The sequence below is a fragment of the Accipiter gentilis genome, chromosome 19 (genome assembly GCF_929443795.1).
Source record: "Accipiter gentilis chromosome 19, bAccGen1.1, whole genome shotgun sequence".
Taxonomy (NCBI): Eukaryota; Metazoa; Chordata; class Aves; order Accipitriformes; family Accipitridae; genus Astur; species Astur gentilis.
The window spans coordinates 25874400-25935347 of NC_064898.1; the positions used below are offsets into that span (position 1 = coordinate 25874400).

General features: G+C 48.3%; 1 protein-coding gene across 1 annotated transcript; it reads left to right on the top strand.

The window, feature by feature from the left end:
• Positions 1 to 4585: 4585 nt before the first annotated feature.
• MAP6 (microtubule associated protein 6) lies at positions 4586 to 47890 on the top strand. The gene is made up of 4 exons (XM_049822733.1): positions 4586 to 5296; positions 32292 to 32505; positions 34406 to 34602; positions 47611 to 47890. Exons 1-4 carry the CDS (start codon positions 4608 to 4610, stop codon positions 47678 to 47680), a joined length of 1170 nt encoding a protein of 389 aa, XP_049678690.1. The 5' UTR covers positions 4586 to 4607; the 3' UTR covers positions 47681 to 47890.
• The last annotated feature ends 13058 nt before the right edge of the window (positions 47891 to 60948 follow it).

Below are 60948 nucleotides of genomic sequence, written 5' to 3' on the forward strand. Positions count from 1 at the left end.
CTCTTACGGTGGCAGCATCCACTCACATCTTCTGGGCAGTAAGCGTGCTCTTCACGCCATCACAAAACGCAGGAGAGACTATCAAACCTGCCCCAGGATGGTCTCCAGTATCTCAAGTTTGACTGAAAGGCGTCCTGGCTTCATCTGAGGATGCCAGGAGAAGAAGATTCCCCAGGTCCCCTATTAATCAGCTCCCAAAACATCCCGGTTATCATTGCACAGGGGGTGCTTGGAGCTATTCCCTGCCTCCACGCCAGCAGATCCCAGCATGGATGGGACAGGGAACCACTGCCTGGGGCATCTACCCAAAGTCCATGCTGATTTTGGGTGCCGCAAAATGTCGGGCTCGCTCTGGTTCACACCCCACCATGGTGCCCTCGGCATCACGCCAGCTTTGGGGCAGGATTGTGCCCCAGACCGGTACACTGCGATGCTGAGTGACGCTCGTGTGCTTGGCCATCCCCAAAACCAACGTCCCACCGTGCGGCATCACGCTCGACCGTGGCCTTTTCCCAGAAGAGGCTGGAGAAGGAGAAAGCTATTCCTGCTTTCTGCCGTGGTGGCTGTAATTTAAACACAGAGACATTTTTATTTATTTAACTCCCTTCCTCTCTGAGAGAGGTTTGCAGCCAGCAAATCAATTTGCTGATTAGAGCTAATGGATTTTACTTGACGTAAGCTATTAAATTATTTCCATAGCTGATTCCTGAAAGTGAATGAGCGGCCATGCTTCAGGATTTAGATATAACTATATGTTTCACTGCAGGAGGCGCCAAGCAATTTTTTCCATTCTTTTTTTTCCATTCTGCAGCTTCTAACTCCATCCAGGTCTGCCCGATATCTGCAGAGCGGCGAAGAGTCTCCTGACGCTGCAAAACCTTACAGAGCGGTTTTGCCCATGTCTTTTCTTACCAAAAAAAAAAAAAAAAGAAAAAAAAAAAGATGGGTAGTGCATGACCGAGCGTTTTTGTATGAGATGAGCCCAGGCTCTTTGCAGATGAGGAAAGCTGAGAGAAAGGTTCAAACCCAGTTTGTGCACGTGGAAATCCCCAGTCCCCAAATGGGTGTGAGGTGCTGTGCAAACCCCAGCACTGCTGGGTGCAGAGCCGGGACACCCCTTGGCTCCCAAACGGGAGCTGATGGGTTCGTATGGGCTTGCACCCACCACAAACACACTAATATATTACCTCCCCCTTATATTAAAAACAATTAATTACACTAACAGGTCTTAACGCAGCAAACCCCCAAACAGCGACGCGGATGCAATTCCAAATGTTTTCTGCAGGAAACACCCAAGCGTGTGCGGGGCCTCTGTGGGCATCAGATCTCAGACCAAGACGGGTTTTACACCTTCAAAAATCACCGTGGCAGCTTTGAGATAAATGCAATTACAGAGAGTATTTAAAAATAAGCACATCCTTGAGGTCCACCCGCCGAAAAGCTTGATCCCGCTGCAACGTTTCGATCGCACGTCTGCCTTGCAGACCTTGGGTCACCATCGTAGGGTGACGCTTTTCCAGTTTTCCTTGTTGCCGTTCCCATATATTTCTTTTTTTTTTTTTTTAATACCACAGTCCATGGGATGTAAAAAGGTGTTTACCGTCATCCTCTGCAGAAAGCAGCGTGCGTGGAAATGCAGGGCTGGGGTCTGACACCAGCGGTTTTGGGACGACTCTCTCACCTTTGCTGCACGACCGGGATGAGCCGATGGTTTTAACTTCTGCGCACGGAATGTGCAGTTGCAGCAAGAGCCACGTGCCCTTATAATATTGGTTCTAAAGGAAAAAATCGGCCTAAAAAGTGATTAGTGCGTCTATCGTGAGTGCTAAGGAGCACCCACCACGCTCACAAAAGCAATACGCCATGCACTGATGCCCCAGAAAATCGTGGCTCTGTCCCAACCTAGGAGATGCTCCGGAGCTTCCTAAATCTTTAATTATATTCACCCCTTTTAATTGCACTGGCTGTAACAGCAGGGACAATATAATCCTTGAGGACAAAGCAATGCCTGTGTGTAGGCACCTCTAGGTGTCTTTTTTTTTTTTTTATTCCCTCCAAGGCTGCTTTTTCATTCAGCCATCCCTATCAGCGAGGGCTCCAATCCCATCCGTAAAATGGGTTTCCACAATTTACCTACAGGTAAGAATGAAATTAAGCAAATTGAGGCAAAGACAAGCAAAAAAAAAAAACCCCAAACCCCAAGCCCTTAGGGTCCAAGACTCAATAAAGGGGATGCAAAACATTAGATTAAGGAAACAATCCCGGCAGGAGTAATCCTGCTTTTCACTGCGCTCCCAGCAGCTGCAGCCGCTGCCCGGTGGGAATTGGGTTTTTCTCGTTGTAATTCAGTATTGGAGTGCGCGGATTTCGGAGGCAGCGGGATCACGGATTTTATTCTTTATTTTATTATTTATTTTTATTCATTTACGTTCCCCGGTGGAAATGGTGGCAGCGCAGCCACGCCGATAAAGACCCGTGACCTTCGAATCTGGGGTCTTCTTCATGGAGTTGGGCCAGAAGGTGGATGGAGTTGGGCTGAAAATGGACTTTATTGGGTTCGGAGGATAAAGATGCAGGTGGAGAGGGAGGGGTGGAGGATGGAGAAGGGAGGAGGGAGGAGGGAGGGTGGAGGGTAGAGGAGGGAGGAGGGAGGGAGGGAGGGATGGAAGATGGAGGATGGAGGAGGGAGGATGGAGGATGGTGGATGGTGGATGGAGGATGGAGGGATGGAGGAGGGAGGAGGGAGGAGGGAGGAGGGAGGATGGAGGATGGAGGGATGGAGGATGGAGGATGGAGGATGGAGGAGGGAGGGATGGGGGAGGGAGGATGGAGGGTGGAGGGATGGAGGGTGGAGGGATGGAGGATGGAGGATGGAGGAGGGAGGGATGGAGGATGGAGGGATGGAGGATGGAGGATGGAGGATGGAGGGATGGAGGAGGGAGAGATGGAGGGATGGAGGATGGAGGATGGAGGGATGGAGGATGGAGGATGGAGGAGGGAGGGATGGAGGATGGAGGGATGGAGGATGGAGGATGGAGGATGGAGGGATGGAGGAGGGAGAGATGGAGGGATGGAGGATGGAGGATGGAGGGATGGAGGAGGGAGGATGGAGGAGGGAGGGGTGGAGGGTGGAGGAGGGAGGATGGAGGAGGGAGGGAGGGAGGATGGAGGAGGGAGGATGGAGGATGGAGGGATGGAGGATGGAGGATGGAGGATGGAGGGATGGAGGGTGGTGGGATGGAGGATGGAGGAGGGATGGAGGATGGAGGATGGAGGGATGGAGGGTGGTGGGATGGAGGATGGAGGATGGAGGGATGGAGGATGGAGGATGGAGGGATGGAGGATGGAGGAGGGAGGGAAGAAAGTTGGAGGGGAGAGGGCGGAGGTGAGGGCGGGGAGTGGGGTACGGGCTGGGATTTGGGGTTGCGAATCCACCCTGGGAGTGAGAACGAAGAGGCGGCCATGGGCCGGCCTTGGGCAGGGGGGCTGGGGGGGGGGGCTTGGGTTGGTTTTGGGGCTGGAAGCCTGCAATGGAACATGGAAAAACCAGCTAAAAGAAACGAATGAAGCGTGTGCGTGCATGTGCACGGCTGCGCACGCGCGTGTGGGTCTGGCTTTAGCCACCAAAAAACCCACGGGGAGGGGAAATGGGCTCAGCCGGCCGGCGATGCAACAGCTCGGTGAAGATCTGCGCGTGTCTGCGCACACGTGTGTGCGCACACGTGCGTATGGGGGGGGTCTGGGTCTGCGTGCACGGATGCGCTTGCACATCTGTATGTCTGTGTGTATATGCGTATTGGCCCACAAGTGCGTCCGTGCGCGTAAACGAGTGTGCAAATCTCTGCACGCGTGTCCGTAGGTAGGCCCGTAAGCAGGTGTCCGTGCACGTGTGCGTGCATGCGTGTCCACCTATGTGCGTGCACGTGTCCGTGTGCGTACGTGTACCCGAGGGCACACCCGTATGCAGGTACGCGCGTGCGCGCGCACCAGTGTCTCCGCCCGTGTCTCCCGTGCGCGTGCCGGGGTACGCGTGCGCACGCGTCCACGCGCCTGCTTGCGTTCCTGTTCGCACGCGCGAGCGCCCGGTGGGTGCAGGCGCGTCTGCGAGCGCGCGCGCGTGGGCGCGAATCCGCGTGGGCGGGCGATCGCGCGTGCGGGCGTGTGACGGCGCGCGTGTGCGCGCGCGCGCGCACGTCTCGTGCGGGGGGGGGGGGTGTGGGGGGGTGGGGGGGGTGGGGGTGCGCACACGCGTGCGTATGTAGGCGCGCATTGGTGCGCGCGCGCGATTGCACCCGCGTTCCTTCCCCCTCCCCCCGCCCCCTCCCCCGCGCGTCCCTCCACGCGCGCTTCCACGGGCACGCGCTCGCCACGCCCACCCACCACCACCACCACCACTCGACCCCGCCCACTCCCCGCCCCCTCCCCTCCAGGCTCCGCCCCCTCCGGCGCCGCAGGGGCGCGCTGCGCTGCGCGCTGCTCCCTGCGTGGGTCCGGGGGAGCGGGTGGGGAAACGGGCGCTGCTTTTGCGCCGGAGGTCTCGGGGTTTGTTGGTTTTTGGGGGGTTTGTTTTTTTTTTTGGGGGGGGTGGGGGGGGGGTGGGGGCCGCCATGGCGTGGCCCTGCATCACCCGCGCCTGCTGCATCGCTCGTTTCTGGAACCAGCTGGATAAAGCGGACATCGCCGTCCCGCTGGTTTTCACCAAATACTCGGAGGCCACCGAGCATCCCACCGCCCCCGCGCCCCTCCCGCGTCCCGCCGCCCCCATCGACACCCAGCCCGCTGGGGAGGCGGTGGGGGAAGCGGTTCCCGGTCCTCCCCGGCCCGGCCCGGCCCCGCACGTCTCTCCGCCGGCCGATTCCGTGATGCGCCACGATTACAAACCCTGGAAGGTCCAGCGGCCGGAGCCCAGTTGCAAACCCAAGAGCGAGTACCAGCCCTCGGATACGCCGTTCGAGAAGGAGACCCAGTACCAGAAGGATTTCCGAGCTTGGCCCATCCCCAAGCGGGGCGACCATCCCTGGATCCCCAAACCGGGACCTTCTCCCGTCCTCGCCTTGGAGCGCGCTTCCCCGGAGAAACCGGCTCAAGAGAAGCGTCGGAAGGTTCTGCTCGGCTCCGAGAAGAAAGAAGAAGACCCCGATGGGGAGGATGAACAACCCAAAGCGCTGCGGGCCGGGGAAGGGAGAGAGAAGGGCCGCAAGAAGGTGGAGGAGCCCGGGGGAGGCAGGGCGGCCGCCGATGCTCTCAACAGGCAGATCAAGGAGGAGGTGGCGGCGGGGGTCAGCTCGTCCTACAGGTGAGAGACCACCCCCCCAAAATCCGGAACCCCCCCAGCAACCCAGAGACACCCCCCGCACCCCAAAAAAAAATCCCAAACCCTCCCAGCAACCTGCCGGCTCCTCACCAGCCCTTCTCCGGTCCCCTTTTGCCCATCCCCGGGAGGGACATCCCGCCCTGGGAATTGGGGGAATGAGGCTTTGGGATAGTTTGGGGGGGTCCTTGAAATCCCCCACCTCGCTGGGTGGTGTTGGTGGGGCGTGGGGAGGTGCTGTGCGGGTAATGAGGATGGGGGTCCTTTCTATCGGGGGGGGGGGGGGGGGGTTTGCAGGAGGTTCGAGTGTGTTGCCCACCCCTGCCCCGCTTCCCAAAATTCCGAGGCGCCCACCCACCACCTTGGTTTTCGGCAGGGAGCGAGGTTTGGGTCCCTTCCCCGGGACGTGCAAGTCAACCCTGGTCCTTTCCCAGCGCATCCCTGGTTGCCGTGACGCGGCCAACCCAAAGGACCGGCATCCCGACCGCATCGCTGCATCCCCAGCATCCCAGGCGCCGGTGGGGGCCCCCACCCGCGAGCGGGGTGCCCCACGCGTGACAGAGTCCCACGCAGCACCCCAGGCCGGTAGCATCCCCCAGACAAAGCATCCCGGGGAGGTGGCGGGATGCGGGTGACACACGTCCTAGGCCGCTTGGGTGGGGCAGCCTTCGGATGCTGCCATGTTTAACGCAGCGTGGGTGGGGGTGGCACATCCCTCTGTCCCCCCCCTCCCCCAGCATCCCCCCCAGCCCGGGCTAGAAAGGGGTGCCCTTATTTCACCCCAAGAAGAGACCCCCCTTGGGGATTCGGAGCGCGAAAACTCCTTGCCGCGAGCTGCTGTTGTTATTTCTCTCCGGGTGAAGGGGTTGGATGCGTCGGGAATGCAAAAACAAAAGTGATGGGGTGGCTGCCCTGCACGTACGTTTGCAAGGAGGATTTGCTGCGATTGTGTTTTCCAGAGCTTTCTTTGGCAGAGCCCACCGCTGCCGAGGCCGGGGTGGAGGTGACGGAGAGAAAAGCTGGGGTTTGTTGTGGCAAAAGTGTAACCGCAGCCTTTTTGCTTCTCCCCGTACCCATGTGAATGCCGAGGTGTTTATGCCTTTGAATGATTGATTTTCTCCCCCAGGGAGATTTAGAGGTGACACCCTGCCGTCAAACAGGTAGTAAATTCATGCAGATTTAAAATGAAGCTGGGATTTGACTCCTCTGTCCCACCGGTGATGGTGTGACACAGCAGAGCTGGAGGTCATCCCCTTTCCCGTGTCCCCGGGTGGGAAACGGTTCAAGCAGTGAAATTGTGATTTTTGCTGTCGTTTGGCAGCAGCTTTGGCTCTTGCTGGGGATGCGAGTGATGCTGTGGGCTCAGGTGCATCCAGGTGTGACGGCGGTGGTCGGCTGAGACGTGAGAAAATGGCCAGGGATTTTCAGGGTCTCTGTTTTGTGAGGATGGAGGGTGTGGGGAAAGGGTTTTCCAGAAGTGACACGGTCCTTTAATCTGTTTTGGCCAGCCGTGATTTTTGACTCATCTTTTTGTCTGGTCATCTTCCAAGGTCTGGGCTTATCTCAGTGAGCGCAGGACTAAAGCAGAAAGCTGTCCTAGAGATGAAGAGCTGGTGTGTTGCTCTCTTCTGCTGGCGCAAAAGATAATTAGACTTATTTACTTGCATATTTAAATGCAGATTGCTCACCCTACCGTCCCTCCACGTACCATCCCTCCTGTCTGCTCCAGCAAATTCATACGGCCGCTGTTGCAGCAGGATGGGCTGGGCTGGCTTTCCTCCCCGAGCAAAGGGCTTGGGTCAGCTCAGATCTTGAACCCAAGAGGAATTGGAAGGCTCCAGCCCTCCTTGTGTTGCTCCTCAACTTTCAGGACAGCCTTAGGGCCTCTCTTTGCCCTTGGGTCCTTATCTGCTCTTCCACTTCCATGTTTTTCTTCCTTGCAGCGTATTGCAAGAGAAGCGTTTGCTCTGACGCTCAGCCCTGGAACATAAGCGCCTCTTCATTAATGCATAAGTGATGTTGTGGCTAATTGTTCTCATTTTCCGTTCAAATTAGGCATCTTGTAAGTGTTGTTTATTGTTTGGGTTCTCTTTAAAAGCCAAATTCTCCAAATCCCTATTACTATCAAGAACCTTGCTGCTCACAGGAGTCCCTACTGAGTGGGTTTCGAACAAGGATGGAGACTCCGCAGCCTATTTGGGCAACCTTTTGGGCCACCCGGCAGCCAAAATTATCTCCTAGTGACCTTTTGCTACAGAGGAGCGAGGATGGCTCGCGTGGGGCTTGTCCTCCGTGGCCTCTGCTGGGCTTGTGCATGGATGAAGGCTCCCCAGCAGCAGGGAGCAGGGGGAGATTTCCTTACAGTCCTCTGCCACCGCTGCAAATCAGCGTAATGTGATGCTCCAAGGCTGGGAAACAATTCCTTGATGAAACCAAAGAGCACACTGGTAATGGTTTTTAAACTCGCTCTGTCCCCCTGAGTATTATTTCCAGGTGAGGCAGCAGATGGGATAGAGTAAGCAACTAGCCCAAGGTCATTGGGAAGTCCACGCTAAAGGGGGGAATTCCCTCTTCTAACCTCTTTATACCAAGACAAATTAATATTGCAGAGACCATGTGCCTGTGACCTCCTCCCAGGTCTGCCCGGACCTACAGAGCAGAGATGATGCCTGGCGGTGATGGCCTCGGAGGATGGAGGCTACTCCCAGCCCGAGGGATGGATGATTTGTTTGCATTAGCATTTGAGCCCAGAAGCCTTCAGTGAGGCCAGAGCAGCAATGGCAGGGCTGTGCATGTCTGAAGAGACTGCCTGTGCCCAGAGATCCTACAGAATAACTAGGATTTATTTATATTATTTATATTATTCGCCCTTATATTATTAATCTTTATTTATATCCATTTATTAAATACCTGTTTATATATAGGATTTATTGATGTACTTATCCCCAAATAAATCCCCTTGGCAAACCAAGGGGAACAATGGGGGGACATGCTCATTCCTAATGGTCTCCAAAAGTTGAGGGACTCCCAGGGCAACGTCTGGTTTGAAGCCATCGGTGGCAAGTAGGTTTGAAGGTGATCAAGCCGTGCACGATGGCATCCGCTTGCCAGTTAGCGCCCTGTGACTATCCCTCTTTGGCGCTGAGGAAACTGAGGCAGGGGTGCTGAGTGACCTACCTGAGCCCCTACACAGCGCATCAGGGCTGGGGCTGGCCTCAGGGTGCAGCTCCCAGGCATCGTTCTCCTGATTGCTATTGTTCTTCTGGGGTCCAAGTGCTGGCAGCCACTGCTGTGACACAGGTTCCAGCACCGAGGTGCTTCGTGCCTCAGTTTCCCTCCACAAAGCTGCCCAAGCAGCGCTACAGGGACTTCACCCCCCTCATCCCTGCAGCCCTTCTTCTCGTGGTGGCCTCTGGACCCTGAGGGACCAAGTAAGGACCAGGGCATCCTTCAATGAGTAGGAATACTCGGTTTATGGGGCTGACGTGACTTCTGGATAGGAGTCAGAACCCAGCCTGGGGGCTTCTCGGCTCCATGGAAAGCTGTTGCTGCTGGATGGAGCCTTTTCTTGCTCAATGATCTGCTGTCCCATAGGAGCATCTGGTGGCATCATTGAGGGTTTTATCTGTCTTGGACCCAGAGGTGACCCCAGTACTCGAGTGCTTGGGAGGGGATTTTGCCCCCTGAACTCCTGGAAGGGATGGGCAGAGCTCTTCTCCCTGCTGTACCGAAGGATGGAGGGGACAGGGGTTGACCCTGGGGGTGTGGGAACAGAGAGAGTAAGTGATAAAACGTGCGGACAGTGCTGTTTGCTGGTGGAAGTGGAACAACTGGAAGCACGTTTGGCAAAAACACAAGAAGGAATGAATGTTTTCCATTTTTTGTTTGAAAATGATGGGAAAATGTTAGAATTGGGTGTTTCCAGGTTGTTTGTTTGCCGCCTTCTTTGTCTTGCATTCTTCTCCTTTTGTTACCTTTATTTCCTGAAGAAAAAAGATATAAAGGGGAAAGGGGAAATTTCACCCCCTTTGCAGAGTGTCAAAATGAGCAGTAGGGTGATGAATTTTCTCCAGGGAAGTAATATTGCGAAACCTAGGTTTCAAGTTCTTCACCAAAGAGCGATCTCTTTTTTTTACCAAAGCGATTATTTTTTTCCCCCCACCAATTTCCTTTCCTATCAGAGGAAACAAACAAAGAAAGGCTTCAATGGAAAATTTTGGACTGCCTCTAGTATTAATGAATTGCCTGTTGCTAATGTTCTGTCATTCATCTCAAGCCCTGGAGGTGCTAAAGATGTGGAGCAAATGAAAATCTGTAGTAGCTATAGAGATGAATGAGTCAGTGCTGGAGACTTGCTGTGTATTTTTCTGAGATACAGAGGAGATAATTTAGGGAGGGGTGTCCACACAGGAGGGCTGGAGCAAGCTACATGAGGGCAGGGAATTCATATTCCATCATTATAGTTGTGGAAATGTGGGGCTGGAAGGACTTCCCAAGATCGTCCGGTCCACGTCCCATTTCTGGGGAAGGGGAGGGATATATCTAGACCTCAGCAGGTTGATTTTAACTAACCTGTCCTTGAAAATCTCCAGGGGAGGACACGTCCCACCTCGGTGAGACACTCTCTAACACCGCTCGTGCTGTCAGGTGTGCCAAACTTGGTGGGAAATTTTCCATTGCCTTCAGAAATTTCTCATCAGATCCATAGGCTGGGTCTCTATTAGTAAATTAAACAGTTCCAGGACACGTTCCGGGGCATGGGGACATGATCATCTACACTCTTCAGTTGTTGAAAGAGTCCCCAGCCCATTTCCCAGGCTGGGTTCGGCCATGGGTATGAGCCAAGAATGGATCCCAACAAGCAGTTTGGGTGTAAACACCTTGTTTTGGGGGTTAAAAGGGTTTCAGAGAGTGAGCGTGGGCTGTCCCAGGCTCCAGTGCCAGAGAACAATCCTGGGCAGATTTCATCTCCCACTGTCGTTTCAGCGACAAACTCCCACTTTGGATGAGTGTGTTATTAGAATTAACCCATGTAGGCAAGTGGGTCCAATTTTGCCCTCGGCTGGAAGGGAAGGAGCGGGATGTTTTCTTCCATCCAGAAAAGGCTGTTCAAAGAGATGTTTGGTAGCTTTAGCTAAGGCTGAGCTCTGGCTCACCAGTTGCTTGATACGTGCCTTTAGCAGCGGGAGGAGACACGATGTCTGCTGATACCACAAGGACCGGTCGTATGAGTACGTAGTAACCACGCGTGGAGGAAGCCCTCATATTTACTAAGACACGAAGAGGATGGAGGTGGGTGATGCAGGCAGGCAGCTATCCTGCCGCACTCTGCGTCTTGATCGCCTCTGGATATAGTCCACCAGCTGAGAAAGGCTGGTAGTATCTTCAACTTGGAGATACTTGGTAGTATCTCCAAGTTGGAGTATTTGCCAACGTATTCCCTTCAATCACGTTAAGGCGAACCATATCCAGCCTCAAAAGCCAACTGGGAGCCGCTCAGCAGTGTAGGCAATATTGAATTTTGCTGCTTTGACTTGCGTGCAAGGTGGAGTTGGGCTGTGCGTGCCGTAGCACGGGGTTGAGCAGGAGGAGGAGATGGAGGTGGCATTCAGGTGGTGGAGTCAATGTACTTGAGCAATTTTTCCTCTGCTCCTGCTCAGCTGTGTCACCTCAGCAGGGAGCTTTAGGCACACGAGACTGGATGGGACCATCTGAACCAGTAAGTCCAATTACTTAGTTTGTTATTTATTCTTTACAAGTAAGACCCAAGGTTCTGTCTCAGAAATAGGGAATTTTTAGTTGCACGATGCCAGCTGGAAGGGTATGCCAAGAATTCAGTCTCTGATGGTTTGCAGCCATCATCTCATTTCCAGTCTGAGACAAGATACAGGTTATAATTTGCTGTTTTGTTGGCACTGGGTTACTTAGTGCTTGTCTCCTATCTGGAGGTTGCTGCTCAGTGTCTCCAAGCACAGTATCCGTATTGTTTGGGTCTGTAGCTAGCAGTCAAAGATTTTTGGTATCCTTTTCACTCCCTGTATCAACCATTTCTCCAGCTCTTCCTAGATGAAATCACTGTTTAAGAAACATAGATACAGACTGTTGCCCTTTGGAGATGAGGTCCCCATTTCTACCGAGACTCACATGTCATGTTTGTGGGCATCACGGATGCGTTATGAATCCCTCACTTACCCTTTGGTGACCAGGACCTCCGTGTCATTCTCCTTCTTAGGCAGTTAGAGCCTTGGAACTCCCACCCCATACTAAAAAATCCTGGTGATTAGTACCGAGCCTAGAATTTAGTACTCATCATTTTCATCCCATTTTGAACAGGGCAGTCAAGGTCAATCCCTTTCTTCCTCTCTGATACCCTGATCCTCCTCTGTATTGGTGCTGCCTATGACGTTGTGTCATTAGGAGGTCTCATCAGCGTTGCCCTACTTTTTTGTGCCAAAGTCAACCTTAAAAATGTTAAACACTGCTAACCTCCTTCCAGGCTGCAGCTCAGCCTTCCAACGCTCATCATCGTCATTTCCCTTACCCAGTTGCCCGTTCTGCTGGTGTTCGCGTTCACTGGCTTAATCATTTCCCACATGGCCCCGTATCAAATGCTTTACTGAAACCAGCTAGATTTTCACATTTCTTTTCTTTGCTAAGTCAGTTATCTTATCAAAGGACATGTCAAACATCTCTCCTTCTCCCTTTCCGGTCACTGCCGTGTCTGATTAGGCCACCGGCTTCTCCTGGATGCTGGAGCAGATGCTGTAGAGCAGACCCCACTTCCACTTGGCAGCTTCAAGCTACCACTGTAGCTGTAACACAAACAATAAATAAAGAGAAGAGGAGAAGGATCAGCTAATTTAGACAGCAGGACTTTTCCCTGTCCGTCCTTTGCCAAATAAATCACAAACAGCCATTGTAAATTTGTCTTCTCTCCCATTTAGAGCATGACCTTTGCTTTTCCTGTCTCCTACCGGCTGAACAAGCCTTCACTTTCTAAGTACTTCTGCACTCTATCCTACATCAATCTTGCTTTTCTTTGCTCTTAGCTGAATGTATTCATAGCACTAATGCTGATACCTTCAAATAAACCTTGCTGCACCGAGGCAAGAGCATGGATGCTCTCCTGCTAGCATGACCATCAGCACCAGCCAGGAGGGGAAAGCCAGTTTTAGGAAAGTTTTATAGGATGGAAATTTTATTTCTCTTGATTTATAACTCAAGATTCTGGATATCCTTCCAACGTCCTTTATTTTTATATATATATATGTTTATATATATATATACACACACATACGCACACACACAAACCAAGCTGTTCATCAAGTTACTGCTTTAACCTCCAACTCATCTTTCCTCTTCAAGTCCAACATTGCGGGTGTTATATAGCGAACACATTTTGCTTTCTATTAATAACTCCTTTTGCTCAAACGGTGCCTTCACCTGAAGGGACCCCGCAGCACTTCACAAACACGGTGTGCATACGGAGAGGCTCCTGCTGCTTTGGGGACCCGGCTGCAAGCCGTGCTGTTGAGACTACAACCCGGGGTGTTTTGGTGCTGGGAAGGTGGGGAGGCTGCTTTTTTTCCCCTGTTTTAAAGTTTTTTTAAAAAATTTAATTTTTTTAATGTTTTTTTAATTTTGTTTTGTTTTGTTTTGGTGGAGCTGTAATTCGGTTTTGCAAAGGAGGACGCATTTGAGGCATGTTTTCAGGTTGATGCGTAGAGTGGGTGATCTGAAATAACGGACTGGTCATTCCCGGAAAGAAGGGGACTGGCTCCAGCGGTAAAAATCACAGCAGCCCCTGTGACACAAGCAGAATTACTTGTAGGTGAGGATACGACCCTTGGGCAGCCGCCCCTGTCTGTGAGGATGCTGGCTGCACAAAAAGACACCTGGAAAAGGGGAACGTAACCCGGGGTCCTAGGGGAGCAGCCCGTTTCAGAAAGCACTTTGCACCGCTCTGCAGTGGAGCAGGGAAGCAAATATTCCTGCTTCACAGCCCGCCTGGGATGCGCGGCTGGGGATGGCGCTGCGTGGTGCAAAACAAGGAGGGGATGAGCAGCGTGGGCCGTGCGGGGACGGGCTGGCATTGGGGTACAGCCCGGGGACCCCAGCGTCCCCCTCCGTCTCCGTCTGCAGGGACTCACCAGGGTCTCTCTTCCAGGCTGCAAATTCAGGAGCACAAAATAATATCCCCGGCGGGAGGGTTTATTTATCATTTTATAATCGTGAAAGCATCTCCCGGCTTGTCCTTGCTGCCAGCAGATTTGTAAAACCTTGCTGTTTGGCTGGTGCGTGGTTGCTTAACACCAGGCTTTACATTCACCTGGTTTTAACTCTAAAAATACCAGCACAGAGCTGTAAACGAACCATTTCGGCATCAGTTACTCCATCTCCGCTGGACGGGCAAGGAAATCCAGGCTGTTGTGAGCTGCGGGCTGGCTCCTGGCAGCCCCGCATCCATCCATCCGTCGGACTCCCACTGACTGCAGTCGGTTTTCTCCTGCATGGCAACATCGTCCCCATGTCAATTAGCTCTTGCACGGTGTTTATGCGCCCAACCTTGCAGGTGCTCTCTTGGAAAGCGGCCAGAGATTTCTCGCTGAAATACTTCGCAAGGTCGCTGGTTCCCTGCTCGTGTTGTTTGGCTGTTGTTTTGCTTTTCTTGGTCTTTAAAAGGGTTGAAGGTGTGTGGGGTTGTGCAGGTGCTTTGCTGCTTATCTAGCTCAGAAAGGGTAAAAAAAATGAAGGTGGTGTTTAAAGAAAACAGTGGCCTTCTGGAGCGGAGCTTTATGTTAATTGCAAATGGCAGGGTTATTCTGCTGTAGGAATTAACAGGGCTGTTCCCAAGAGTCTCTCCCCAAAGCCCTGCAGGACCAGCATGTCCTCTTGCAGGATCCCAGCTTTTCTGTAGGGTTAAAAGCTCGTGCCGTGGTGTTGATACCTCAGCTTTCCTTCTCCACGCTCATCCCCTTGCACAAGGTACGAACACTATGCTTCTTGTGGGAACCCTGTGTGTAAGGGCTAGCTGTCAATTAAATGATGATTATGTGAAATTAATTATTAGGTGAATTAGCGTTTTCCCCACTCTGTCCTTTTCCTCCTGATTCCTTCCCATTAAATCAGCTACAGAAGGTATCGTGGCCACACAGGCGGAGGGGAAAATGGGCAGAGAGCTCATCTCCCAAAGAAGGGGACCCAATCTGTTTCTTCCAGAGCAAAGATGAGCAGACATCTTAGAAAGCACACATTTAGGGGGAGCTGGGCAGTTTGTGTTTTCCAGAAATCCAGTTAGACCAGCTGAAAACTCAGCTTTGGGAAGGTCAGAGCTGGCCAAGCCGGTGGGTTGCAATAAAGAAACCTCAGGTTTGTGTCTTGGTGCTGGGTGAATGGCAAGAGGAGAGGTTCTCCAGACGTAGGAGGAGGAAATTCTTCAGGATCAGCCCTGATTGCTGAGCTTCAGGCTTCCTCCCACATTTCACTTTGCCTTTCACCTTGAAGGAGGCCGCGCATCTGCTCTCGGGCAGGCAGCTTCGCCTAAAAGAAATCAGTGCATCATGCTCTGGTGGGCTGGAAACACAGGCAGGGATGTGAACATGACCGGTCCCATTCCCAGATTTGGGCAGCAGTGGGGCTGATGGTTGGTTTATTGGCCGAGACCTTCAAGGAGAAGCTGCAGGTGCCCTCAGGGTGCCGTTTCACTGGGAAGGGGGATCCCTTTCCCTTCTCACATCCACTTTGACTGTGGAGCTCCATCAACCTGAGTCCCAGCAGGAGGTTGAAAGGATGCTCGGCATCTTGCAGACTCTTTTGCAGCCCGAGCCACGCTTTACTACCAGTGCAGCAGAGCAAACTCTCTTATCGGTGAAGTTCCTAAAAAAACCAAGGGAGGAATTAGCTGCAAAGGTCTGATTTTTCCGCTTTGGTGGATTTGTGGAGGCCAGCATGATCAGGACTTCGACCACGCTTTGTGCTCTCCTTATTTGGATATAAAATAGATGTGCAGAAGGTCTGAGATGGGGGAGGAAGGGGAAGATCAGAGGTTGCAAGTGCGAGATTCTACGAAGGTATGGCAGGCCCTGGGTTGGGTTTGCATGGGGCTGACGTGCCACGGCTGGGTGACAGCCTCCCACCGGGTACCCTGAGCATCAAGGGGACGAACGCGCCGGCCTCGGCCGAGCGGCAGAGCTTGTCACCGTGTCGGCCAGTAGCTATGGCAACTTGCACAGAGGATTCCCGGAGAGGGATGTGTTGGCAAGAAGCCTGATGGAGGGAGGACGCAAGGAAAACCACGTGTTCCCTCCGGGGAGCTGGGACGGGTTTCGGCAGCATCATCGTGCATAGAGCCGGGGAGATGCTGTCGTTGAAAGTTGCGGTGCTTTTTCTTCCATCAGTGGGGTAAAAAACCTCTGGCAGCGCTGCGGCGTTGGAGCAAATCTCAGCTACGGATCCGTTTCTGCATGAACATCCCAGTTTCAGCTAGCAATACTACTCACTTAGCTCCTGCATCACATGGACCCGGCGTTGCAGGGTCGGAGAAGGGCTGAGGGCTGCTCAAGCTCACGGCACAGTGGAGAGAAGGAGCTCTTTCATCCCTTCTGTATAGAACGTAACCTGCCTTAAATATCCCACAGGCAATTTAAATTTACAGCGCTGCTTTCCTCCTGTAGTTGTAACTGATACCTTAATTGCAGGTCAGGGATTTTTGAAGTCAGAAAGGGGCGTTAGGACTATCCTGTCTGCGAGCCTGTACAGCGCTGTATTTCATCCAGGTTACCTTGTGCTGAGTCCTTCACCTGTGTTTGGCTAAATCATTTTTTCATGCCGGAATTGGAATTTAAAGAGATCTTGACATATTGGAGAAACAGCCTGAAATAAATAAGCAGCGGTTCAGGAGAGGTGAGGGCAGAGCATGACGTAGAGGTAGGAATCATCAGCGGTACCGGTGCAGACAGAACAGCTGGTGCAGGAGCAGTGCTGCAGTGAATCACAAATCACATCAGTAATGGTATTTCATTAAAAAATAAAATAAAATAAAATACTTTGGGGCAAGTAATGTACTAAGATGTATATAGAGGAATTTGACAAGTAGGATGTGACATCCTTCCACAGTAGTAAAGCCTCAGGTAGACTCTTTTATTCAGATTTTGGCTTTGTACTTCAGCGTAGCTGTGGACCAGAGGAAGTCCTGAGGACACCCGTTAGAGGGCTCAGGTGTGCAGAAGACATGGTCGTTGCAGAAAGCTGGAAAGTATTGAATGGGTTTGGATAGAGAACAGAGTGCCACAGAGAAATAGATAATTGTCTTTTTGCACATATAGAATCACAGAATGGTTTGGGTTGGAAGGGACCTTAAAGATCACCTAGTTCCAACCCCTCTGCCATGGGCAGGGACACCTTCCACTAGACCAGATATGAAAAAACACAGCGGTCCATTGGGATGCTCGAACCTGCTATAGTCACAGTCAGGAGGAGCAAGACTTGGATGCTGAAAGTTAAAAATGTACTAAGTGCTTTGCTGGAGCAAGTCCGAGGGATATTGTGCATCGCTGGAGATGCCAGCAGGATATCTCCACAGTCCCTCTCTTTGAAACTAGGAAAAAAATAAGTCATTACCATTCATTCCCTGCATTGATTTTCTGTCTGCAGTGACCTTGGTGCTGCTTGCTATTCTTTATGCTCCCCAGGGCACAGGTTGGATCAAGCTATTACAGTTTTAATAAAAGATGCCTGGGTGTATGCGTGATGACATTTGATTCATATTACCTTGATGGCTTCTGCTGATCCTCAATCACTACCCCACTACCCTCTCTCCTCCCTGCCAAGCTCCTGCTCCTTTATCCTATGTTGGGATCCCACTGTTCGAGTCTTATCCCGAATCGGGCCTTATGTGTCTTTGTGACCAGGACCAAATCACCCATTAGTGGGCTCGAAGCCTGCTAACATGCGTGCATTGCTGGTGATTTGAAGTCAGAAGCATCATCGCTCGACGGCAGAGGTTAATACGGGACCGCTGACCCTGCCCTGCCTGGCTGAAAACCACCGCGTGGGGAGAGCTTGCACGGACACGAGAGCAGGCTCCGTGTGAATATCACAGACATTGACGGAAAAAGCCCTGTCGTTTCGGGCAGGGTCAGCATTTGATCCATCAGAGCAGAGGGAGCATCGAGTGCAGCCAAAAATCGCCCCTCTTAACTGCTTTAGCTATGCTCTCAGCAGAGAAAACCCAACGTGACAGCTTCAAGGCAATCGTTTTCCCTGCCCTCCTTTGCGTTGATTTTTCTCGTGGCTGGAATGTTAGTTATTTTTTGTAATGCAATATTTAATTATTACTTAATATAAACATTTCATGAACTGTTACAAGGGGTGAATTATTTATCGGAGGGGAAGGAGTGCTTTTTCTGAGCCTTTCTGCTCTGCCGGTTGCAATAAATATCAATCTAGGAGCGTGTTTAAAACATGCATGCTCTGCCTGGGAGACAAGAACAGTGCCGCCTTCTCTTGTCTCGTCTCTCAATTAAGTACCTGCTTAATACATTTGTCCGTAGCATGTTTTATTTCTCTATTAAGCTTGGAGCAGCTCCAAAAGAAAAAGTATTTGCAGGTCATCTCATTTCCAAATGCATATTATTTACCCAGTGGATACAAATGGCTCAGAGAGGCTGTAAACATTTGCTGCGCACACAGAAGTGCTTGGTAATAACAAATCCTCCTTCCAGTTCTTTGCAGAAAAGTTATAAAACTGGTGGTTTTAATTTTTAGCCCCCAAATTTACTTTCTGGGAGCCTTTTTTTTTTGTGTGCCTTCGGGAAAGGATTGCAGTGCACATGCTTGCGCACTGGCAGCTGGGTTTGGGTTTTGGCAGGTAGGTCTGTGATTGTAGGTGCTTGCAGAGAGCGTGCAGTGGAGGGATATTTTTATTCAGTCCTACACTAACAATATCCTTCTTGGGAAATGGGTTTCCATGATCCAGACATATTTTTAGGGCTATTTAGGGCCACATTATGATGGCATCGTCCGCCAGACCGGGTGTCTCTGCACACAGAGCATCGATGCAGCACTGTGTCAAAGCAAGTGGCCCATTTGCAACCTCCTCCAGATGCTCCAGGCTGGGTCTGGAGGTGCCGAAACACCCCAGGACATCAGACCCCTGGGTGGTAACATCCCGTCGGCTTCCAAAACCACGTCAATGCAAGATGCTCCCGAAAATGGGAATGGTCTGCGAGTCTCTCAGGTGTTTCTGGGGTTTTGTCCCAGCCTGTGCAGCTCTTTGGGCTTCGTTTTCTGCACACAGCATTTCTAAATCGCCTTTGCTGGCACAGGCAGCCGTGCACATACCCTGGGATTTTCTTTCATCTCTTCTTGGTTTTAGCTCCCCAGCGCATGTTACACACAGGCTCCTTGCGTCTGGAAACAGAAAACCGCATCTCTACTCCACTTTCTCCTCCAAAGGGAGTAGATCCTACACTTTGCATGCCGCTTATCGCTGCGTGCCCTGCCTTTAGGTTCCAGACGCTCTGATTTTGGGGATCCTTTCACCTTCACACCTCTCCTTTGGAGCAGAGCTGGTGCCTTGGTAGCACAGGGCCATCATCCCACAGGTGTGAATGGTGTGTTTCGCCGATCGTGTCAGTGCGCTCGAAGTGATGCTTTTGATCAAGCACAGTGAGGGGCCTCTGAACACGAGCACCTTTGAAGTAAAGACACAACCCATTTTGTCTGTGCTTCGCTTTCAGGGCTTCCCACTCCTGGCAAGCACTGGAGAAGCCCTTGAAAAAAACCAATTAATTATAAAATAACCTTTTTCCAGAACCTGCTTTCTCACCATTTCCCATAGAAAGCTTTCCGACAGTCCTCCTTATCCTCTTGTATTTCATGATGGCTTTCGTGTGGATAGCGTGGTACCAGCAGTGACCAGTAATTGCTTCGTTCACTCACATCAGTCCTTGTTTTACCTAATTAGGAGGAGATTTCACAATACAGCCATCTGCTCCAGTGCCTTGTGCTGTCTCTTTCCCAGACTCCCCCGAGACAGCTTTGATGGTCCCAGTATTTACCGATTTGGTATCATGGGACTAATCCAGTTGTTGGGGAGCTGGAGTCAACGAGTCCTCCCCATTACCTCGTTATTGATGCACAAGCGATGCGGACGGTTTCCCAAGCTTGCAGAGGTGGGGTGGGGGAATGCAGGCATTTTCTACACTGATTTTCTCATTTCCTACAATTCTTCTACTTTTGTGCCTCCTGCAGGCAGGGATAGCTTCTAAAGAAAGATGGGTTAACTGGAGGTGGCATGGTCTTGAGTATTACACTGTTACAAGCGATACACTTCAGTGGGACTAATTCTGCTCCCCGTTACACCCGTGCAGCCCCAGCGACTTGTGGTGGGGTGTTTTATGGTTGCCTAAAAAGATGCATGGGCAGATTAAGCTTTTTCCTCTTTCCAAAGAAGCCTTCCTGTCTCCCAGTTATCCCACGCTGTCCCCCTAAACTGTCTGCCCATCTGCTCAGCCCAGTTTAGTCCTTCCGTGGTGCTTTGAAAGCAACCTTCCCCGCAGCACCCAGGGCAATTTCAGTGTAATTTCCCCGTGTTGCCTCCCCAGTAATTCTACATTTGTCACGCAAACTCTGGAGCAGGAGCTCTGCACCTTATGGTCCACAGCACAAATCAAATTTTCATCTAGATTTTGCAGCCCTTGAAATAAAACAGTATTAAGGGTAAAGATGGGTGGGGGGGGAAATCCGACTCAGTCTTTCATTGCTTTCCCTCAGCCCAGTAATCCTTAATATCCTTGCTCAAGCCTCAGCTCTTTTCTTTCATCTACTTAGTTCACACCCAGCTCAGTATGGTTCTTCCAGTTAAAAAGAATTACAACCTCTTAATTTCAACTAAAGAAACACTGAATGGGTGCGTTGCACAGAAAGGCATAAAATGAAAAGCAGAATTCTGCCCTCTGTCAAAGCCAGCAACTGGCTTGAGACTTCTGAATGCTAAAAAAATACTTTAGATTCCATATATATATATAAAATCTTTTCAAGAAATAGCACGAGCTCAAATACACACACACCACAGAGGCACGGCAGAGGCAGGTGATCGACCAAATGTAGGTTAATCCATGTTCTGTATGGCATTATTTGAGGCTGTGTGGTTGTCACACTGCCTATGTCTGTGGTGTGTAGCATGTCTCCTTTTGCCTGACTTCACCTGCTTTATGTTACACGCTTGGAACACAGTGGAAATGCAGCTCATCAAGCTGCAGAACCGTTTGCTGTGAAATATTCATCGTGTTGGATCTGGTACCCCAGCTGATGGATTCAAGGGATTTCCGCCAGAGTAGTTCTTGCAAAAAATAACTGTACCCTTCAATGGGAAATGACAAACCTGTGTGAAGCAGGGATGCGGCTCGCAGGCTTGCCTCGCAGATGGATGATGTAGAAAGTGTCATGGATTTGAATTCGCTTTCCTTTTCTGAGAATAAGATGTTATGGATCCAAAGCATGTATATATAAGACGTTAGGATTATATGTTATTTTCTATATTTTACTTTGTAGACTAAAATAGGATAAATTGCGTGTCTTTGGAGCTTAAGCATATGTGTGTGCTTTGCTTTCACAGGCGGTATTTTAGCTTGGAGGCTCTGAGCTGTTCAAGTGTGAGATCACTTGGGAGATAACCTGGTTGTTACAACACCCAGGTTGCAGTGGTCTAACAGAAAATAAGAGGCCATCCTTGTTGCTGGGCCTCTAAGCTGAGCTGCAGGCTTCTCTATCCTGTCTAGGAGACACATCCATCGGTGTGAGAGCGGCTGAGGCTGTGACCTTGCATCAGTATCTCCATCAGCTCCGCAGGATCGTTGAAGGTGGAGGGGGGATGCTGCCAGGAGACGGCAGGGTTAGACCATGTATTTACCTGCCATGGGCAGTAGGTACAGAAGAAATATGTGGTATTCAAGATTTTCTTTGCATTGGATGTTCAGCAGCATGTTACTGCTCCAGCCCAGTGCAAGAAAAAAACAGAATACCACATATTCTGGGCACTACATTTGCCATGGGGCTTGGCTTACTGCTCTTTTACTTAGTGGTCATGGTGCTTGTTCCTCAATGCCTCCCCCATGAATGTTCATGGGGATCCTGATCCATGATGGCCCTTTTCCTAGCATTTGCCTTGTTGCCATCTTGGACGTGTAAACCTTTTGAAATCAGGTGACTAGGTCTTCTATTAAAGCCCACACCAGAATTGCTTTCATATATTAACTGAAACTCAGACTGTGACTAACTAGCGTCTTCATTTTTCATGTGTATGATTAAGTTTTAGGACACCCGGTGCCCAATCAGCATATGAAGGATATTCAGATACAGTCATATAGTAGCTACTACAGTGAGGAGCAAATAATAGTCATCAATGCAGTGGCAAAACAATAGCTGCTATTTACGTTTCACCATCTTCCTCCTTTACTCCCTTTACTGCTGAATCTATTTCTACTCCGGTGCCAGGGTGAGCAATTACACTGTCATGGAGACTAGAAATGAAATCAAAAGCAACCCTGATTTTGAGCTGCATTAGAAACAGCGAAAGAAGGGAAGTAATGATTCCCTGAAGGGAGCAGAAAAATACAGCTAGTCGAATAACATTGCTGTGACAGAAGAGCTGTTTCATGTCAAACAGCTATGTCCCGGCCTTCCTTCAGAGACACCCATCCTTCTGCATCCGTGATTTGGATGAAAATTGAACAAATTCGGACAAAATCTAACCTGTCGTCCGCAGCACCACCCATCTCCATCTTTTGCCTCAAGGGCAGACCTTGCGGTTCCTATGCAGCTGAACTGCAGTATCACTAAAGCATCCTCAGGTTGGAGAAGGGCCAGGATCTGGGGAACAGGAGCTGGCAACGAGCTCGAGCGGCTTCACACCAGAGCTTCCAGGAAAGTCAAGGTGGGAGGGTTTCCCCAGCAGTCCCTGCCCAGCACTACGAGGGTAGAATGGTCTTTGTGGAAACCCCCAGCAGTGTGAATGGAACACTTTGGACCAGAGCTGTTGCCAGTGCTGGTCAGTGAGATGCACTGTTCTTCTCCTTGGGCAGCAGCTCTTCAGTTCTGTAACTGTCTGGCCTGTCGTTGCTGAAAGGTGATGCCTTTGGATTGCGTCCCCATCCCGCTGCTGGATCTCTGGGGTGGTCTGATCATACTATGAGTTTGTGAAATGCGGTTGCTTCATTTGACCTAAAAAGATTCATTTTCCCCAGCCTTAGTTAGCACATTTTGCTGCACCAGATTCCCCTCTTACAAGTCACATCATGGCTTCACATATAGCTTTTGGAGTGTGGTCCACCAAGTTCTGATTCAGGAAGTCATTTCTGCCCATATTTTCATGTCAGGAGCAGCAAAGAGCCACTGTGCATGTGCTCAAGGGTTCTGCTGAACTGAAATAATGCATTTTTAATTCATCTCTTGTTTGTGTCTTCAGACACTTGAAACAAGGTGCTGAAAACAGCTGGAGCTAAAGGCTCATGAGGCCACCAGCCGAGCACAGCTTCAGCAGCTGCCGGTTTCTCTGTATCCCATCGAATATTTGAATAAGTTCGTTGCACTGAGCATGAATTGCACTGAAAAATCTTTGCACTTGAAGAAGAGCAGAATTTACAATGCTGTGTTGTCTTTGCAAGTTCTTCCACTTTTCCTAATACAAAGGTTTCTTCTGGAGGGTTTTTCTCTCTGGGACCTTAATGGGTGACCCTAGTTAATTCATGTCTTCATACCTTGATGTAGCCATGCAGTTGTGCATGTCATCTTGCAAGGGAGTCGGATATGTGACACTCTTTGGCACTTTGGCTCTCCTCCCCCTGTTCAGGTTTCTGCAACCCATCCAGATCTGCCTGTGGCAATACTTCTCCCAATCCGAATCTTGCTACAGCACCCTGTCGATAAAGATGCTTTTGTGTCAAAGCATCCGTGCCACGAGCTGCTTGCTTTGTTTAACCTTGTGGCAAATTTTAATCATCTGCCCATTTGGAGGACAAGGGGGATGAGGCACTGCTCTTGCTCCAACCAGCTGGAGAATAGACCTACAGGCCATGGAATGGGATGTTAGCAGAGCTTCGACCTGGCCCTGACCCATTTTCCAGGGCTGGACATGACCTTTACAGATGGGTTGTTTCTGCAGGCATGCTCAGAAACGTCAGGCTGTGATCACTCACCCTGGGAGCTTCCCTAACAGGCTACATCGACTGGCTTCATTGGTGACACCAGCATTGAATTCACCAACTTTACAGGCTTGAGCACGTACGAAGAAAGCACAGCGCCTTCTGTATGGAATGGCCAACGTGTGTCCCTTCATCAGCAGGACACATAAGCTTATAACATCAAGGGAAAATCAGAGAGGTATAAATTGGCAAACCTCCATGGGGTTGTGCTTCACACCAGGAGGGTTCCTGAGGTGTCACTGCTGTTGGGTTTAACCTCTCCTCGGATCTCCAGGTGGACCTTTCCCTGGTTTCTGGCATTTCTGCAGTGGGATCTCCCAGTGTTATCTTCCCGAGAGTCCACGCTTTTCCCTGTGGTGGGTATTTAGCCACCAGGAGGTAGGGGGGACCTTGCGCTGCCGGGCTGTAGCAGATGCTGATGGATGCCCTTTATCTGGCCCGGACTGTGCTTTCCCCAGGGTTGGTGGAGCACAAGAGTGGAGCTAAGGTGAAGGTAGCAGTGGAAGGAAGGAGATGATCATGGGGGTGCTGGTGTTTACCCTGAGGTCCACAAAGTGGACTTTGTGTGTCCAAGGTGCCCAGACGTGCCATCTAGTCTGAGCGTGGGGATTTATCTCACCCTTCCCTGTCATACGTGGCCCCCTTCAAGCTGCTCAGTATCCCAGTGGCTGGCTGTCCCTCACGGATGGTCCTCAACTTGCCTTTTTCGCTGTGCTGAGACAGGAGCAGTGGCAGGGCTGTTACTCTTGGGGTTACTCTCCCACAACTACATCGCTCTCTCAGCTCCTTGGCCCTCTGCAGTGTTCACCGTCATCTTCAGTCAGGTATTTGTGACGTTTGAGACATGACAGCATGTGCAATAATTCTGCCTCCTTGGAAGGCCATGCTCCATGGCCCTCAGGCAGCGCAATATCCACGATTTGTGGGCTGCTGACTCAAGCAACTTTTATTAATGGATCGCAGCATGGTTCTGCTCTGCCAGATGACTTGACTTCATCCTCTTCGGTACATTAATCATATCTTGCTCATAGCCTGCTTCAGCCAGTGCTAAAGTCGCCTCGTTGAAGGCTCAGCACTTTCCTCCTCTTCTCTGCCAGTGCTGTAGTTGATGGGCCCTAACCAGGGATGTCCACACATACTGGTCCCTCCCCACCCTGCTCACACTTACACCATTGTGCATTGTCCAAGTTTCAAATTCATGCATTAATATATCACATTGTTTTAGTCTTTGTACGCAGTTAAATATTGGCTGATCCAAACTGACTTGCTCTCTGTACGTATGTATATGTGTGTGTGTGCATGTCTTAGAGGTTGATTATTAATGTTTGGGAAAAAATAATCTCGGGCACCAGGAGCTTCATTATACCATTCACAGTCTCAGTGCAGCTTTACAGTAAATTATTGTGTACAAGATAATAGCATGAGCATTAGAGGATAAAGCTGTCATTAAGCATCCACGTAGGAGTTGGAGACAGGGCACTTGATGCAGCAGACAATGAGGGGGTAGTTCTTGCACTTGCCATGGCAAATTTTGTACGTGGACAAGACCATTGCAATAGGAGTTGGTTGGAATTGACCTTTTAACTAAAGGGGACTGGGGTGGGAGATGGGATGAAATGGTTGAAGCCACTGTCTTGGGGTGCAGGGGACACACTCTGTTGCAGTAACATGTCAGGCTGTCAGAAGCAGCAAGGAATCGTCCAGGTTCAGGAGTTTAGACTTATTTCTCTGGGAGGCAAGAACACATTGTGCCGTTTACTATTGCACGAGGGACCTCAGCGTGGGGCAGTGTTCCTTTATTGCTGAAAATGTCTTAGGAGTCATGCTTTGGCTCTTGCAGAACGGTAACCATTGATCAGGCTTATCTTTAAAATTAATTGTGTTTGCAGGAGGATACACAGCCTGTTTATATTGAGCCCAAATGGAATTTTCCTGTTCACATTAGAAAAGAGAACAGCTTTATGATCAAAACATGTGCATGCTCCTCATATGAGCAAGCCTTTGTGAGCAAAATTTGCTCGCAGTCCAGCTAGTCCAATATCTTCTGGCTGATCACAGCCAGGACCAGACAATCGGAGGGAGATGAGATGAGATTCCTACAGTGTGGAATTGCTCCTGCTTTGGCCTATAGTTTGTAGAGGACAGCTAAATGCTGAAGAGCAGTGGTAATGATTTTCTCGAGGATGTGTTGCTGAAATTTCCTTTGATACCTCTGAATATTCTCAATATCCATCTGAACAGCCATGACAATTAAATCTCGTTAAACCCTGGACCTCAATGACCTCCTTTGGCATTGAGTTCCAGAGTTTGACCGGGCGTTATCATTGATTTCAGGTTTCCCACTGTTTCATTTCACTGAACATCTCTTTTCCTGCATTAAGAGGGAAAAGGGAGCTGGAGAATATTTGGGAGCAAATGATGCTTTATTCCAGAAAGGCAAAATAGTTTGAAAATCCCAGACAAATTTGCTACTTAGTTTGGCCAATATATATATTTTTTCATCGCTGTTTTGTTTAGAGGAATATTAAGGAGAAATGTGATGTTCTGAAATATTCCTTGTGAAGCAGGTTTTGATGTTTTTCTTCATAAGGGGATTCATAGTCGTTTCATGTTATCCTGAGTAGAATAAGTAAAAAATGGGATGGAAAAGAATTAAAGAAACTGAAAAAGAAAGTTAAACGTTAATTTCAGAATGAATGAAACATTTCAGGCCAAACATTTCATAAAGGATTTTTTTTTTCCCAGTGAAAAATCTGAATATTTTTCATTTTTGGTTGAGCTATAGTTTTTTAAATTAAGCTAGAAATATCCCTTCTGTGCAGGACTCCACCATGAAGTTCCTGGTCTCCCTTTTCTGCGCCATTCATTATTTCATATATGCACGTCACGATGAGGGAACTGGGTGGCTCAGTGCCGGTAAAACTGCTGTCAGCAGAATCCAGCTGATTCTGAACAAACGTAACCGCTCTTCAAAGTCCTTCAGTGTAAGTGGAAGCTTTGAAGTGGTTGAACCTGGCTCTGTCTCACCCTCCTTCCCTCTCTTGGCTTTGCTCTGGCATCAGTAGATGAAGGCAATCGGTGCCTACCTGAGTGCTGGCGAGCATCTCCAGAGGCGGCTGCGTGCCACAGCTTGGAGCTCACATCAACCCCGTGTCCCCTGGCAGGGGTGGGGGAAGATGTTATGGTCACCCTCCTCCGCAACCACCTTAGCAATCCTCAGCCAAGGGGAAAATGCAATTACAGTAAAGAGGGTGGATGAAGCCTCATGCGAGAGCACTGTGGTATCCACTGGTGAGCGACTCTTGCCTTTAATGGATATAGACCAGGCCACCACCTCCCCAGGCTACTGTCATCTTATAAGAAGATCTACTACCTATTAATTTGCAAGGCGTCTGCCCCATCCTATGCAGCCCTATGTTCTCCTCAGGTCTGTAGATGGCTAAACTCCCTTTATCTTCACTGGGAATTTTTCCGGTTGGACTTGGCTTGCAAAAGGTCATCTGATGCCTCATACACTCCTTTTTGTTGAGTTTCCATTCCATTTCCATTTCAGGTCAGCACTGGATTCCCGACTGATTCTAATTATTCTTTGTAAGGCTGGGACGAGAGCTAGGCAGAAAATTAGGAGACGTGTAATTTGCTGCTATTTCAGTTCAACCCCTCTGTTTCATGCCAAGGTAGCAATTCTTAAAATCTTCCTCAGCAAAATTAAGAGCAATGGAAATCCCTTAGATAAAGAATTACAGAGCTGGACTAAGCTGTGCCTCTGGGGTATGTCCATACTGGTGCTAGTCCATGCCTGTGACTCACCCGAGCAGCGTGAGCAAAGGCTTTTGCTCGGGTTTTAGGTGAGCTTTGAGGCTGGGCTCTTTTAGGATGGCGTCTAGCACGCTCCTGAAATACTTTCAGCGCTAATTTTGTGTGGAGCAGTCTGTGGTGGTCCAGACGCCGCTATGACTGGCTGTTCTCCAAACAGGGAAAAATAACATTTTCAGGGCGTGTTTCAGATTGCAGACGGAATTTGTAATTTTTGGGCACCTTCCCCACAAATTGGCCTTGGGATGTTAAATAGTAGTGAGGGAGGTCTCAGAACTGCAGGGGGGACCCCAAGCCAGGCTTCGTTTTAGTGTTACAGGAGCAACCAATACAATATCTTAGAGAACAGATATTTTTACTAATCCCAGAATACAAAAAAAAAAAAAAAAATCAACTCTGAAAGCTGCTGCTTTTTCTCTCACTCCTTTGCTGCATATAAGGAGTATGTCACTTTATAAAGCAGCATCTCTGAGTGACATAAATATCCTGGAGCATCAGGCGAGTTCCAGATGGCACCGTGCGACTGCCCTGAGAGGGTGTAGCCGTGCCGTGCACTGTTTGGACAACATGACCTCATGGTGACGTAGGACCGTATCAGACAGACTTTTGATGGAAGAGGGATTTAGGTCACCTTCCTGAGACATCCCTCTCATCCCTACAATTAATAGAGCTGCAAACCCCAAGCAGGGCACCTGCCTCCTCATTCATACTTTGCATTAGTTAAATTCAACGCGCCTGGCACTCAAATGTGGTGATCCAGGCTGTGAAGTTGCCAGCACACTCCTGCCTACATTTTTGGCCCAGGGTAACTAGTACTTTTCCAAGCAATTGTTGGGCTGGGTTCAGGAGCTGGCATATTCCAAGGGCAGTTCCCAATGGGCTTTTTTCCCTCTCTCATCTGTGGTGGAGACAGAGAGATTTAGGAATTAGCACTTTTGTGCTAATTAACCATGGTAAGTTGAATCTCTGGGCACTGATGCAACCAGCACAGAATAGCCTGTGTCTATTCTAGTGACACTTTTTTTGCAGTTTATGTGTTGCCTGAATATCAAAACCAGGCACTGAGATCAGCTTGCTGCAGCAGATGTAGCGGTAGGAAATGGTCTGAGTCTCTTCTTCTACTGCCTCTGCAAGCTCTGGATAAATAGATGTGCAGATTTCAGCACACTGGGTGCTTGAGCGTGGTCACAGTTTGGAGTAGCTGGTCCCTCCCAGGTGTGGTAGGACTCCATATGAACGTGGCCCATGCTGTCTCACATGCTTGAAGGGAGGGACTGGCTCTAGTGTAATAGCTGGTGATGTGAAATCATGCACATTTGCCTGAAAAGGATTTAGAATAGAACCATAGAATCACAGAACGGTTTGGGTTGGAAGGGACCTTTCAAGGTCATCCAGTCCAACCCCCCTGCCATGAGCAGGGACGTCTTCAACCAGATCAGGTTGCTCCAAGCCCCGTCCAACCTGACCTTGAATGTCTCCAGGGATGGGGCAACGACCACCTCTCTGGGCAACCTGTTATTTCTAGATGTGCACTGAATCCATGTGACATGTCTGGTATTTACAACTTCTTAGTCAACACTGTAAAACATTTCAAGATTAATAGCCTTCTATCCTCCACTTCCAGAGAAGATTGTGGGTGAGCTATTTCAGAGCCAGCGGACATAGTGCATCAGCATGCATCCACCTAGGAACAGCTACTGGTCTATCCTTTGCCTGCAAAGCCAGGCTCATCTTGGGAGATGTAGGGTAGTCAAGGGTCCTGTCACCAAGTACAGAGGAGCTGAGTACTCACAGAATTGTTACATCTGCATTACGAGCAGCAAAGCAAGGATGGAGAAGAGCAGCGGAATTCATGCTCAAGTCAGCTGAGATTGGTTGTTGCATTAACAGCCCAGCTCTATTGCACGATCTCTCGCTTTAGCATTTCAGCAACCAGCTTATGGGAGTGCAGAAGTGCATTCCCTGCCAGCCCACAGGTAGCACAAGGCTTTTTTCCCCCTTTTCCCCACCTCATGTGTCTGCCTTGTCTACAGAGATCACAGGCTTTTCAGGGAGCAGCCTGTCTTTTTCTGTATGTTTGCATAATGTGATGCATAATGAGGTTGCCAGGCGCTATGGTAACAAATACGATCACGCTGCTTCAAAGCTCACCTCCATATTAACCAGCATTTTATGAGCAACAGAATGAATAAATACTGGTTTGTGTTCCATCTTTAAAGGCCAGCACCTATGTGCATGTTACTACAGCCTCCATCCTTTGTCTCTGGTTCTGTAGATGCAAGCTGTGCTTATGGTGGTCCATGTGGGCTGGTTGGGCAGCCGGCCCTACAATAAGTAAGAAAATGAACTTTACCTGTCTTTCCCTCAGCTGAAGAACACCATTTGGATGTTCCTCCTGTGCCCACTCACCGATTTTGAGGAAAGGTGGTGTGACTTTAACCTCCAAGATTTCTACCTCTGTCACAAATATGATAGAAAATAGCTAACAGGTTTAGAAGATGCTGGGGAGGGATCTGAGTGACAGATGGACATGGGTGGAGAGAATTAGTGCATTATTTTATTTCCTTTGGAAAGTAGTTGAAAATATAAATCTACTTCGGAGCAAAAGTGGATCCTAGGAAGAAGCCTCTTATTGTCTGAGGAGCTCGGGTTGAACTTTGAGTTTGTCAGTAACGTGTTCACGTCTTTAATCCAGTTCTTTAAAGATGTTTCTTCTTCCTTTCTCTCAGCTCTTCATGCAGGAGGGATATTTTAGCAATGGACTGCAGACAAATATCTGTGAACAAATGGGTGACATTCAGTGAACAGGAACCAAGAGGACACAAACGAGCCCATTCATGTATTGCTCATTCAGTTCCATGAAGAAGAGCATCCTTCAAACAGGCACTATTATCCAAGCCCAGGAAGGGCTGAATAGTAAAAGAGGGGGAGGGAAATGAAGAAATTCAGGGAAAATAAAAAGTAGATGTAGGTAGAATCAACAATAAGAAAGGATGGAGAGTTGGAGGTGGGATTTGACTCATAGAGATACCTACATTTAGGGGTGTGTGTTTGAGTGTCTTCACATGTACTAGATATTTGTATTCCTATCAGTGGAGATCTAGTCGGTTAACAGAGCCCAAAGAGGCATTCAGCTCATCCTAAAGCAGTCACCCATCTTTGGGACAGGGAAGGGAGAAGGGCTCTCCAAGCTCCACTGACTGTGTTGGCCAGTCCACATTGAGTACCAGAAGGACACAGTCACCCTGCAGATGTGGTGAGACCTTAATATAGGTGTCTTAGGAGGAGAAACACACCCGGGAGACTGTTGCAACCAGCAGTTCTTTTGGAAGGGAAAGGTATTTTCTGTCTTTGCACGGGGGTTATGTGAATGGGAAATGTAGTACTGGGTGGGCAGGGAGCTGCACTGATCCTACACGTGAAGGGACCATTTATTACTGGTCCCTGAGGACAACAGATGGACTTCTGCAGCTTAGCCTCCCTGTCTAAGCAGATCCTCTGATGACCGATGAAGTGTGCATGTCCATTACTGAAGCTTTCCTGAGTCTCTGGAGTTAGTCCAACTGCTTATCTTCATAAAAGTAAAAGCCGAATATCTCCATGCCCATTTGTCAAATTTGGTTGAAGCTGATTCAGATGTTCAGAGCTATTATGGGAAAGGATTGACTGGCAGTACCTTCACACAGAGTTCATTTCCCTAATAAACCAGGCTGAAAACAAGCAACACAACCCAAAGGTGGTTGAGTGGAACAGAGCAGGGGGGGGGAACAGGGTCTGTGAGTTAGTGGTCCCATTGCCTTAGAGGTCCTGAAATTAAGACAAGGGCTTTGATTTCCACGGAAAATTCAACCCTTTGTGGAGGGCTTGGATCACCACCATTAGGACAGCTCCTAGTTTGCGTTGGAGTCTTAAGAATCTAAATACTGCCTAGGATTATGAGCACAACCTGTTTAATGTAGCAACACACTTGGGGTTTCTCCATCCCCATTTTCAGATGAATGGCAATTTGGTTTGCTTCAAAACTGGAAAGATGTTGGTGCTTTGTTGGGAAGAACTACAAAATGCAAGAGAAGGAGTCTGTGGATGGGAACCACAATGTGTCCAGCAGATGCTAAAAATGTTTGAAATGTGTTTGGGGGTTTTTTTTGCTCAAAAAAGTTGCAGCTTTGTCCAAAAGAAATGAAAGATGGTGTTATTATTTTTTCAGTAAGTTGGAAATTCACCATCGGCTAATAAAGAGAAGCCATAGCTCACAATACCTGATAAAGTGTGCATTTCCTACTCTGCTTGAGTTTACGTCTAAGGCAGTTTTATCTTAAACTAATCCTTTACAGAATTAACCCAACTGTTGTGCATAATTTGGTGCAATATAGGCAAAATGATACAATTCACTACTTACAGGCATGGGTAAGGGGCGTCTTGGAAATCTTGGCTCCTTACACTTCTGAATCCCCCAGCTCACTTGCCTGCAGGGAATTTTGCTGAGAAATGTGTGTCCTGTGTTGAGTTGCAGAATATGAATTTTGATGTTCCTTTCTAAATATTCTTTTGCACCGTAATTGCAAGAGTCAGGAACTGCTTTCAGGTAGCTTCAGTGCAGAGGTGAAGCTGTAGAGAGAGAAAAGCATCTTATGTTTTCAAAAAAAGCATCGCAGTCACGTCTGAGGCCAGATTTGCAGAGGGCATTTGACCATTGTCACACAACGAGCAGATTGTTTGGTGCCCAGGACTGGCTGATTTTAATAGACCAAATTTCACTTGAACTTCTCCTAATGTGTCAATGGGTTTTGGATGAGGTAAAAAGTGAGCTGTTGGGAGCCAGTTTTTTGGTAAACCTGACTGGGTGGCAGCTAAAGCCCTTCCAAATAGACCTTATTGAGCAATGGGGGATTCCATTCCCACATTACCGCTACTGTGCTGTTGGTTTAATTCCTGCACCCCCTTTCTTTTTTGATCTTCAGAAACGAGTTCAGACCCTGGGTAGACGTCAAACCTGTGAAAGCTATAAAAGCGAAGGCCCAGTACAAGCCGCCAGAGGAGAAAATGACCCATGAAACCAGTTACAGTGCTCAATTCAAGGGGGAAACCAGTAAGCCTGCTCCAGCTGATAACAAATTCCTGGAGCGCAGAAGGATACGCACTCTCTACAGCGAACCCTACAAAGAACCGCCAAAGGTGAGAAACGCGGCGGCAGGGCCATCACTGGTCCTGGTGGGACTTGTCCAACGCAGTAAGGCTGGGCTCAACACTGCCTGCTGCCGTTCCCCTTATGTGGCATTTTCATTTCTGAGCAGTGGGTGCATCTGGGGATCCACCTTGGAGATAGTGGTGGATGAAAAACTGAATATGACTTGGCAATGTGAGCTCACAGCCCAGAAAACTAATCATATCCTGGGCTGCATCGCCAGCAGCGTGGCCAGCAGGTCGAGGGAAGTCGTTGTCCCCCTCTGCTCCACTCTGGTGAGACCTCACCTGCGGTTCTGCGTCCAGCTCTGGGGTCCTCAGCACAGGAGAGACAGGGACCTGTTGGAGCGGGTCCAGAGGGGGGGACACGAAAATGATCAGAGGGCTGGAACACCTCTGCTGTGAGGACAGGCTGAGAGAGTTGGGGTGGTTCAGCCTGGAGAAGAGAGGGGTCCAGGGAGACCTTATTGCAACCTTCCAGTATCTAAAGGAGGCCTACAAGAAAGCCAGAGGGGCTTTTTACAAGGGCATGTAGTGATAGGACAAAGGGTAATGGCTTTAAACTGAAAGACGGCAGGTTTAGATTAGACATTGGGAAGAAATTCTTTACTGTGAGGGTGGTGAGGCTCTGGCCCAGGTTGCCCAGAGAGGTTGTGTCTGCCCCATCCCTGGCCGTGTTCAAGGCCAGGTTGGATGGGGCTTTGAGCAACCTGGTCTAGTGGAAGGTGTCCCTGCCCATGGCAGGGGGGTTGGAACTAGATGATCTTTAAGGTCCCTTCCAACTCAAACCATTCTGTGATTCTATGGGCTCTAGTACAGGTTGATGCACTTTGGAGACAATATGTCAAGCTGTAAAGAAGTGAGGATAGGGCCCAGATGAAGAGGTTTTTGCATTGTCATTTCCCAGGTGATTATCTAGACAGCTTTCTCTTTCTCCCTCCAAAACTATAGGCACCCCACATTACCCTTTGTCCCAGGAACAACATGGTAAGAGCCAGATCTTCATCTGCAGTTAATTCAGAGCGCTCCACAGATTTTGACAGTAAGCACTTTTGGCTTTGATCAGATTGAGGACATGTGTCGAGAAGGGCCTAGGCTGAAACGTCTTCCAGCCTTGTTTTCTAGGAGCAGTGGAGGATCTGCATATAAAAGGAGTCAGTCTGTGCAATTTTAAACCTAGGACCATTTGTCCTTCCCAGAGTTTATAAGTGCTTCCCAGAGCTTATAAGAGGTCTCAGAGGGATGGCAGGGCCAGCATGGAGGAGCTGAAGGCTTCTGTTCCTCCTTAATTTTGAAGTTGTTCTCCCTATTTTGGGGGCTGTAGAGACAGGTGGGTACAAGACACTGTTGTGGCCTTTGCTCAGGTGCCAACTGGAGTCCTGCACCCCATCTGTCCCCAAGTGATTTTCCTCCGTTGTGGCAATCTGTTATGGGACAAACAGACTGAGGAGTCATGTCCTGCAAGAAAGGTGGGGATTTGTAACAGCGTCTTTGTCCTGAGCATCATTTCTCTGCTTCAAATCCCGAGAGACAATCTCCTGTGGGCTTGCAAAGCCCCTCCTGAAGTCCGAGAAAGATGGAGGAATTGATAAAATGACTGATAATATTCCCTCTCCCATTTACCCTGCTGTGTCCTGATCTGGATACAATGGGCTCTGCTGGCTTCAGGGGCACGGTGATTTCAGGGCATCAACGCCGTGAAAGGAGTTGGCCGTTTGCAACTCAGCATGCCCCCGGCTGCTCCCCTCCCTTTGTGGCAGGGCGTAGCTGAGTAGATAAGCAGCATTCATGCCGTTTCTGATCTAAATCCTGTTTTCCACCTGTCCTTGTGTCTCTTTCTCTCTCTCTCTCCATCTCTGTGTTGTCGTTTTGCATGTTGCCCTCCATACAGGTGGAAAAGCCTAGCGTAAAGCCTTCCAAACCAAAAAAGACCACAACAAGCCATAAACCCCTGAAAAAGGCCAAAGACAAGCAGATTGCATCTGGCCGGGCTGCCAAGAAAAAGAGCGCCGAGACCTCCAACACAGCAAAGCCAGAGGACAAGGAGAAAAGTAAAGAGATGAACAATAAACTGGCTGAGGCAAAAGAGTAAATGTCACTGCACTTTCTTTCTCCTTTTTTTCCTTTTCTTTCTTTCTTTCTTTCTTTCTTTCTTTTTTTCTTTCTTCCCTTTTTTTTTTCTTTGATTAAATAAAGGCCACAAAATTAATTAGAGGCTTCTAATCTGCTTTTTGTTCTGACTGTATTAGAAGCTTTTCTGTTTTATTTCCAAGGAGGATTAGGGAATCCTTGTTTCTGAGGTCAGGTTGTTCTGCTTTGCCTGCACAACACGGCTCTGCACAGAGTGAGGGACGTGGGAATGCACAAGTGGGGTCATAGGAGATGAAGGTGATGGATCAACCGTGATTGCGTCCAACAGCCTGTCCCTTTCCTCAGGCCTGGGCCTTCAATGCTTTGACGGCGTGGAAGTGCCCGTAGAGCCATGAAGGGGCTGTGCTCTCATCCCATGAGGCCCTTTTGGGGTTGGCCGTTCTTAGGCCCTGTCCCACTGGTGTCAGCAGGTGGAAGGTTTTTTGGAGGCAGAGAGGATCAGAGGTTCGTTCATGGTGCTGTGGATCTGCTGTAAATCCACTAGAATCAGTGGTGTGGCCAAGAGCAATTTCCCCTGGTGACACTGGTGGGACTTTCGCTCCAAGAAGCAACGGGAAAGGAGATCCTGTGCAAATAAAGGGCCAAATCTTACCCCAGGGTAGCTAGGGGGTAGGTCTAGCTGCATCAAGGCAGCTTCATCCATCAACACCACTTGGAAGTCCTTGATTTTAAAAAAAAAAGGAGTGAGGGAAGGCACAGAGAGCAGTGAAGACTTCCCAAGCATGTGGCAGGTCAGACTAGGTTATCAGCAGGCTGTTCTTCCCTATTGTTTCCCCTAGGTTATGGATCTTTTTAGTTATTCCAGGTTTGTTTTGAATCTTGGTCTGCTTTCTTCACTTCTGGGGTGCCAGTAGACAGAGCTAGATTTCAGAAAGAGGTTTAGTTTGCAGACGTGACCTTCCAAGGGGTAGAAAGAAATGAGTCACCAAGGTTGACTAGAGCTGTCAGCCCCCGTTGTTTTGACTCTACCAGCTGTTGGAGTTCATGTTGGCTCGTGAGCATCTTAAGAGGGCCATAAACCAGTTGCTGGGATCCCTAGAATCCCTCCAGGCAAGATCTCAGGGTTTCAATCCTATTTACTGTGCTCTTACTCTAGGAAATCCCCATGCCCAGCAAGACCAGTTTGGAAGCTGTAAACACAGCAGGACCATTTGTCAGCGAGTATGAACTGGCCCAACAGACTGGCATTGCGTACCCCAGACTCTGGGTCATTGAGTCAAGGGGAGCTGGGAGAGGTATGGTCCCAATCCAAATTTACGTGCCTAACTTCTGGATTGGATCCTAAATACATGAGGATTAATCTTGATCCCACCAAACTGAGCTGTTAAGCTCTCCTTTAGCAGAGTAGCTGCAAGTCAAGATGCAGGGTTCTTCTTTCTTTTTGCAGCTCAATATTTCTATCCTAACTTGCAGTCCAGCCTGAAACTTTCAGAGAACAGACAATTGGGAAGAACAAAGAGAGATGGGAAGTAGGGTGGGGAGGTGGTGTAAGAGGAGAGTATCAGAACTGCGTTGCTGTAGAGATGTTCAAATGAGGAAAGTCTTGCTGCTAGGATATTTTAGAGATGTGAAACTATCTAACAGAAAAAGGGATGAGCCGTGAGGGTGAGGAGTCCCGTTTTGGGGGTCTCACCCCATTAGAATCGGGTCTTTTGGAAACATAGGTGAGTGGTGGACTACAAGGCTGAGAGAAAGTTTCCAAAGAGGAGGAAAGCTCTGTGGTATACAGATAGTGACATTTGCTGGCCTTAGTAATGAATAAATGCCAAGTTCAGTGTATTGTGTGATTTGTCCTGTTTGCCTTGCGCTAACAGCCTAAACCTTTGAGTATAAGTAAGTGTAGTGTTCTGAATTCAGTGGTGTATTTCCAAGCTTAGCTGTGTTAGAACTGTGTGCTATGAGCTAGTCAGGTTGTGTATGTGGAAAATATATATTCATATATAGAAATATATATATTTAAACCTCCAATGTTTAGGAGGAAACCAGGGAAATCCTCCAGGAAGTAAAACTGTGGAAATCTTTGCGAATGTAGTGCATTTTTTGATGTGCATGCTCCATGGAGACGCTGACCTGTCCATATTGACCATTGCTTTTCTGAGTGCTCAGAAGCCCCTGCAGCACTGCTCGAGTGCAAAGCTCAGCTCTGTCTCCAGAGCAGCTCGGCAAAAGGCTTGCGGTGAGCTGGTGGAGAGGAGTGTCGCTCACAGCTCTTCCCACCCCGCCGCACAAGGGACAACTGGCCAGAGAAGCCTGAGCTTCCAAGACTTGGTGTGATTCCTTGGCATTTAGATGCTTCACGCATCGTCACACTCTTCAGTAATGTCCTTTCCTATCGCAGGATATAGCAACAGCCGTGAAGATGACGTGTCTCAGCAGGCAGAACATGTCAGGAAGGCACGTAGACAGTTACCAATAGCCCAACACACCGATCTCACTGTACATAAGGAAAGACCATGCCAAACAATTCGCCCTATTATTTTTTGGCCCTAAGTTTCACATTGAAAGAGACACCATGCTAGCCACCATTTCACCTTGAATTCAATGGGAATTTAACCCTTGACTTCAAGGGTAACCAAATTTTGCCCAAGGAGCAGCATTAAGATGCTCAGCCCACCTAATCCAAGCATCTTCATGACTCTGGATCAACTCCTCACCATCCAGGGCTTCAGGATTGCTTCTTCTCAATGAAGAGTATCCATCACTGTGTTTGAATGAAACGTGCACAGTGAGTGGTCAGAATATGGCCTTATGTTTCCTTAATGCGTGAAGTTTTTTGGTGGCATCTAACTACAAAGCTAGGTGTGAAGAGCTAGCCAGTGGTCTAAATTCCCTTTCTAGTGAAGGAACTTTCCAAGGGCCATTGAGCGACCTATTTTGGACACCTCTCTTTGGGTGGGATAACTGATCCTTGGAAGGTTTCAATCTTTGCAAAAAGAGCCTGGGAGATTGGTAGGACCTGGGGACCTCCCTCTCAGACAGCAACAAAATAGGGATATAAATCCCGGCCTTTGTTCCATGTGCACCAGGTCCTCAGCATACATCCAAGCACACAGTTTAGCATTGCGTTGAATGCCAGGAACTGCAGCAGGGTCAGGCCTCAGGGTGAAATCCTGCATTGCTCTACCTTCCACAGACTTTATGCCCATCCAACCCACTCAGGTTTATCAGAAAGGAGACCAAATCTCTGCCGTTTCAAGTTCACTTTGGACTCTGAGCTTGTCGATCCCACTGGGAAAGAGTGCTCTGCTGTTCTGTGTTTCCAGCTACCACAATGCTGATTCTGTTTCACCGCTAATTTGTAATATGTTTTGCTTTCTTTGTAAAAAGAAAAAAAAAAAAGAAATGTTTTGCTTTTTTACCCTGTGAAAGTTCCTATGCTGTCTATTGCTTGCTTTCTCATTTTCACTGTATTGTACTGTTACTCCTTTCTGCAAAATGGTGCTAACTGCTGACTGAGCTCCTGTTTTCTGACTGCTTTGCACACCGATCACCCGCTTCTTCATTTTGCAACGCGTCCAGTGTGAAAACATGGCTCCCATGAATTCCACAAACTCTTGCCTCTTGGAGGCAGATAGGAAGTGTCTAATTAATATTTTGTGGCCTGGGTTTGGTTGCATATCACAAATTGTCTCTTGTAATGTGTTAAGCACACCTCCTCGTGGTGCTTTTTCATTCTTGCTGTTCTAATGAGAATGACACACACAAACACACACACACACAAATTAATGTATAGCCAATTGATTGTGACGTGCTTGTGATCTTTGCTTGCTCAAAGGGGTTTTTTTTCCAATGATAAATAAATGCTAAAGACGAATACCACCTCCTTGACCTTGTTTTCTCGATAAGAAGCACAGTTAAGTGAAAGAAACACCCTTCCAACCGTAATCAGATTTGTGTTGCTTAGAGCCTCCACTTCCATGCCTGCCGTAGGGACAACTGAGCTGTCACAGTCTGACTCCCTTTAGATGGCCGCTAACCTCAGACTAGCCTGACGTGAGAGCTAAGCCTTTGCAAATGTGAAGATGGACAATGAAGTCATGTGGACGCAGCAGGTAGTTTGCTTTTATTTTCTACGTATACAGTGTCTTGAGCAGGAGGTTGGTGCATGCAGGCTGCTGCTGCACCTCGCTCGTGTCCACGTTGCACTGGGTCAGGGAGCAGAAACCGAGCCCCATCGAGAGCTGGAGGGAGGGGAGGTGATGTGGATGAGATGATTGCTTAATTAGACACCTTTTCCAACTACCTACAGCTTTTGCTTTGGCCCAGAACTACCTGAAAGGCCCATGAGAGGGGTCAAGGGCCTGTAAATCCTCATTGAAAGGAGGTGGCAAGTTCTTGCATTGAGCACTTCCAGTGTGCTGCAAGCCGAGCCACCGTTGAACAAGCACTTGGCAGTGTCTGTGGAAGTGCAAAGCACTGATTTTATATTGATGAAAGCGTTGGCTGTCTGGAGAAAATGATGGCTGAGACGAAAGTAGGGCTGAGGGCACAATTTTATTTTAAATGGTGAACCCTAATCTTAGTTCCATCTCTTTTTTCTTTTAATTGGCCTGTAAGCTCCTACCTGCAATTTTAATTTTTAATCATGTTGTCTCTTTTAATGGATATTCCAATAACATCCCCACCAACGTAGGGAAAATTGTCTGCATTGGGGGTGTATTTTGAAAACTTTCCTCCAACATAGCTCTGCTGACTTCCATGGAGCACCAACCCTTTTCTGCCTTACCGTTTCTGGGTACTACTTCTCATCCCTGCCTGGTTTACAAATCAATTTCTGAATTTATTCCACCTGTGACTACATGCTAATAACAGTGCTGCTTTCTGATGTCCTGCCGTACCACCCTGCCTTCCCTCTCCCTTCCCCACCAGCTTCATCCATTCATCGATCACACATAACTATACGATCTTCAGAGTGTTTCAGCTGAGCTGTAGGTCCAGAGATTTATCATTTCACCCCTCCGCAGCTGGTATTGGAGAAAATGTTCATTGTTAAAAGATTGGTCGTTGATGGGGCTTATCTGTGACGATCCATGTTGGCCAACAAAATGTTTCTCCCATGACACAAAGGTACGGGGTCTTTTCCATGCTGCAGCATGGAAGCGTAATCCATTTGGTCCCACCCAGCTGCCCACATCCAGTGCTGGAAAACATGCCTTGGCTGCCCTATTGCGCTCTGAACTTGCTCAGCATTGCAAAAACCAAAGGAAAAAAAGCCCAAAGGGGCAGGATGCATTTCTAAGAGACAGTAGGACCTACTGGGCTGATGACAGGTATGGGGACCTGGGCTCCCTGGTCCAGTCGTCACTGTCAGAGCCCACTGCTACTGACTCACTCCTTAATCTTTGCCAAGTCGTTAGCGACTGGCACTGCCCACCTATTTCCAAGGGTTGTTGTGAGAATGATGTCTATGCAAAGCACTGGAGGTGGGTTACTAAAAATGAAATGCTTTGTCTTTTAAGACCGTTTAGGGTGGAGGTGCTGGCTGGAGCAAAATTAGTCCTAATTCTTAGTGTTGATGTCTGGTGTGGGGACAAGGAGGGCAGAGAAAATATTGGTGTGTGGAATTTAAAGAGTCAAGTCTGCTTCTCAAACTCTAAATAACAGAGCATCTGAGTGCGGCTTTGCAGAGGTGTCACTTTGGCTGCATGGTGTGAGCAGGATAGCCTGCATGTTTCCAACTTTAATCAGTTGCTTTCAAATATATCCTGTGCTGAGGGGTTCAGCACCCACACCCTGGAGCCTTGGGCATGGGTGGATGAAGAGGTTCCTGCCTGATGCTCTCCATTCCATTCCATGCATCAGACAGGAGCTTAAGTGCCTTGGGCACAGGACTGAGATTTACTGATTTTGCCACTTCCAAATCTCTGAGCTTCCTTTGAAAACCTCAGTTATCATTATTACATCCCTGACTGGTAAAGCAACGTCAAAGAATGAGTACAGGTGTTTCGTCAGCCCTTATGCAAACACAGCGTCTTGTGTCACGATATCCTTTGGATTTAGGGTTTATTTAGAGATGTGCCAGTGCAGGAGAGAGAGGGACTTTTTAAGAAGATGTCTCTGTCATAGCTGGTACCTCCCAACATCCAAGGAATAACCACCATCCCCAACAGCAACAGCAACATCAAATAACGAAGAGGAGCTGTACGGGAAGAAGAAATTCCCTAGTATGAATGTGATGACATGGCCATGGTCAGCACTAAGAACAGTATCTTTTGCACAGTTGGAAAATATTTTGGTGTTCAGACATGGGCTTCAGCTCTCCCTGTTTCCAGCGGTGGCATGGTAAGTTTGATCCAATTGGGGATTTGACAGCCTGCTTCTATTTACCCTTATTCACATGAGATTTCTGGGTTGGAAGCATTTCCACCAATGCCACTGGGTTTACTCACAAGCCCAGAGGTCTGCAATGAGGGGTGACACATCTCTGAGTACTTCAGGACTGGTGGTTTATGACAAACTATGCATTGCTTGTAAACAGTCTTAATTTCTGTTGCAGGGTGCCTTGGTAACTGCTCCCTAATCATGACTGTTGTGTGGAGGAGACGTGAGCCCAAGGATAAAAGAAAAGCCTGCTAATGGATTGAAGGCATCTTTATGCTTTCTAAAATGCCAGCTTTCCCTGCAGGGAGTCTGCTCCACCGAAAACCAACAGCAAGGACCAGCCGCCAGAAAAATGATGGATGAGGATTAGTGACAGATCTTGCGATATGTGAGAGCAGTGAGGAATAATCACCGTTCCTTCAATGCCAGCAGTTCAATGCTGAGAGATGGAAAGAGGGAAACGTTTCTGAAACCCTCTCGTTGTCATCTGCCCACCTCCCAACCCACCCGAGCCTGAGACATACAGCAACCTCAAGCCCCTGAGCAAAGCTAGGTCTTCCCATGTCTCCGTGGGGAGCTGGTGCCCTGCGTGCCCTGCCTGGCTCTGAGAGAAGTCTGGAGAGCTGGGTCACAGCAGAGGGTGAGGAGCACCTTCCACGGTGCGTGGTGGAGGGGATCTCACCACATGATGGCTGGGGCAGATGGGTCTGTCCTCATCACTTAAACAGCACCCAGGAGCACTTGATGGTGCCAGTACCTGATGGTCAAGATAGGGAAATCCTGAGAGCAGTCCCTGGTCATTGGACTGACCTGCTTCTTGGCCTGGTTCAGGATTTAGTACCCAACTGAGGACCAATTCACTGTGGCCGCCTTGTTTGGAGACAAAAGATTTGTCAGCAGGGACACGAGCCGGCAAGGCCCCTTTAATTTAATGAAATAGTGATTTGGAGTCGCAGGGCAGTGGATGTCCTTGTCCCCATTGCCCCTGCTCCCATCCCTCTCCCCAAGTCTCATCGCTGATCAGACTTCTCTTGTCCCTGTTGACTCCTTCCCATGCAGTCTTCAGTGCCCTCACCGTTCCATCAGACCCCGTCTGCCCACCATGCTGCTGTTCCTTCATGTCGTCAAAATCATTTCCCTTCCATCTTCCCTGCCAGCTTTTCCATGTCTGTCCCACAGCTGCTTCTCCAACCCTTTGCTTTCTCCCACCTCTCCCCCCCCCCCAGCACCTTTCCCCTCCAGGTCATCCTAAATAGCTCTACCAGGGACCTTCTCCTTCCCATCCTCCCCACGTTACTGTCTCGTGTCCTGTCTCTCTTGGACTGTAAGCCTTTTTCTTTGCCTGTACTGTGTGATAACGCTCACTTCTTAGAATAAACAATACCTCACCTACCGACTGCCCTTTGTCTCTCTTGTTTCTTGGTGTGGCTTCAGTAGATGTGTCTGCAAGTGCACTCTGTGTCTGTCCTCGTGGCCCGTTCAGCAGTCGGTCTTGCTGCCGCAGCTCTATCCATAGTCTTTTGGGATGACTCTGCTCGTGTTTTTGTTCCCTGGTACCTTTCTTTCTTTTTTACAGCCACAGAGACAAACTTTGTTGTCTGTGTAGGAGCCGGGCGTATTCAGAGCTGCATGACCTTCTGTCCTTTGCAATTCTGGTGCATCTGATAAAGAGGTTGGCCTTTCTCCAGCTTCGTGCAGAGATGTCCTGGGCTGGCAGGTGGCTCAGCAAATGCAGCAACTGAGGAGAATGAAGGAGAAATCTTGTAGCCGAGAGCAGAAGCAGCCGATGGTAAAGGAACCGCATTTTCCGGCGCAATACAGAAAACAGTGGGCAGAAGTGTGTCAGTGGAAATCCAAGCAGATGCATCTCTCAGGGGAAGAAGCAGAAGCTGGCTTAGGAGCAGGACATGTTTCAGGGATGGATGCCCAGGAGACTTCTTGCGGTTCAGAAGGTGCCCTGAACATCTTCCTCCATCTCGGCTAAGACTAGACCTGCCCGTGGTCCCTTCGACCTGTGAGTACAGCAGGGACCCAGTTGTGACTAAGTCCCAGGTGGCTCCTTGCTGCCTCCTTGTCCTAATTTATTGCCGGAAAGTGCTAGTTTGGTCTGTGCTGGCTGGAGCTATTGGTGCACACGGAGGTGGTGCTCCATATGCACATGGAAAGTTGCAGGAGCAGCTGAGTTCTTCTACCCTTACTGTGACCCTCACGGCCAGTGGTGTGACACCACCCTGCCAGAAAGCAAAGGAGACTCCTTATCACGCAGAGTGAGCAGCTGAGCTCTCAGCATGGCCATCAGTCTGGTTTCATGGGCCACCTGCAGAGGTTAGGTCTGAAGACCTAACTCAAGGCCAAACTGAAGCTGGTTGGTGGAGATGGATGGGAGAAGGATCAAGCAGTGCTTGGTCCCCTGGGCTTCCTTCAGTGCCTGTTCCTGTCCTTGGGTGTGCAAAAGCAGACAGAAGAGATGAAATGTGTGGGGAGCTCCAATCCTCCTCAGTGAGGAGTCTGGAGATTTCATCTAGGACAAGCGAGACCTGCAGCTGGGTTGTGCTCGACATCTCCAGGCTCCAGGGATTTCAGCGTAGATACTGGAAAGAGGCAGTGGGAAGGAGGATGCCTTGGTGTAGGTAATGCCCTGCATCCCTTCCTATGTGCCACCATGACCTGCTCCCACCTGCCACGCTTTCACAGTGCTGCTGCCTCCTCCTCCAAACTCTAGACTCCAAGAGTGGAAAACCTCTAGAACAACCTAAAACACCAGCCAAAAAACTCAGCTGCACATTTTTAGGGACTTAATAGTATTTAGGACAAGATTCCTGCATGCCACTGAGGTCCCTAACTGGCCTTGGAGGTAGACTGAAGTCTTCTAACTTCTAAATTTCTGCTACCAGAGCTTTGTAAGAGCTTGTATATCTGCTGCTTTGCAGGTGGGCGTTTGTTTAAACTCTGAAGTGCTGAGCTCCTTGTTGCTCGCCTCACACCTACATCAGGCCAGATCTCACAGCCAGACACTTTCTTCTCCTTCAGCCCTTGCTAGCCCCAAATTGGTGCACATTTCCAGGGCCCACCAAACCTATGCAAGCAATAGCAGCCCCTCTGCTTGCTTAGATACAGACCCAGGCTGAAATTCTTTGTTTCCCTGCTCTAACTTAGTGTTAGCCCCACTATTTGATGCTGTTGCCTTTTCCAGGGAATGTAACTGAGACCAGTTACTAAGTACAACCTTAAGACCATTTTTCAGGACAAAGATGACTTGTATTTTTGTCGCTTTTATCACAGACAGCAAACTTCAGTGCATAAAGGGCAATAAAACATTCAGAAGAGAGAAGTGACTCACCATATCCTACAGCCTAATTGTTGATTGGATTTGCCCAGGAATTGATGAGTTTATATCTTCTGAGGAACATAAACCTACCAATGTTGTCCTGGGAGAGGGCTCTAACCAAAAGGTCAGTTCCTTCACAGAGGTGAGCCGTCTTCTCACCTGAATTCTCTGGGAAAGAAAGGACAGGTTTCTCATGGTTGTTTTTAAAAAATGGCCCTTCGACACCAAACTTCACAGCTATATGTGCTTGGGGCTATTTTGCTGTGTCTGAGCCACCAGTAGAGGATTTCTGCTGCTTCTAGTTGCTCTTGAAGGCAACTTTTAAATTTCCATGTGTCTGGAGTTGGGTCTGTCTATACCGACTCCTACCAGCTCCCAAATAGATAAACTGCTTTGAATGAAGATAATTTTGCAGAAGAGGATAAAAATCATCAGCTCCTTTTGTTATGAGGCCACCAAAACATCAAGACCTGAATCCATAGAGGAGCAGAGATGAGCCGTGAGCAGGTCCTCCACATCTGTGAAGAACGGGTTAATGTTGCTGGAGTCCATCACGGTCAGAGGCAAGTTTAGACCCCAAGTCACAAGATGCCATCTCCCTGTTGTTATACCAGGACCGGCGAAGAGAAGACTGTGCTACGTGTGCTCATGGTGGTCATCCGTTGGTCATTTCCAGACACCAGGTGCTGCCTCTGGGAAATGAACCCCTGCCGAATTTCATACTCTTTCTGCATCTCTCTCTCAGATGTAACGCGAGTAATGATGTGTCACCTCCAATTCATCTCCTCTGCATTTCTCACCTTGTCACATCACATAATTAACCCAACAGTTTGCAACCGGCAGCCCTCGTGAGAGCAAAGATCTCCAAACTTTCCTCACTTGGCTAAAAGACAAAGGTGATTTGTAAATGTTGCTGCTTGCGTGTTAGGACTTGTTACGTTTCAGGATCAGGCTTTCCCTGCACCTTCCCAGCTTACTCTTCCCAAGGCTGGTACCCGGGGCCAGACGTGGCCGTGCAGCCCTGCAGAGAGCAGCCAGGGATGTTCCCTCCTGGTGAGAGGCTGTGCAATGCTGTGTTGCCCCTGAATACCGATTCCTGGGGAAAATAATGTAAATACCTCCCCCTCACACTCCTTCCAGTTTAAAACAGGTTTGGAATCAGCTTTACTGGGAAGGACAATCACACAATTATCTGTACTCAATGCAAAGAAAGACAAAAACAGGGGATGGGAATGGGACACAGCCTCTTTCTCTTCCAGGAGGCTGGGTCTTACCCAGCCTGCAATACATGGCTGAAGGATGCACGCACTCACGAGAAAAGAGCCAACGGATTAAAATGAAGAAGTATCCACCATGCAAAGATGCACCGCATGCACCAGCTTTCTTGACTGCCTCAACAGGGAGGCACCCCATCACGGCGGCTGAGAAGGGTGAATTCCCCTGGTGACTCTAGCAGGGGCTAAGGGAAATATTGATGGAGGGTGATTTCAAACAGTTAATGTCGCTCCAGGAAGAGATGATTTGGGGCTTTCATGCTCTATTCTGAAATGCAAGCCAGCAGCAAGAGCAGGGTTGGACACCAAGGAAGAGGTGGGATTAGTCTGGTGTTGACCCACCTACAACCTGGAGCATCACATGCACGCTGGCCCAGGAAGACCTGAGCTCAGGCCCCATAGTTACTGCACCCTCCCTTACTAGATCAGATGAGAAGACGTGCTTAGAGGGGGTGGCTTGGCATCTGGGATAGCTGCTGGCAGCCTTCAGCCTGCACGTGCAAGTGCCCTTGGGCACACTCTGCACTGGCGAGGACGTGCGGGCATCTCCAGCCTTCTCCAGAGACCAGGCAAGGGCTCCTGTCCTAGCAGATGTCTGCATCAGCAGGATGGACCTGGTCTGTCCTGACGGTGGGGCATCTTTCCAAAGAGGAGCTGCCCTGCGTTTTCCCCTAATCCCTTGATTTACGGTGCTGGGCTCACCTCATTCCCATAGGAACTGGTAGGCTGGAAGGACTCAGCAGTTTTCCTACATTGGGGACACAGGGAAAAGGCCTTACCAACCTCTGCCAACAGCTTCTGGCAGCAAATGTCTCTTCACTCTAAGCACGAAGGGCAGGAGGACGGTGAGTATTTGAGCCAGAGCTGTCCTGCCAGGGCTCTCCACGGGGTCCTGCCCCATGACCCTCTCACGCCGGGATGGTTAGGCTCGTGTGTCGGGGTTGGGCTGGTTTCGTGGGCCAAGGAGATGGTAATTAGTGCCTGTTCTCCCGGCCATGGTGTCAGCCGCTCCTTCCTTCCCTTAACCTGCAGGCTGGAACCGTTCCCTACACAAAGCCAATGTCAGGCTGGGGGACGAAGGGGGATCGCCACAGTCCCTTAATGCCACCGCTGTGCAAAGCCGCCCATTTTAAGGCTGAGCAGGTTTCTCCTGCCTCTCCATCTGCTTTCCGCAGCCTCACGGATCCCTCCCCATCCATCACACGTCTCTCCTCATCCCTGGAGACCCTCCTTCTCTTTCTCTCTCCTAATGAAGATTGATTCCCTTGTTCCCTACAGGTCTTTCCTTCCCCAACTCTCCCTCTGCACTTCAGCAAGACCCGACCTTCCCTCCAGCACCCGTCCAGAGCTCCTGGCAGCATCTACCCTCACTCCCAGGCTTTGTTCTCTTATGCTCCCATCCACGATTACCCCAGGTACAGAGCTGGCCCCAGAGCTGATCCTAACAGGCATCCACCTGGTGCCTTGGTGCCACCATCACCTCCTGGTGTCTCCTGGGGGGCATCGAGTGGAAGGGGTGCTCTCAAATCGGGGTTTTAGCACGTGTTAGCTGGCCTTGCTTTCCTGTCGGTTGTTTTAACAGGCACCGGTGCTTCCTGAGCAGCACAAGAGCTCGGCTCCCCTGCTTTATAGGGCTTTCACCACCCAGCTTGAGGGAAACAAACTGCTTCTTTGTGAGAGAATTTTACAGCGAGGTGCTCGTTCGATGCAGGTTATAATCAATTGGCAAGCATTTTTCATAGCTGATGGGTGGGCCTGATCCTGGTCTCAGTTGAATCAGGGGCTGGTCAAAAAGTCAAGAGCTCCAGCCCTCCTAATTTTGTGGACATCTGTGGGTTTTGGACCAGGACCAGGCTCACCAACCAGCCTGAGGACATACCAAACATGTTGCGGGCTGCTTGGGGAGTGCTCTGCAGAGCCACTTGTCACGGGGCAAATTCCAGCTCGGGGATGGCATTTTGGTTTTGTGCACCAGCCGATTGCTCTGACAGCTTTGCAATGATGTTCTTTCTCTGCTTCCAGGACCCCTGAAAAAAACACTGGTGCTACAGACCAAGAACCAAGTACCTTAGTGCAGGACCAACGCACATGAAGTTGAGCACTTTCTTCTGAGTGGCGGTTGGAGCAAACATATAGTCTGCATGAAATGTGTATCGTCTGGCTGGCATACAATAAAGCTGATGAGCAGAGCTGAATGACAATTTCTCTTGTCTCTCAAGCACTGAGAAGTTACTGTCTCCAGGATCTGTGTAATGCAGTTAGCATGTCTGTGCCTTGATTTATATTCAGTAAAGTCAGAGAAAGAAAATGGGTCCAATTCTCCCTTTATTCATAGCTGTGGAACAGCGCTGTTTTCAGTGGTCTCTCTAGTTTACACGGGCAACAAAAGAGATCAGATTCACTTCCATAACTCATGGAAGTTTCATATTGGATTTCAGAGATTATCCCAGAAGCCTGGTTGATAGCATCAGCAGCTCTTCTCAAAAATCCTTGGAAGATTTAAGGCACTATAAATTCTTAACCACTGTGAGGAGCTCACATTTGGATGCCGCCAGGTGAGGCACACCTTGTGCAACATCTGGCAGATCCCCTTGTCGTTGTGTTTTAGCCAAGAACATCTCAGGCCTTTTTCTGAGACTTAACATTCAATTTGTTCAATTTGCCATTTAGGGCAAAGGCTGTACAAGACACCAAAAACTTGCTGGCAAATTAGTGTTTTTCCTCAGCATTTTTTCCAAAAATGTTTCATTGAAATAATTGTAAAGTACGAACTAGAAATGTTGTAGGAGGAATGCAGGTGGTTCATGGATTTAGCAGGTCTGGTTGTTCTTTACACACATCTTTTCTGGGTGAGGGTCCCTATGTCCGTAAGATGTACGCAGCACACGATGGGAGATGGAGTCCAGCCCTATAGCCTGTCCCCTATAGATGGCCAAGTGCGTGAAGTACCCAGACTGCAGTTCCACCAACGCACTGGTCCAGCACACTTCAATAAATACTTCTAGGTTTAGGCTGAATTGTTATAACGCTTAGAGCTGGGATTTGCTTTACTTTCCGCAAGCACTAACTTTAAGCAGCAGGCTGCTCTTCCTGCCCAAATTAATTATGCAAGGCAGCTACTTCATCAGAGGTGGGGAGAGCTGGGCAGCTTCCATGGAGCATGGCAGCTCCAAAGCCCTCCAAAACCAGAGGGTCTGATTTGCTGCGTGTAGTTAAGAAGGAAACTGCCTTGGAGGAGTCATTCAAGTATTTCAAAATGAAAATGCAAGTCCGTGATACACATCCTCCTCCTCCTCCTTCTATATAAGCACTCCTCCTATACAGACCCCTGTTCTGTGCAGAAGTAAATCAAGAGTGATTCCAGCCATGGCTGGACCAACTTTAAAATGAGTGAATGTTTTAGGAGACCCAATCTCCTGCAGTCGCAGAGAGCCTTGGTCACTACTGCTCTTTGCTATTCAAATTGTACCGCTGCTAAGGCACCCTGTGATGGCGAAAATCCCAAGGGTGCCAAGCGCTGTACGGACACAGGACAAAAACACAGACACCCACCCAAAGGACCGTGAAGGCAAAGCAGGAACCTAAAATTGCCTCAAGCTCCTGATGGTCACCTTGTGGCGAGTTCTTTTTGGCGACAGGAAGGTTGGGAAGCGCCTCCTTGTTAAAGGCATAAAATACAGAGGAATATTTGTAGCGACAGCGTTTGTACAAGCCAAGAAGAAATTAGAGTAAATCCAATCACTGAACCATTGCAAAGCACCTCCGAGAAGATGTGAATAGTAACTAATGAAATATTCAATACAAAGGGAAGTAGATTACACGCCTGTGAATAATTGTGCTGAGCGTGTGCCTCGCTCAGTAGCTGAAGGGTCCTTGTTACACATGATTAAGTAATTAACTCTTTTTGTGTATAATTACCACGATTGCACAATTATTCGGGAGGAGCCCAGTCCAAAGCTCCAGCGCCAGACGTCGGTGGCCTGCAGGAGGTTTTCCTCCAGATCCCTGGAGCTGCTGGTGTCCCAGGAAAGCAGGACCTGGCAGGCGTCTGGCTGTTGCTCTCTGATGTCTCGGGGCCCATCACTTGTCCCTGAATCAGAACCACCCCAGGAGAAAAGGCACCATAGATCCAGTCAGCAAAGGATCTTGTCTATACACAATTATTTGTAGTAACCCGGACATCCATGGTGGAAAACGTGAGGAAAAAAGCTTGTTCTCCCATCAGTATCTAATCTCTAGGGAGCTGGCTTGGAGGGGCAGAAAAGCCAACCCTAACATTCACTAAAATGAATATTTTCTGCCTCTTCAGCTCCCTGAAGCAGCTCAGCACAAGGTGAAATCAGGAACGAGTGGCCACCAACTTTCATTTCACCAGTGGAAACTGTGGGGAATTGTGTCCAAAGTAGGAAGGTGAAATTTCACAGAGGCAGGTTTTGAAACAGTGGAGTTGATTTAAATGCTCACCCAAATCAAGGCAGAAGATGCCCACTTCAGAAAACATTTGTGTAACTCATAAATAACCACATAGTTTTCCACCAGACTGGGTACACTATTTCAGACCAACCAGCCAAAAAAAAATAATTAAAATTTCATTTTATCTAGAAAGGCAGTGGTCTGATTTAAATCAGCATCTCCCCCTTCTCACCCCAAAAGTTTCCTGTTGCCACAAGCTGGAATATTTACTGTTTATTAAGAAAAAAATAACAATTTTTGTATCCTGGCAGATTCTGTTCCCCATTGCTAATATTTCCCTCCCCTTTGTCCTGGTACCAACTGCTATCCTCAGTCTCTTGCTTCCTTCCACTTCTCTTTTCATTTAGCTTTTCTTCCCCTACGTAGTATGTCCCACTCAGGTCCCTCCTACTCTCAAAAATAAATGAGTTACCAACTGTCGCATTGCCCACCTGGCATACTGTGTATAATTTCCTACCACGCTTGTCTTTTTAGATTGCAAAGTATTTGTGGCTGGGAGTTTCCCTCATTTTGTGCTATTCACTGCTCTGCCTGTCTTTCGCTTATCCTAAGGTATTACTGTAATAGACGTGATTAATAGGAATTATCCTCCCACTAGCAAGACTAATTCAATGCAACCGAATTTTGCATGACTGCTTTTAACTGTAGTGTACTCGGTACAGCCTTACAACCTTGGCTGTGCTTTGTATCAGCAGCGGTGCAAATCTGTAAGGCTGAGGGAGAGGAAGGAATCCCCCAAGCAAAGCCAGGGCTAAAATAGGAGCAACACAGGAGACCAGAAATTAGAGCAAGAAAAGAAAAGGAATATTTCCAGATCAGAAATGAAATGCAATGGAGGGAGATAGAGGCAGGAGGCAAAGTTTTTGTTCCCCTCTCCAGGAGCTGGGTAATAAAACCGGTCCCTAGAGAAGAGGAGCCGAAGTACTGGAAGAGGAAAGTGTTCAGGAGGGTGTTTCAGACTGGATTTCACCCTTTGTAGGTCCCAGGCTTCACAGATTTGAAGACTTCTGCTGATTTTCAGGGAAAAGCATTGCTCAGGGCTGAGGAGATGTGTAAAGTTCACAGGAGATGTTTTGCCCACCAGCGTGAACGTGGATTAATGCTGCACAACTCCTTATCTGATGGGTTATTTCCATTTAATGAGGCAGTGACTGAAGGAGCTCGGTGGCTGGGGAGAGCTCCCAGACAGACCCATCGAGGACAAGGGCAGAACCGAGGGGGGGTTCAATTAGGATTTGAGGCCAACAGCATCCATGGTGTAAAGTAGCCAAAACTGCTGGATTTGCATCTGATTTATGGATTTGCCCGCCTGATTTATGGGCCACTTCCTCAGAAGGGTGTAAATACCTGCAACTGGATTGACTCCTTGCGGATTTACACCAGCCACGTCTGTCCAAATGGCACAGAATATCCAACAGCTCTTTTTAATGCTGTGAATCATACTATGGGTTTGGTTGGTTCCCCCCCGCAATGATTCCTAGATGACTTATGCTCCTTTGTTTCTTCAAGGCTCTTAAAAATCCTGACCTGAATTATTTAACCTCTGTTCGCCCCCCCTTTCCTCCATCTCCTTTTCTCTTTTGTTTCCTTTACCTTGATGTGTTTATCTCCTGCTCTGTCACTCCAGGCATTTCATTTCTCCTTCTACCCTCATGCATCTTTCATAGTTTACCCCTCTTTGCTCTGGCGAGGGGCAGGTTTTCCTATTTGGTGGCAATCACTTTTTGTGACATATCTAGGTTACTGTCAGGACTCCTTCTCTGTGTAAAATGTCTTTCATTTTTTATGAAACTGCTTTAATAATTTATCCCCCATCAATGATGTATAATGAAATCACCGTCCTGAAATGGCTTTTCCATGTTGAGGTAATGGAACAGAGATGGGTTGGAAGGATGGTATCCCCGGATGGTATTTCGGTGCAAGATAAGCCAAGAGTTTCAGGGGAAGGAGAAAGCTGAAATAGCTGAGAAGATGCTATTGTTTGGGGTCTGGATCAGAAGAGAAAGGAATGGACCTGCCTTTACTTTGCCTATAGTGCAGAACATCAGGAGGTACATGAACCATCGTGATACTCTCACTGGTGGCCTTTGGCTCAGAGCTAACCAGCACGGAGGTGAATGACCAAAAATAGCAAGACCCAAAATATCCTTCCCATAAAGTCGTATTCACACATCTCGGGATGGCAAAACCACTCCACTACTTCCCTTCCCTGAGCTGCAAATTTCCCCACTGTGGTCCAAAATGGATCACAAGATGTAACTGAGGCTTATGACCCTCACCACATCATGAATCCATGGTGCTGGGAGCGCTGCTCTATCTGGTTATCTAGGGATACCTGTGAGGCAAGTTTGGTAGCTGTGTTATCTTTTATTGGAAAAGGAACAAGGGTTTGAGAGGACGTTTTCTCCGGATCACAACTGCTGCACCAAATCGAGTTGAGGCTGTTGATCCAGACCCTTGCAGTGTCCTAGGACGGGTTAATTAAGCAGTCAAATGCACACATGCAGTATTTTAATACGGACAAGCAGTTAGAAGGTACAACCAAAATCCTCTTCATTTTCAGACAGAAAAGTGCATGGGCCAAATCCCGGTGTAAAACACCACCACTGCATTGCTTTGAGCCTTGGCTTTGGAGGAGTGCAGCTGAGTTAACACAGCAGAGGATCTGGGGATGTCAAACCTAGGATCCAAAGGATGCAGCTTGTTCCTTCCTGACATTCAGCAAAACCAAACTGCCAGATCCCAGTGATCCTGCCCAATGGAATAACGTAGCCTTGGGTCCAGGCTCAGCAGCTGGAGCCCACCCCTCAGGAAGGCCTCGTTCAAAGAAGTACCAAATCCCTAAGTATGTAAACATTTTATCTCAGGCACCCAGAGTACACAAGTTATTAAAAATAATTAAATTAAAGCTGATATTGGATTATTTTTTGTGTTTTCATCCTTTATTCTCCAGTCACAATTCTCTGTAATCACATTTTTTAAAACCAACGGAAGCAGAGATATTTACCAATCCAAATGAGTCTAGCAGCTGCAAAAATAAATGTTCCTTTAAAAATAATTGCCTAAATTGCCCTAGGAGAAAAAATAAAAGAAAATTTTTGCATGGAAGTAAACATGAAAGGAATGGCTCTTTTTTGCCTGGTTCCTCAGTATTTATCATTTGAATATATAAATCTTCATAGAAGTCATTAAATAAAGCAGCTCAAGAAAACATAATTGATTTCCCTGTGTCCTCTGTGTAGCTCATCTCTGATTAACTATTCCTTGTTTATATTTCCTCAGGAAGAACGATGAATATATGTTTATGAAACTGCACAATCACAACTCCCAGAACAGCACGTTTTCAAAGGGTGAGCTATTTTTGTATTCAGCCTGAATGTATTGCACAGGGCACTGACGACAGACATGATTGTCTGGTAGGAGTTAGCATCATGACAGAAGAAGAACTCGGTTATTCATTCACGTCTAGCAGAAATATGATAAACCAGTTATTCAATCCAGAATACAAAACCCAAAGGAGTCACAAACCAGAAAGTTTCTCAAAACAAGGCAAACTAATAAAACATTAAAAAAGCTCATGGCAAGGTGCTTAGGCTGGGTGCATTTTAGGAGGAGGAAGAGGTTCTCCAGAAATCCGGCTTAACTGTAACAATCCTCATGGGGTTTTATAGGAGATGTATATGATGGGGAATTCTCTTTTCTGGGCCAAAGTCTAAAATCTCCATTGGTCTTCAGGTGTTAATGCCACTACTTTCTGGGGCAAGTAGGCTCCTAAATAAGTTTTGAAAATGGTCCTCAGGGAAGTGTTTAAATGGAAAACAAAGGCACAAAGCATTTAATCGCTTTCCCAAGTTGCTATAGTGCAACTATAGCACATCGCCTTATCTCAGTCCAGCATTAGTCTTAGCTCAAGAAATTCTAAGTGCTGTCTTCGGGAACGTGCAGTTTTCTCCCTCCTGAAAGCAACCCAGCAGCTCAGAAATGGGTGACTAATGCATTTCCTGCTTCTGTCTAGATACACACAAATTATTCATAATTATTTCAGTGACTTTTTCATTTGTCTTAATTTGCATGGCATAATGGCAATGATGTGCTGGATTTCCCAGTAAAAAGTGCAAGAAAAAGGTTAAACTGAAGCTGTGCTACAAAGCATCACTAAGAGATTTGGGTAGAACTTGGTGCTCCTTACCTATCCACCCTCTCCACAGTCTCCATCATTTTTATCAGACAGACTTCGGGGTCAAAACCCTAGAAGACTTCACAAATACCTCTATGGACATGAAAATATATGATCTTACTTTAATTAGGATAGGCTTTTTATTTTAAAAGACTGTGTTTAAACATTTCAGGATGGAAGCTGGAGAGCCACTTCCCCTCATGACAGGCTATTCTTGAAATGTTCCTTCTAGACTGTTTTCTTCCAATTTCCTCTGAAATAGCAGACATCAATCATTAAGGGAGTTATAATGCACAGCAGGGGCAATAGCTCTCCTCCAGCATAAAAATTCCAGTTCTTCACTGCTGGATTTTTAACTGCCTGAAATCTCTCATGCCCTTTACTTAAAAACAAAAGAAAAATAGGATGCTAAGTTTCCAGTGGGGGGAAATAACCAACCCACCTCTTGTTTATAGGCATATGAATTTCCTTATACTAGGCGTAGCTAGATAGATTTGGGATTGGAAGAGTGAGGGAAGAAGATCCTTGTCCACACTCCCCTGAATTTCAGCAGAGCCCTGCTCATCTACAACATTTAAGCATCCTATTTGCATGCCTGAGATGTTGAAGTCACTTCTTGTTATGCATGGTAGAAGGAGTCTCCCCAGCTTTCTCCTGCAGTGAGATAATTTCAGATATACATGCAAAGCGAGCAAAGTCATTGGAGAAAAAAATCTGTCTCCTTACAAACATCTCTGCAGTGGTATGAATGTCCAGCTTTGTAGATTGATCAATCATTTCTGCGAGGGGATGCTTGTTACTGGCCTGGCCAGTATCTGCAGTTGAGTTGGTGTCTCCGTTACAGAATTTGAACCCTGAGGTTCTCGCCTTCTCTGGCTCACCAGAATTGCTCTGCCTGGCAACTTGACTCCCAGCTGTGCTGATTCTGAGACTTGAATACACTAAAACATATGATTTTATTTCTGCCTCCACCATGACCTACAGTTCTGATCAGATTTCTGCTGCAGGACATGCTGGCTGGAAGTGCAGGAAAATGGATATACATTCCTTCTTGACGGCACACTGAGCTTGGCCTTCGGAGAACACAAAATGAGGAAGGGCTCGACACGGTTATTCTCTGAAAGACTCCAGACCTTCTATAAGCCTATGTTGTCACTGTTATTCTTTCAGTGTTTTTGCTGCCTCTCTTCTGACCCCTCCAGAGCTGGTGCCATTAGGACTAGGACACTGGAAAGATGACCGGTTTTATCCAATACAGCAACTCAGTGACTTCCACTCTCCGTAATGGGACATCGAGGCAGTAGCACTCCGTTGCTCAAGATGACAGCCCCTAGATGTAAGTGCAATGGCCACAATGGCAAAAGAATTTTCTCCCAAGAAGGGATCCCTCCCTCCAAAAGAGTCTTGGAGCATTTCTTATCCGTCTGGTCATCCAGAAGACCCCAATCCTGCAAGCCCTTCTGCCCATATGTCCATACTTCCATGCAAAGGGGTGCCACCATTCAGTTGATGGGACTGCATGTGACACTTGTGTCCCAGACCAACCATTAAACACAGAGCAAAAAAACCCCAGGGCTTAGTTCCTTCATCAAAGCTGAATTAACAGCAGTTTATTTTCTCAGCTCACCTTTCTAGCTACTAGCAGCAAAGCTCCTCCACCCTGCCCCATGTGTAGTAGGAGTTGTATCTGGCAGGAGCAGACAAGCCTGACTTTGCTTTGTGCGATGGGGCTCAGGTTTTGGAACAGTTGCATAAGGAGGAAATGCGATGTGTGGGCTACCATGCTTGTGGTTCAGCTTTCCAGTCATGAAGAAATAAAAATAAGATAGTGGGTTTGCAGAAATAGGAAGATCTTGCAATCCCCACCGCAGCGATGTGCGGTCAGATGATTCCTCTCTGGGCTGGCTCTGTGGCCAAGGCTTTTCCACCGTTCCCAGTTCTCATCTGAACAGAGCTCAGAGTTAATCCTTTTCATCCAGGAGGGCATTTCATCTCGATCTTACGCCCCAGGAGATGAGGAAGCCAGCACTTACCTCCCTAAGCTCTTGTCTCTTGACACTTAAATATGCATTGCTTTATTATGTCTGGTAATAAATAGCTCTACTGAATCTCTAGGGGCCTCTCTTGGTGGCAACGGTCTCCTCTTTTGAAGGATGGCACTAGCCCCTTTTCTCTAGAAGTTAACCCTCATTGCCTGCTCTTGGTGACCCCAAAAGCCTATTCAGAGCCCTTCTTCCCAAGAAATCATGTGCAGATCTCAGGCCACAACCTCCTGCATTTTCCCAGATTCTGACTTGGCTTTTGGCTTTGTTAACATGCATTTTGGCTGTACGGCCCCAAGCAATCCAGATTGCTCTGTGTGACTCATCATATTTTTTGTGCTGGCTGTCTTTGTGTTGTCTGTGAGTTATGTCAGTGGTAATTTTATATTCATTTCCAGATCATTGAGGAGAATGTTGAAGACTGTCAAGCCTTGTAGCCGCCTCTGTGGATCTCTGTCCAAAAGCTCCACAGGCGATCACAGATTTCAAACCAGCCAGGTCATCCAGCTCGAATCTGCTGATTGAAACCTATTGATTGCTTGTATCATTGATTAACATCTCCTTTTGCTGATGACATAGAAATATTTGGTCATTATCGTGCAGGGGAACTACAGCATCCAATATGTATTTCTGAGATTCTGACTATTTCTACTTAGTGACAACTCCAACCCCTTGCTAGGATTCCTCCATTCCCATCGCAGCACTTCTTTGCTATCTTCTCCTGTCATCATGTATTTTTCCTCGCAGCCTTCAGCTTCACTTACACATTTTCTCTCCTTCTTTGCCACTATGCATAACAGAAGATACATGCTTTCCTTTTTGCCATTTTTTTTTTTTTTTTTTAGCATTTCTAATTGTGGACACTGAACGGAGAAAGTTTTGACTCTGGCCAGTCCTCTTCTGTGTCACAAACCAAAATGTCTTAGATATCTTTTTGGCTCTTGCTGAAAAGCCTAGATATCAGCCACATTTTCTCAGGCTGAATTTTCCATCTTGGTTCATGTCATCTACCTTGTTCCTCTGTGCAGAGGAAGGAGACATCTCAAACAATTCATTGCTAAGCCAAGGAGGAAAAAAGGCAAATTGTTTGAAATCAGAAGGATGAATGTAGTGTTATTAATGTGCTTAAAAATGTATGAGTTGCAATTTATAACTCTGAGTTCTTCAATCACCTGACAAGATGTGGTTTGGATTTCATTTTAGTGCTAATGCGAAGCAAGCCAGGAGTGCATCTGTCCAGACGGGACTTTGTTTTTGGAAGAGCTGATCGGCTCCTGAGCTGTTTTCAGTAGACAGATCCGGGCAGCGCATGGCGATGTCGACGTTTCTGAAACATCAGGCAGCTGAATGGAGGCTGATCTCTTTGGAAAAACCATCCTGCCACATTTAATCATGACAAGCAAACACAGGACGAGGCGGTACCAGCTGGTGCCATCTCTAGTGCTTTCAAGGAGCTCTGTAAAAGGTGCACTTGGAAATGCACCTTTGCCTCGGGCAGAATTTTAAAAAGGCAATGGCCCTACTCGTGCCACAAATTATGTTTCCATCTGGAAATGTGAAACAGTTATAATAATGCTCTAAATCACAAGAAATCTTCCCTTGTAGGCTTTCCCTGCCTCTTCCTTCTCTATGGAGAGAGGCAATTTTGCAACAAAGATTTCTTTTCTGCAAAGGTGTGGATTATGAACAGAGAGGGGGGAAGGCTGGCAAAGAAAATAAAGTGAAAACAGAAGGACTTCGGGGTACTGGTGGATAAAAACTGGTCATGACCCAGCAATGTGCGTTCGCAGCCCAGAAAGCCAACCGTGTCCTGGGCTGCATCGCCAGCATCGTGGCCAGCAGGTCGAGGGAGGGGATTCTGCCCCTCTGCTCCGATCGGGTAAGACCCCACCTGCGGTTCTGCGTCCAGCTCTGGGGTCCTCAGCACAGGAGAGACAGGGACCTGTTGGTCTGGAACACCAGACACCTCTGCTGTGAGGACAGGCTGAGAGAGCTGGGGTTGTTCAGCCTGGAGAAGAGAAGGCTCTGGGGAGACCTTATTGCAGCCTTGCAATATATAAAAGGGGCTTATAAGAAAGATGGGGACAGATTTTTTTACCAAGGTCTGTAGTGACAGGATAAGGATCATTAAGTCCAACTCCCAGGTATGTATCCTATACCCTCTCCTAAAGAGATACAAGTTCCCACGGGAGAAACTAAGTTTGAATTCATTTTAAGACTTGGTCCCACAACACAAAGTCTCTGGTGGCAATATTGTCCCTGTCCCTCGACTCTGCCAGCTCACAGACCGGTCGGTCCCTGTCAGCTGAAACAAATGGATGGCCTCCATAGTCTTCTTCTCAGCTGGGAGAGGAAAGAGGGATGACCTTAAGCCAATATTGCTGCTGGAAACAGGGCCATGTAAAACCATAGCTGTGGGAGATTCAAATTTACCGTTGGAGCAGCCTGTATTTCTCCATAGAGCTTACAAAGTGCAGGCTGTTCCATGCATCAGTCTGAGATGCCTGGAAACCAGAAGAATTATTCCTCATCCAGAACATCTGACCAATATTTTTAGCACCATTTTGTAAAGAGGTCAGTTTTCAGAAAATCACAGAATCCCGAAATCGCCGAGATGGGCAGGGACCTCTGGAGATGATCTAGTCCAAACGCCCTGCTCAAAGCGGAGTCAGCTGGAGAAGGTTGATCAGGTCATTGTCCAGTTGGGTTTCAAATATCTCTGAGGGTGGAGACTCCAGAGCCCCTCTGAGAAAAATGTTCCAGTGTCTGATGCACTGGAAAAGTTTTTTCTTACATTTAAATGGAATTTTGAGTATTGTTTGAGTTGGTTCCCATTGCCTCTTGGCACCACCATCAAGAGACACGGCTAGACAAAGAAATGTCCGCCCTGGCCTAGAGTTGGGACTAATCCTGCTTTGAGCAGGTACTGGGGTAAAGATGTTCAGAGGTCCCTTGTCCCACAAGCCTTTTGTAGAGTTTGCCCACTCTCATCCAGCCTCTGTTCAGCAAACGAGGCCTCCAAGTGACACCTCAGTAAAGAGACAGGAATGAGACAGAGATGGACTATGCAATTATTGATCAAAATTAAAGCGTGGAGCAAGCACAAGAGGCAACCCAACCGGTCTGTGGAGCAGAACGGGCTGCTCAGCTGCTGGAGCCAGCCAGACACAGGCTTTTCTGGCTGTGATGAACGGAGGTGAAGGTTTCGCTGATTCACAGCAGGCGGGTGATTTACTGCAGAAAGTGCCTGCTGTTAACTCTTTCCTTCCCTTTGCTTCCCTCCTGGAAGCAAGAGGTAGCCTGTGGCTCTTCCCATGGTGGGCAAGGGGCTGCAGGGCTGGACTGTGGCTGGTGTGTTCTGGGGGACAGCTTAGCCCATCTAAAGCCTCTTTTGTCCCTTTTGCACCATACCCATGAGCTGTAGGCACTGCTGAGCAACTGACACGAAGGTGAGAAGTCGTATCTGCTTCATGAGGTCATGGTGATGTCACACTGAGAAAAGGCAGCGCAAGGTGCAATGGAGGGAGCTCCACGTCATGGGGGAGATGAGGCAGGACTGGGTGGGTTGAAAATGGCACTGTCACGCCTTTTGGGGCAATGGTTAGGACCGGCTTTGGGGTGACAGCAGCTCACACCAGTCAGGAAAGGGAGTCACCCCAGCATGTAAGTTCTCAACTTTTCTACCCAAAACAGAGTTCAAAGAAAGGGCCCCAAAATCATCTCCAAAACCAAAGCACCTTTGCGGAGCCCAGCAGCATGTGCCCAGGGCCACACAGCCTTAAAGCCTCTCAGACCCATACCCATGGGTGCAATCAGTTCCCCGTTCAGGTTACTGAGTCCAGCAGAAATTTGAAATTTGAACCCAGCATTTTGGGTATGCTCTCTGTCTAGGAAAAAGTAGCCATTCATGGGGAGGAAAAATACAGGATGAGCTGATCTTCTCTTTCTCCTCTCTTTTTCCCTCAATGAAAAATTTCAATGGGTTTCGTCTCCATTTTGCATAAGAATTTTTTTCCATTTGGAGTGCTGTTGTTTATTATTCAAAGCCATTAAATATCCTCTAAAATCACAGTACTTACAAAATGAAAAAGGAGCTATTAGATCATCCAGTCTGTTCATTTACGTGATTTATTAACCTCCGGTAGAGGCATCTACCACTCATCCCTTCAGGACAAATCTTGAGCTTGACTTCCCAAATGAGTGCATTCATCTCTCTGGCCCTAATTTGCACGAGTCTTTGGTGCAGACGCATTTGCAAACCTCCTCTGTGCTCAAAACCCCTTTACCCCCTCAGCCCTCCCAGCCACTCAGGTGACCCTGGAGAACAGCTAAAGTCCCTAAAGGAGACGCTTCACGTGCACAGACCCCACTGTTGCCATCTGCCAGCCCCGGTGCCTTTCTCCTTCCAGTTCACTGGACCGTGCTGTTCTAATTACGGCAGAGCCGCTCTTGTCTTTCAGAACTCAGTCCTGGAGAGGAGATGGAAGATTTAGATAGGCTGGGAGGAAAGAGGCTTAAGGACCTCAAGGAGCTGCAGAAGTGTGTGGTGGGGTTTGCTCGGGGTTTATTACAACCAATCATCCATCCATCCATCCATCCATCCATCCCACCCCTCTCATGTTCTCACTGAGCTTTCTGAACAGGACTTGTCTAGCAAGCTTAGTGCCC

Excerpts from the sequence above, each read along its gene's own strand:
- MAP6 (XM_049822733.1), top strand. The coding sequence starts at position 4,608 with ATGGCGTGGCCCTGCATCACCCGCGCCTGCTGCATCGCTCGTTTCTGG. Across the intron at positions 32,506-34,405 it reads CCTACAAAGAACCGCCAAAG|GTGGAAAAGCCTAGCGTAAA; the intron begins GTGAGAAACGCG and ends CCCTCCATACAG. Across the intron at positions 34,603-47,610 it reads AAACTGGCTGAGGCAAAAGA|GACCCCTGAAAAAAACACTG; the intron begins GTAAATGTCACT and ends CTCTGCTTCCAG.